The sequence below is a fragment of the Coptis chinensis genome, chromosome 3 (genome assembly GCF_015680905.1).
Source record: "Coptis chinensis isolate HL-2020 chromosome 3, ASM1568090v1, whole genome shotgun sequence".
In the NCBI taxonomy this organism is placed as follows: domain Eukaryota; kingdom Viridiplantae; phylum Streptophyta; class Magnoliopsida; order Ranunculales; family Ranunculaceae; genus Coptis; species Coptis chinensis.
This window is the reverse complement of record NC_141458.1, coordinates 77,470,829-77,542,917: the sequence shown is the minus strand read 5'-3', so window position 1 is coordinate 77,542,917 and position 72,089 is coordinate 77,470,829. Positions and strand designations below refer to the sequence as shown.

Genomic DNA, 72,089 nt, shown 5'->3' with positions numbered 1-72,089 from the left:
CATTAACATGTATAAAATGGTTGAGAAAATAGGATTATCTGAGTTTTTGCCTAATTTTTTATAGGTCCTGTTATTGACAAACCCCATTTTGTGTTGGGCAGACCCCGACTCAATTTGGGGTTTGTATTTATGTTGGGCGCAACAGAGAGTTTTGGGCAGACCCCGTGACCAAACCCGAACAAAAACACACCTGAGATTACCAGTTACCACCCTTTGTCGAATTCACCAAACCTACCAAAACCAAAAACAAAAAATTGCGCCAAATTAAATTCATCTCCTTTAGCCACCAAATTAAATTCCCCCCAACCACAAATTATCAAGCTACCTGACTTTCCTAGTGGAGTTGAAGCTTTTGAGACTTGTGCCAAGTACATTCAGTGACCAAATTGTTTGGGTCTAGTCAAAGACTTACCATCTTCTTTAATTCCATGGGTCCGAACTCGTGTGGTCTCACTGGTAGGATGCAAGACAATGTTTCATCTAACCTTCAATTTACTCTTTCTGGTTATTGGACGGGTACACTCGGGAATATTGATACTGAAATTATTAGTTTGAAATTCACTAGTCGCTCTAAAGAAATGGCATCTCTTGTTTTCATACTTGATTGCCATCATGCGATTACAAGCAATTGTCTGGTCAAGCCTCCTAAGACGTTGGATATTTTGAAGTATACTAGTTTTACAGAGTTTAATGATGCAGACAACCACTCTTATTTTGGCGATTACATGGATCCTTATATCAATGGTGTGAATCCACTCCCAAACGACTTGGCTACATTGCGATGCCCAATACCAATCGATGTGACTGGGTCGTTCGAGATGGCCAATACCAATGGATGTAATCGGGTCTTTCGAGATGCCCAATTTTGATGTGACCGGGTCGTTCGAGATGACCAATACCAATGTGACCAGGTCGTTCGAGATGCCCAATACCAATCGATGTGACAAGGTCGTTCGAGATGACCAATACCAATGTGACCGGATCATTCGAGATGCCCAATACCAATCGATGTGACCGGGTCGTTCGAGATGCCCAATTTCAATGTGACCGGGTCATTCGATATGCCCAATACCAATCGATGTGACCGAGTTGTTCTAGATGCCCAATTTCGATGTGACCAGGTCGTTCGAGATGCCCATTTAGAGGATTTTTCCCTATCTTCGTCTTCACTTCCCATTGCAACTTCTTCACTTTGAATATTTTCCCTCATTTAGTCATCTTCCATTCCTCTCTCTTCTTCATTTTCTCTGGTGTGTTCATTAAATGGTTCATCTTCGTGTTCTAAAAAGCTCGGGTCTTCCATTTTATTGTTTCGAAGTTTATGATTTAGGGTATAGTTTAGAGATTAGGGATTAGGAATGAGGGAGAAGAAGAAGAAAAAGGTTAAATAGGTTGGCTCCAAGTTACTTGTATTTAGTTTGGGGGGTGCCCAACACAAATTATGATTTTTTTGGGGTCCGCCCAACACAAAATGGGTTGTGCCCATAGTGAGTACCTTTTTTATTTACAGATCCAAAACTAATTGGATCGGAATTGGAAAAAATTGTCTTCAAAAAAATCAAATTTTTTTCCGACCCTTGACCTAATCCGATTCGATCCGAAGTTTATACAAGGGAAATTGTCTGAGACTTTAGTTAACCATCCTAAGACCGATCAAATTTTGTACTGTGCTATGTGCCAAACCATAATAAATAAATAAAAAGGTTGTTGGGTAGGGCTGGTCAATGGGTTTCAATAACCCGATAACTGATCCAAACCAAACCAATACAAAATGGTTTGGGTTTTGGTAATTTGGTTTGCCCACCGACTTGAAATCAAACCGAACCGATAAGATATTGATTTGGTTTTTGGGTTTGTCCTCTACCGAACCGATATGAACCCGAACCGATAAAATGACATTTTAGTAATATTTATGATTAATTTTGAATGTGTTTATCAATTGAGTGGCTAAAATTAATTGATTTAATTTAGGATTTAATTGAATTTATAGTTTTTGATTCAGGTTAGTTTGGTTTCGGTTTGTAATATATTTTATCGGTTTGGTTCTATTTCAAGTTCTTAATTTTCTTATCGATTCGGTTTTGGGATCCCAAATTTCTTATCGGTTGGGGTTTTAATTTTTGACCGACCCAAACCAATCAGCCCTATGCTCGGGGGCAAAACCTTAAAAAACCCTTTTGTTTTGGATTTGGAAAACTTCTCTGGTTACCAGTTACATCAGAAAGAGAGCTGACACAAAATGTATCTTGAATGGTGGTCTACAGTTGCAGCAGGACCATTTCTTTCGCACACACACACACACACACACACACACACACACACACACACACACACATATATATATGGTCATCATTGATTGATATGAGTAGGCCAAGAATCCAGACTCCAGAGTAGGGGTGACTTCGGATCGGATGGGATAAAGGGCTTTTGTAAATATTTCCAATTTTTTTCGGATGACAATATCCTTTCCAAATCCGATATAATTATTTTTCGGATGACAATTTTTTTTCCGAATTCGGAAAGTTTGGAAAATCGGAAAATTTTCTGAAATTTCAGAATCCGCAAAACACAGAAGTAAATCGGAAATTTGAATTATATAATTAATCAGATTCTCTTTTAGGATAACCATTTTTTAATCAAGTTAATACATTCATTTAGCAATTATTTTGAAATGTATTAATTCAGTAAACAAGTTAAACCTTTTAACACGTTCATTCAACAAGTTTTTTCTTCATGTTAATGCATTAATTTAGTAAATAGGAAGATGAGAGAAATTGAGACATGTACTAGAAAGACAATATTGATTTTTTGAAATTGTGTGAGAGACAATGTTCTACTTTTCTAAGATTTTTATTTGGTTTGTAAACTATCTGCAGTTTTAATTTATTAACTTTATGAAATAGACCGCTATATGTTAAAAATTCGAAAATTAATCGGAAATCGGATCAGATTGAATTTTGAAAACACATCCAATTCCGATCCAATTATTTGTCGGAAAAATCGGATATTGGAATTTTGGATATCGGAACACAAATATCATAGCTAAATTTGGAAAAATATTGGATTGGAATTCGGAAAATTTGGATTTTCAGAAAAAAGAGGCACCCCTACTCCATAGATTAGATGAGCTGTTAACGTGGCAGTGTGAATAACTATTTGGCAGGACCAATTAATGGGTACATAATTTTTTTGTTTTTTTGGTAAAGAAAAGCCGAAAAGGTACATAATTCATTTTCAGCAAAGAGTAGCATTCGAAAATATAAAATACTTAGCCTGTAGACTTTTTTGTTTTTTGATGAAGGCCTGTAGACTTTTTGATCACAGAATAAAAGACAAAAGTGTTAATTGGTGTGGGTCAAACCAGAATTATGACTTTCCTCATTCTAATTCTGACTTTTTTGTTGTGGTTGTTGTGCCCGCGCTCTGTGCAGTTACATATAAAGATCGAAGGGAACAAAAATAAATGTCACAGAGAACAACAATTAAACAATAGAACTTAGTACCTTATCTAATTAGAGGTAGAATAGATTCCTAAAACCACAAACAGCGGCCTACATTCCATTTCTGTAATGACCTCTCATGTAGCGTAGGGACACTCAAACTTCCTTTTGACTTTAGAGCATACCATGAATTAGTATAAAGCCACCTTCTCATCTATACAGGGTACATTACAGTCTGTGTACCTCATGGCTGACCCAAATCACCATTCCCAACCTCACGAAGACGCTGTAAGCTCACGCGGAATCTTCCACCATACATCCATTTCGGGTTCCTTCATGAGTATTTTCAGTAAGGTGAAGAGCAATCTTGTTTTCAGATCAAAGCTTTTGGAGCTTAATGGTGCAATGGGTGACTTGGGAACATATATCCCTATAGTCTTGGCGTTGGCACTAGCTAAGGACCTGAATCTCGGTGTAACACTAATTTTCACCGGAATTTATAACACTATTACGGGAGCAGTTTATGGTGTTCCAATGCCTGTTCAGCCTATGAAGTCAATAGCTGCTGTTGCCATTGCAAACACAGATTTCAACATTCCGGAGATGATGGCAGCTGGGATTTGTACTTCTGGTATATTATTCTTACTTGGCGTCACAAGATTGATGAAGTTTGCTTACAAGCTTATTCCATTACCTGTTGTTAGGGGAGTTCAGCTCTCACAAGGCTTGTCATTTGCACTAACCGCAGTTAAGTACGTACGAAAAGTTCAGAATTTCTCAAAAGGAAAATCTGTTGGGGATAGACCTTGGTTGGGCTTAGATGGACTGGTTTTGGCTCTTTTTTGTGCATGTTTTGTTGTTGTTATCAGTGGTGCTGCAGGGGAGGCAAATGAAGATGAGGGTGATTGCAACTTGCCTATTGAACAAAGGACTAAAGTTTGTAGACGAACAAAACTGAGGAAAATCTTTTTCTCTTTACCTTCAGCATTAATTGTTTTCTTTTTGGGTGTAGTTTTGGCCATCATAAGGAGGCCTAGAGTGATGAAGGAAATTGAGTTTGGTCCATCTTCTTTTGAAGTTACTAAAATATCTAGTCATGCTTGGAAGGAAGGATTCATCAAGGGTGCAATCCCTCAGATACCACTTTCACTGCTAAATTCTGTGATTGCAGTGTGCAAACTGTCGGCAGATCTCTTCCCTGAAAAAGAATTCTCAGCAACGTCGGTGTCAATTAGTGTTGGCCTGATGAACATGGTTGGGTGTTGGTTTGGAGCAATGCCATGCTGCCATGGTGCTGGTGGACTAGCTGGTCAGTATAAATTTGGAGGAAGGAGTGGTGCTTGCGTTGCAGTTCTAGGCGCAGCTAAGACGATGTTGGGTATCATTCTGGGGACCTCCCTAGTGAAAATATTGACTCAATTCCCTGTTGGTTTATTAGGTGTCCTTCTCTTGTTTGCCGGGATCGAATTGGCCATAACTTGCAGAGACATGAAGTCCAAAACTGAGTCATTTGTGATGCTTGTGTGTGCTGCGGTTTCGTTGGTTGGATCAAGCGCAGCTCTTGGATTTGGATGTGGAATTGTTGTGCATTTGCTCCTTAGGCTTAGAAACTGGAGCCGAGATAGACCTTTTACATGGACGGAAAGAAACACTTAAGAGCTACTAGCTCTTCGCAACTTCTAGCCGATGAATGTACGTGCTAATGGTATATATGCAAACTGGAACAATGTTCTTGTCCTCCTTACCCCCTTGACGCAATAGTTTTCTACCATCGTGGACACCATCGATATAAAGCTGGAAAAACTTACGGGACCACAGCTATAGGATCCAGGGATCAGCCCATTGGCTCCCTAAATAAATTGCTTCTTGCAATTATGCATATGTATTTTCTTTATCTTTTTATTCATCTTAATTTCCTTTTTTAGGACAACTTGCTGCAATCATGTAAATATCAAAAGGGAGTATTTTTCCAGATACGAAACTACATCTACTAGAATACCTTAAAATCATTGTTTTCCGAAGAAGTTTGAAAAGAACATCTACACTCCAGATTAAAGAACTAACATTAGCATTATTAGAAGGGTTAATTTGTCCAAACAACCCACATTTGTCACCAATTTATAATAAACCCCCATATTTGTAAACATCGTGATTTACCCCCTACGCCATTTCCATCCCAGTCCGTTAGTATTTCACCTAATACCAAAATTACCCCTAAAAAATGGATGTTATCAAAATTTGTCTGTCTTGTTTACACTTGAAAAAGACCCATTATAACCCTTGGTCCACCACCCCCATATTGACCATTCTTTCGTCGATAAATAAAACTCGTCTTCCTCTTCTTTTCTTTTTTTTTTCCCATAAACTTTTAATTCTTAGAGTAACCACTAGTAGAAAAAAGGCTTTTTGTAACTGTTTTAAAATGTTATTTGTGATTGTTCTGTTCGAAACGGTCACAAATGGCATAAAAGGGTTTTTGTGACTGTTTTAAAAAGTTTTTGGTGACATGCGTTTTCAAAACGGTCACAAATGGTTTTTTCTAAAGAAGGTGTATATGTGTGGAGAACTATTTGCGACTATTTCACTAAAATAGTTACATATTATCTGACCCTTAAGTGATCGTTGGACCCATTATTTGACCCAACTAGTTTTTGGTCCAGCGCGTCCACAACTCTACTAAAAAACAACTAATTCGAAATACAACACGCCCACTTTATGTCACCGTCTTATATGACCCATTCAGTTTTTGGTCAGTGCGCCACAACTCCACTAAAAAATAACTATTTAGACCACACAAATTAGACACACCAACATAGCCCAGTGAGCCCACGTTCCTTCAAACACTTCTAGCCCAGTGATCCATACGTGCTCTCCTCTACAAAAAAAGGAAAAAGGTTCGAAACGCCCATGACTCTCTCTTCACTCGGGCTGTTAGGTTTTCCAGTTTCAAAAATAAAATTTTGGTTAGTTGGGAACTCCGATAACCAGTTTCAATGTTACAACGATACCCGATCTCACATTGAATGGATGATGTAGGCTCTTCTGATAGATGACAACCTACGGGTTAAGTATATCATTAGCAGATGCATTCTCGAAGTTAGGGTGTTTAAAGCTTTTCACCAGTGAGCATCTTATTACTCTTTGGCACCGTCATGTCACTTTGACTTTGTGTACATGTGCAGGCATTTGATTATGGACTAATACCAGGTCTGGCTTTGTCCACAATAGAACAGTAAGTTTCCTCATTCTGTAGTTACTAATAGAATTTTTCTTCCTTGCTTCTCTTCAAAGGAATCACTCTTATTTGTATGCTTGGCAGTTATGTTCTTAGGGGTAGGTCCCCTTTGACCCTGAAGCATGGGAAACCTGATCACGAAGCAAACTAAGTAAGGCCTATTATCTGAAATTTGTAGGACTTGTGGGTTAGCACATGCTATACATTACTGACTTTCTTTTCAAGATGGATCACTTACTAAACGACTGTATTTTAGGTGGAACTTGACGTCATATTCTCTAGTTGTTTCTCCTGAATCTATCATATTGTTATCAAGCATTAGATTGTTGAATGTGGTTAAGAATGTTTAATAGCATGATTTTGCTGTGGTGGCTCACTGATTGAATGATTTAGAAACATACTAGTAAATGAAGCCATGAAGGAAGTATCGGTGAACTTTAACTTAAAGGTACTCGCATATCTTGTCACCCATCGATCCCATTGGAGAAAAAGGTCTCATATAGTGATTATATTTGCTGAATACTACTTTCAACTCTTATTATATTTAGTAACTGTAATTTTTACGCAAATACTCTAATGTTTGTCTTTTGAGCTGGTGATTAAACTTGTTGGCTTTCCTATTTAATAAGCAGTTCAGTTTCCAAAATACTAGTTTAGGTTTGGGCTACTGGGACTCTTTCCATGGAAATATCATTTACCTTTCATCGGGGCTTACTGTAGCTTTGCAGCTCAGTAGAAAAGACTGTTTACCTATGATTTTAGATGGTTTCATGGTCTTTGCGATCATCTAATGCATGCTTTCACATTTGCAGCCTGTGAATTTGCACTCCCCAATCCAATACTTAAAGCCCGATGGGATGATATTGTATGATGTGCCAACTTCTTTGTACAGGTTTGTTTGACCAGAAAATTCTTCTTTCATCTATATATCTATGTACATTAAAGGCTGTTTGTTCAGTCTTACATTTCTTAATCCGTCTTAAATTTAAATTTTGCCCCGATATTGTTCCTATCTTAGCTTGGAGTCCTATTTCTCCTTTGAACAATCATGTTAGGCAAGATTATTGTAGTCATGCAAGTCACAAGCTATTCAATGTTTTTGAGTAGGGTACTTTTAATTTTAGCATTTTGTTGTTCTAATTGTTTCTTTATGAATATATTCGAGCTTGTATCATTTGAGTGGGAACCTGCAAGAATGTAATTGGAGGGGAAAGAATGTAATGTTGGGATTGCTACTCCTTTTATGGCTAAGAAGACAGATAGACGAGATGGAGTAATTGTGAATGCTAGCGAAACTAAAGCAGAGAATAAGCCTAAGAGTGTTAACATCAATGGCATACCTACCTGGGTTCTCCTGCTACGGAATATGGCATGCACTTTCTTCCTTTCTTTATTTTTACAAGAAGTTGTATTTAAGATTTTTGTTTTCTACTTCTCTGTTTATATTTTTCACTTCAAGTTTGCCATCTGGGTACTTTTTGTTTAAACACAACGTGGAAAGGCTTATGGTTCTGTTCGATTTATATTTTGGTAATTGGAGATAAGCATGGAACCAAGTCACAATCATATCAAATTGTTGTTTACATGAAATCAGTTTTGCATGCCAATTGTTTATTACTTGTATTAAATCATCAATGGTGTTTATGAGCTGCGAATGCCACTGATATAGGCCACAGATCAAACCATTTTTTTTCTGTATAAATATCTGGATATATTCATTGATTCAATGTTATGATATATAATAACTTTTGATGATCAGATATTGCATTACATTAATGTCTGTGAAATGCTAGAAGCTTGGGACTTAGTTGAGCCTCATCTGGAGGCTCTTGGAAAGTAGATTGCAGTCTGAAAACTTATGTCACATATAAATAGAGCCTCAAAAGAGTTGTGTCACTGGTGTGATGCACATCTCTTTGGCGCCTCTTAGTGGGGTGAGTTAAACCAAGAAGTAGGCGTAGATTCTTTGAAGGAAAAGATATATCATTATGTGTGTCTGTGTGTTTCTAGTTTTATGGGCAATCCTAGGTACTGAGCTCCTGTTTGTGGTTTTCATCACCTGGTTGGGCTTGGGTTGGTCTTAAGCATCTCTCTAGATGTTCCTCCTTTTTGATGCTCCCTTTTGCCAGCGAACTTTTGACATTGAAACAACAGTTTTATACTTGCCCAGTGTAGCCATTTAAGTGATTTTTTAAAAGTGGGCAATGGTTGAAAGTGTCATATTTGCAAATTAGTTTTACCAGAGCTATACCCATTTTTTGCTAATTCATGTATAGATATTTTTGTCAAGTATATTTTGTATTGTTTTGGGAGAGGTCTATTTACACGCCTGTTCTATACCACTTACTTGTAGCCACCTTTTGAGTTGCTTATCCTGACTATACTTCTTTTCTAAAGGTGGGTCCTAGTGAGGTGGATGATGAGATAGAAGATGAGGTGGCATCCGAGTGTGCAAAGTGTGGTACTGTAACTCGTGTCCTCATTTTTGAGATCACAGAAACCAACTTTCCAGTGGATGAGGTAGTTCGGATATTTGTGCAATATAAAAGGTCAGAGGAGACTACAAAGGTTCTCATTGATCTTGATGGTCGCTTCTTCGGAGGAAGGACTATCCATGGGACATTTTATGATGAAGAGAGGTTTGGAAAGAATGAGTTGGCTCTTGTACCTGGCGAAGTTCCTGGGTACCCTTGAAATACAATCTAGAAAGAGCAGAATTCTTTGAATTCATGTGAAGAAGTGGGAGGTACCATTGCACTACGGAAGGCTTTGGATATCAATGGTGCGCATTATCTACTATAGTATACCCTTGTGGTCACTAAATTGTGAAGATATGTTTTTTTCCTTTTTTTTTCCGCTTAATGAAGAGATGTAGTTTTGGTAAAGCTTAAAAAATCTCAATGTCTCATATTCTCTGGTGTATTGGCATATGACGTCAATCGTTGTTAGTTGGTTTCTATTGTCTTACGGAGAAACAAAAAGAAAATGATTATGAAATGGCTAAACTAGCGAAATGAGATTTTTAAGGTTTTTTTTTAGGTGCATTATTCATTATTGCCCAACATTACAAATAAATGACTTTCGTTATATGAGAAAATTGCTAGTAAAGCTTTTGGATGGGATATTGGGATACCTGTAAGAATTATTATAACCAATATTTTTTTTAAACAAAAAAATTAATACCCGACGGATATCAACTATCTAGTAGTAAACTACCCCGACGGACAATAGCAGGCACCAACTATTGGAATACCCGACGGCCTATAACACTTATCCTATCCAACGGCTAGTGACAATATCCGACGGTTTGTAACAGCAGGAATATCCAACGGTTTTTAACAGCAGGAATACGCGACGGTCCAAAGCAATGGGAATAATCGGCGGCATAGATCATCAACCCCGACGGCTTGTTCTGACCGTTAATAACTGTCGGAATCCTATGTCGATCGAGCATTTTCCGACGGTCGTGTAGCGGTTCTTGGCTGTCGGGTAATACCTTTGGCGACAGTTATTGCCTGTCAGGTAAAGTCTTTCCTTTTGTAGTGATTGGATCCGAAGGTTTATTATCTGAGTCATTGATTACTCTTCCTATTCGTGGTGGGGATGATCTTCTATACTTTAACGATGTGCTTCGTTCTTTAGCAGATTATTTTCATGGTGGATCTAATAGCTGTGAATCATGTGAGTGTTCTATAAGTTGCAAGCATGAGCACGGAAGAGTTTCTTTTCTTTTATACTTAAAGGCTTTGACATTCTTCTGTCATCCATTTGGGGAATTAGTCACTAGCACAAGCAATATTCTTCTCCATGAGAAGAAATTTCCTACATTTTCTCCCAACCTGACTATTATTTTAGATACATTCCAACAGTATTCTAATGCTTGTCATACTCATTTCAGGTATTTCTTTGGTCACTTTTCGGTACATTTATTCTTGTTCACAACACTCGTGATATTTTTCATAATAGCTTTATGTTATAACCTTGTTGTTTCTTATATTCCAGCTAAAAAATCTTAGCCATAAAAAGGCTTTTACCGACAAGGAGATAAATGAAGTTTGAATGGATTTTGTTAAGTTCATCCAATAATGTATTATGAACTATTCTCAAGATGAAGATGAACCATAACGCTGAAGACATATGTGGTCGGGTGATCGACTTTAATGAGATTAGGCTATTTTTTCATTTGGATTTGGATTAGTCTGATTAAATTTATATGAATTAGATTGGAAATGTGTTATTTACTTTATTACATTTTATGATTAAGTACAAATATATATTGGTTATCGAAGGGGATTGGAATGTTTCAATGAAACTAGCACTATATATGAGTGTATTTGAAATTTAATGGACCATATTCAGGTTTGTAGTTTATTTAAGAGTGTAGTTTATTGTAGGTCCCCAATTTTGTGAGTTTTCATATATATTTATGTTTCTTTTTTCTCTTTTTAATAAAAATAAAACAATATATACATATCACTGTTTTACCCAAACTGTCATGACTGATGGTACTTTTTATGACCGTTAAAAAAGATGAATGCATAACAGTTTATTTCAAACCGTCATAAATGATATGATTTGTTGTGACGGTTTTTGAGCAGTTGTTACCGTTTTTTATGGTTTTATGACCGTTAAAAAAGATGAATGCATAACCGTTTATTTAAAACCGTCACAAATGATATGATTTGTTGTGACGGTTTTTGAACAGTTGTTACCGTTTTTTATGGTAGAGAGAGGCTAGTCTGGAACAAATATTTGTGGGGTTTTGGGAAAAAAATAAATGACTCACTCCATCACGATTTTGGTAAAAAAAAAACAATGACAAAAGACTTTTTGTGACGGTTTTTAACAGTGATATAAAACCTTTTTTCTAGTTTTGAACAACCTTTCTTCTCAACTTTATTTGTCATGATGGGTGGCGGTGGTGGCGGCTCAAGCAAGGTTTGATAACCTTTAACTTTTCTTCTATCTTAATCTTCATAAATTTTTGGGATCCCTAATTTTAATTTGTATCTTTAATTCTTTTTGGTTCATCGTCTGTTGAAAACATTTTGATGGGGGTATAGTCAAATGAGTACATTTTTATGGGGGGTTTAGACAAAATGGTGAAGTTGTTTTAATTTTTAACTTATGATTTCAGGGATAGTACCATCATGTAGCACATATGGCACTTGTTTTAATTGTGGAGAGTGTGACCATTGGAAGCTTGACTGTCCTTGGCTCCACCATCCTTGTGTCAAAGGTTGTGGACAAACCATGAAAGTTAAGTGGAGTGCAATGGAACATAGCAATACAACTTGTCTTCCTCATTTTTTTTTTCAGAAGCTTATTTTAATTCTTAGAGTAACAACCTTTCTTCTCAACTTTATTTGTCATGATGGGTGGCGGTGGTGGTGGCTCAAGCAAGGTTTGATAATCCCTAACTTTTCTTCTTTCTTAATCTTCCTAAATTTTTGGGATCCTAATTTTAATTTTTATCTTCAATTCTTTTTGGTTCGTCGTCTGTTGAAAACATTTTGATGGGGGTGGAGTCAAATGAATACATTTTTATGGGGGATTTAGACAAAATGAAATCCACTTTGGGGGGTTAGACAAAATGGTGAAGTTGTCTTAATTTTTAACTTCTGATTTCAGGGACATATGGTACCATCAAGTAGCACATATGGCACTTGTTTTAAATGTGGAGAGTGACCATTAGAAGCTTGACTATCCTTGGCTACACTATCCTTGTGTCAAAAGTTGTGGACAAACCATGAAAGTTAAGTGGAGTGCAGTGGAAAAAAGATTTTGAGGTGTACTTGTTCCCCTGTATGCAGAGGCTTCAAGTGGTTTGACGAAGCTTTAGCAGAGTTGATGAATGTAGAAAGCACACCTGACAAAATGAAGGGGAAAAATGAAGTGAATATGGAAGAGGGGAAATTAAAGTTTTGTATTGGTGGCCCTGTGAAGATGCAAATAGAAGGCAATGTTTCTGATGTAACACAACTTATTAAGAATCTATCACTTCTAAATTAATGGCCTTACTTTTTTTTCAACACGCTCACTTCTCTATCAGCACATTCATTCTGCAATTACTAGTAACATACCTAACAAATAACAAAAACAAATAACAACATGTTTTTGATAGGAAATACCTGTGTCAGAGACACAGGAAAAACAAATAATAACATGCACCAATCATATTATTTACTATTACTAATGCATACCAGTGCACTGCAAAATCATTCAATACCATATGACAATAACTGCATAAGTGTAGCACTACAACATCCCAAAAAATACTTAAAACACTACAACAGTAGAGTAGTAGAATAACACAAACAACATAAAAACATAGTACTAGAGGAACATAGGACCCAAAAGTACCTAACAACATCTATCCCATCGAAAAGCAAAAAACAACCCATTAACCATACAAAATACCCGATCAAACACTTTAGTCATGGTTTTCAAACTTGAGTAGGCTATGAAGCTCCACCAGTGCATGATGCTTGAGTTGATATTGTTCCTTGTTGCTTTCATCTCTTTGGTGGAGGAGGCATGGGTGGCAAACCAGGTATGTTCAAAGTAGGTCTAATATGTTGAGCTACTTTTGTAGTAGTTTGTGACTATGTAGTCTGTGATTGTGAAACCATTCCCCCTCTTCTACCACCCCTTCCTCTCCTTTTCCCCTTCATGTCTCACTGCACCTTGACTCTGAGTTTGAACACCACCACCACTTCTTGTTTCTGTCTCACCTTGACTCTGATTGTGAACACCCCCACCACTTCTTGTTTCTGTCTCACCTTGAATTTGAGTTTGAACACCCCTACCCCTACCTCTCCCTCTTCCTTGCTTCCTTTCCTTCTTCCTGGCTCACCTTCACTCTGGCTTTGAAAAACTTGGTCTTCACTCTTGATTTCAACACTCTTTCCCCTTCCCCTTCCTCTTCTACTCTCCCTTCCTCTTCCTCTCCCACCTTCACCTTTAGGAACTTGAGATCCAGTTTCAGGATTGAATGGCCTTTCAAGAAAAGGATTCCTCTATACTCTAATTCTTGGTCTCCCACCTCTTCCTCTTCCTCTTCCAACTTGGGCTCCAGTTTGAGCATTGATGACAACATTGCCACCAACTAGACCACCTTGACAACCCCTAATATTGTGGCCATGCTCTCCACACCTAAAACACCTTTTTGTATTTTCATCATCACCCCTTCTTTTGTTAACTCGAGGCCTCCTTGGTTGTCTAGTTCTGATTGGTGGGTAGACCCAATCAATTTCTGTAGGCTGTACTAAAAGTAAACATATAAAACATGTCCTATTATAAAACAAGGGTCCTATAAAATAACTATAAACATTGTAGGGTACTCACTATCTACCATTCATCCTCATGCAAGCATGGTGTTATATGTCCATTACAAGCACCTTTGTATGCTTTTGCAGTAAAATAAGGACTTTATATAACCTATTTGAAGTAGAACTTGAATTCACTTAATTAAATTAAATTAAATTGAAAACATGAATTGAAAATTTAATTAAAACTTACTGAGGTATTGAAAATCTCCTTGGCTTGATCACATCCACAACATGAATGTAAGGAATCCCAATAACTTGTCATTCATTACAGTCACAAGTCCTATTAATTAAATTTACATTCCACCAAAACACCACTTGTAAGCATCACTAGGTAAGTGTTGTTATCTAAAAGACCGACATGATAAGGCCAATTTCATCTTCTTATTTTTTTATGATATTCTTAACCCTAGGCACTAAGTCATCATCACTCTAACTATCACATTTTTCCTTTCTATCATATAACAACTTCATATGCAAAATCAGAATACCATTTTAACAATTGATTTGTACCTAGTTTTTAAGATATAACTATTCCAAGCTTCAGTGAAGTTATTTGAAAGATGATCTGACTTAGTAGTTACATCAAAATTAGATCTTGCCCAAAGAGAAGGGTGTTCACTTATCAAATATTTTCTTGCCTTGTCATCAATTTTAGTAACTTTATCCAGAAACTTCAAAAACTCTGATGGTAATAAGTGCTCAAAAAGTGTATTTTAATCCTCAATTATACCTCTTATTTAGCTATCTTATTAGACTAATAGTACTTGTAAGTTGTGTTTTATGACTTTATAGGTGAAAAAGAGAGTTTTGCCAAATATTAGAGTTAAAGGGGCAAAACAGAGCAATTCGGACCATTAAGGGTCACATGGGAGCTCATGGATAATTATGAAGAAGGCCCAAGGTTTTGAAGCTATGAGAAAATAAAACTTGGACCTGTTTTAGAGCTCACTTGGAAGGCCAAGGCAAGAGGACCCGTTACTTGGACTAAAGCCCGCAAAAGAGAAACGAAGGATGGAACAAAAGAGGAAAACAGACTCATGCGTCTGGGTCGCATGGATTTGTACTGTCTCGTGTGTTCAGATGCATGGACCTGATATAGTAGAGTTATGAGAATAGACTCATGCGTCTGGGTCGCATGGATTCATTTTATCCCATGCATCCAGACGCTTGAAACCAACTCAGCAGTTCCACCTCTTTACGTATATGGAAACGAAAGGAGGTCGAGATGTAATAGGAAACTAGGTTCAAAAGCCCATGCTTTAAGATGTTTCTAGAATTCATTGTAACCCTTGATCAGTCCCCAAATGTGCATTTTATTTCCTTTACATTATTGCAATTATGCCCTTCTTATGCTCAATGAACGGACAACTTATGGCTTTTACTGCCTTTTGTAGGTTACAAGCCATTTATCATGAAAGATGCATTCTAGCACCTAAATATACTTTATTGATGCTTCTTATAAAGATTCAAGATGTTAAGGAAAAGTCCAAGAAAAAGTCAAAGTTAACGGTACAAGTCAACTCTTAAGGACTCAAAGCTAAAAACTGAAGACTCAAGAACTCAAAGCTAAAAACTATGGACTCAAGGACTTAAAGCCAAATCAAGAATTCAAATATATGGACTTAAGTCAAAAGCCCACAAAACTTAATCTTATCCTCAAGGTGTTTCTAGAAGAAAGGGCAAATATGTTATTACTGTCCTATATAAACCAAAGAAATGTAGAGAATTAGGCATCAAATGTATTTAGGGTCCAAACCATTTGGTTTGTAGCTTTACTTTTCATACCCTAGAATAAATATTTAGATTAATATGTTTTAATTAATAGTTTGATTTGTTATTTACTTGTTTTCCATTTTCATGTTCTCAAGCTTAGTTAATGAATCAAGTTTTTATTGTCTTCAATACAAAGTTTTCAATCTAGTCTTTTACCTCATTACTTCTTCTAATCTTGCATCAAAACCTCAAAACACTAGTCATACTCATTTGACATGTTCAAATGAGTATAACTTTGTGAGCAAGCTATCCTAACTAAACCATTTCCATACATGTTTACTCTATTCAATCATTAGTTTTATTTGTGTTTTAACCATTCAATGCAAGAACTAGTGTTTTCCACCATTTAAACATCAAGAACAAGTTAAAGAAATATTAGAAAAGTTTAAAAAGAGGTTTTCCAACCATCAAACCCATTCCTCATAACAAATGATCTAAGATGAACAGCACACCCAATACCCCACTATCTCAAAGATTAACCCCTATAAATAGAGCACTTCAATGCTAGTTGTAATTTCCAATTCACATTTATTCATTCTTGTCTCCAGAACTTGAGATAGAGAGAGGTTAATAATAAGAGATTCGGTTTCCACTAGCTAAGTCTCAATAAATTAATCTCCCTAGTTTTATGTTCTTCTTTCCTTCTTCTTTGTGTTCTTTCTTCTTGAGGGAAGGCTGATATTCTCCTTCAAGGGAGGAGATGAAGTCGGTGCTTAGGGTTTGGTGATTCTTCTGGTTCATGGTGTTTTCCAATCAAGTTAGTTCTTTATGTTTTTAGTTATTAGTTCCATTGCCCACACTAGGGGATGTAAGTATAGAATAGGGTTTATGTTTTGCAATATTAATATCATGCTAGTGTTCTTTACTTTTCTTCTAGTAGTATAGTTTTTTAGTGTTAGGGAAGTATTCTTTGTGTTTCCCTAGAAAGATAGCTCAGGGAGTGGCTGCCTAGGAGAAGTATTCTTTGTGTTTGCCTTAAGTGGTGATTCATTGAATGACTGCCTAATTAGGAAGTACTCCTTGATGTTGCTTTCAGTAATATATTGAATGGTTGCCCGAGCTTACATAAAAGGAAAGAAGATATTAATAGCATAAACATAGGACCAACCTTAAGTAGATATAAGTGTTAAGGAGGTTTCGTCCAAGAAGGCATCAACACTTGCTTGATGACCTAATTGTAGTCTACTTGTGAGAACAACCATTAAACAGAAGGTCACAAATCAAAGGTATCCGTGGATTCAAATCTCTTGAATTCTCTCTCATAGAATAAATCATTAGTTTAGCTTAGCTTAGCATTAGTAATTTACAATCTCTACAACCACTATTTTTAATCTCTTAAACCCCCTTTCCAATCATGTCCTTATTCATAATACAACTTAAAAGTGGAATGATATCATACTCATTCTTTACTTATAGAGGGATAATTAGGTTTTGATCTCCATAGTTTTGGTCAACGACATCCATCATCCATCATTCATCATCCATCATATTCTCTACCCATCTCCATTAACTCCAAAACTAGGGCTGTCAGATGGTGAGAAAATCTTTGCAGCATTCCATGATTCAAGTTCCAGGCCTCTAAACTTGGTCTTCGTGTTCTTCATCATGTGTCTAAAGCAGAACCTTTTAGTTGTAGGGAAGGAAATGAGTTGCAACTACAGTAATTAACCTTTTCTGCCTATCAAAAATAATGGTTAACTTTGCAGGGTGCCTGCTAATATGTGGAGCCATAATATCCAAGAAATGTGTCCATGTTTTTGTGTTCTTTGAGCCACAAACATAAAATGTTAGAGGAAATAACCCATTATTACCATCAAGTGCAAAGTCCTATGAAACACCCATCAAGTCCTATGAAAGGTCTATACCCTGTTATGAATCCATCTATACAAGCCTTGAAAGATATACAACAACAATCAAAACTCTTATAGTTTTGATGGTATAGTAACTACATTTTGCAATACTTCAAGGGTTAGAAAGTAACAGTTGCCTACACATCTTAGGTACTTTAGCATATGACAAATCATGATTTCCATGTATCCTCTCCATGGTTAGGTTCTATGCATTCTAAGTCTGCCAGTACTTTATCCTCACCTAAAATCTAGTAATTATTATTGGCTTGATGTCCTTACCTTTAAAACTCCGATGATCATTCTCAACATGAGTTATAATCCATGTAGCATTAACCATTGGATTCTGATTTTCAGCATCAGACTCACAACAATGTGCATCTGTCAAACCTCTGAGCTTCATGGTGTGGTTATCTGTCATTATCTTGACATAATCCCTCCAACCACATTTTTCTTTGCCCTTCTTCAATCAAATACCTTCAATCCTATTGCTATCATTCCTCTTGAACCAAATCACAAACTTATTCTTGATAACATATACATTCTCAGGTAATTTCTACATTCATATCTATCCTTCCATTTTTTACCTACATATATAGGTTAGGCCATGTTCCTCATCAGCCACACCCTCATCAGTTGGTATCTTAAATGTATTGTGAAATACTTGAGTTAGTAAATCATCATTTACATGCATTTCATTCTCAGCATGTTGTCTACTATGCACTTCATTATCATCTACCAAACCCACATAACCTTCACCATCACTGCCAGAATTCTCATCCCCTGGCTCATAATCCTCATCAGATGAACTTGAAAATATATCATCTGTATCAATCTGATCAACATTTATCTTTTTCTTCCTATGAAACTTACCTACAAACAAACAAACACAAACTTAATGATGCACAACTAACAAAGAAATTAAAATTAAAAATAGTCTTAAAATAAAGTTAAAAAGGGTCAGAAACTCACAACCAACATGTACACCATCATTATTCAGATCAGGAGGTATTGCATCTACAACATTCAAAATCCAATATATAAATTGAATGAAGTTATGAACTGAAATTATGTAATAAATGGCGGCTACATACCTTCAATCTGGATATATTTCCCCTTCCTTTGTCTATCTGAAGATGTATTTTATGTCTTTTTTCCTCAGGTTTATCAAGACTTGCTTTATTGTGGTCCCCCCCATGTGGTGGTGGTGGTTCATGTTCCCCACTATCTAAAGCTCATGTTTATATGTTAAAAGTTTGGGCTTTTGGGAACTGTCATTGGTCAACTTCTCAAGTTTGTCATATACTTCCACCTCAGGCCACTCATCTAAATCAAACACTTCTCCCATCCTGTATGTTCTACCCTCATGCATAGGCATGCTTCCTCCACTTTCATCCCCTTCCTCTTCTTCCATATTATACAAGTCTTCTTCATCATCATAACCCAGAAACCTCTTTCACTCTCATTATAGTCAACACTATCATAGTAACCACTTGGGGGGCTACTATCATTGTGGAAACTCTCCCCATCACTATCACTAATCATAGTTATCATTTCAGTCAGCTTTAAATATAAATAAATATAATTACTCCTATCAGGCTTTGAATGCACCCCACATGTATAACAAATCTCCATCAGAAGTTATTTTCTTTACATTTTCACCATCAACCCACTCTATTTCAATTATAGGATAAGGAGGACATGAAACATGGTCTTTGATCCATGCAATCATGCCCATAAAATTTGCATGATCACCATAAAATAAAGAAGAATCAACTACATCCCCACCCACGTAATTGAACACTCTCACACCCTTCTTTGAACCTACTCTAAGCTCTCCTCCATAATGAAATCTTAAAGTCCTGAAATGAAACTCTACCATTTCTGCAATAATACAAAGCAAACCCAAACTCAAACTTGATAAATCAAACTCAAACATAACTAAACCAACTCATCAAACAGTGGATACAACATACATTATGAAAACAACAATTGTAATGGAGAAAAAAAAATCAAACTTAGAGTAGGACAAATCTTTTACTTATATGTATAAAAAATTCAAAGACTTAAAGATAAAACTTTGTTTGATGTGTACAAAATTCAAACATGAAAAAAATACCTTTCGATGCTACAAAATGTTGTTGAAAACACAGGCGCCTATAAATGAGCTGAAGATGCATTTTTTTTTGGAAAAAATACAATAAAGAGATACTCTTAGAGTCCTAGACTATTTGGGGGAAAAAATGTTTTCAGTCCATTGGAAAGAACAAATTTTTCATAGAATATTCTGTGTTTGAGCAATTCCAAGTTCTAACAGTCTCCTAGGATTCATCAATTAGGTACCCAGGTGGCACTCGCACTACCAACAAATACTTATACATGATGCATAAATTACAAAGAACCAAATAATTAAACATCAGAATTAAATTAGTATTCTAATGATTAAGAAAAACTTGCATACCATTTCTTGTAGCAACCCAAACAATATTGGAATTGAAAGCTTCCTAAGCAATACTATCTCATACCTGTCCAGTGACAATTAAGACAAACTTAGAATATTAAAATGAATAGCACACAAGAGAGAAGTAGTAATATATTAAAATCAATGGAGGGCAGCACACCACACAAGACCTTCCTCTCACCAAACCCGCTAAACACATATCAGAACGAACATCCTCTCAAGATCTGCCACTCTAGTACCATGTTAACTACCACTTCACTTGAGGTGCCCAAGACAAACTTAACATAACAAGGAATACCAAGGGGTTTTCGATATAAGATAGGGTAAGCAAACACCTAATAACAAGCTAACAACTCGTATGGCGGGAATACTCCAACAACAAAATATAGTACCTCAAATTATTATAGAAGAGGAGAGCCGTAATCCCAAATCAAAGTTTGTACACAGAAGAACATACTCATCATGCCATGCTTGGATTTCTTTTCCCAGGAAACTTTCATCCGCAAATCACTGCCACCGATAATACATAATTTCTATGTATGCATCATTATTGATTTTAAATAGTTCCCTTAACAAAAGCTAAAATCAGCTCAATGATCCAAGAAAAAATAGAACTACACCAAGTATTATCGTAATAACATCCAAATACATAGTGCAAGTAATAAAGGCATTAAGATTTTAAATCTACTATAAACGACTAGAAATGTGCAGTAACAATCTCCAAACATAACAACTGTACCTTGAAAGACCTTTCCATTTATTTCAACCTCATATGACTCCATGACCTCCTGGATTGTAGCGCTGACATCACACAAACGTACATCTAGTCCAGCTTCCTTCAGGATATAAGAGAAACACCACATAACAGATAAGATGTATGGACATTAATGTAGAGCAGAATAAATTACAACGCATGAGCATATTGTTGTCATTAACCTTAATAATTACCATCTATAATACTATAATATGCAATGCAGTTTACTTTGAGAGATAGAAACTGGAAGAAGAAAAGGTATTACATACTAATTCCAAGTTCATATATGCATTCATTGTGCAGTGATACACCTAAAACGTATAAAACAGAAATGGGTTGAGTGGCTAAGGTTTTACGTACTGAAATGTTAGTTGTTGTTTTTTGTGTAACATTCATTAAGTAAGTAAATATGCAAGGATGAGATGATTCTTTAAGTGTTCAAGAAGAATCCATTGCAAGATCAAACATTATCAACCAATGTAGAATTGTATGCAAAGACTGTAAAGAAATAGGATACCTTAATTCCAGTATTGGTTGCCTCTCGCGATGCCTCAAGTAACGGATCAAACATGGGATTAAAGGCTACTATAAATGCACAATCAACTATATGTCCTAGAAACATTAGGAATAGAAACAATGATAATTAATCTGAAAATAAAATATCTAATTGCCAAAAAATAAGGAAAACCCCTAAATACATGTTTAGCCTTCCTTTGATCAGGTCTGATTAGCAACAGAAGAAAACTTCCGCCATATAATCCTGATAGACTGCAACAAAAATATAGCCTCTCCTCAATTAGATGAACTATGAGAATTAATAATGGATGACGACACATAATAGGTTTGATTTAACATCTCATATTGCATACTAAAAAAAGTTTAATCCTGAGTTAATACCATCAACTTGAGTTCTGAAGTCCAACTTCATAACATCATCATACTAGAGCACAATTTTATCTCCAGAATTCAGACCGAGCAAACCCTACATCACAATGGAGTAAAAACCGAGAGAGAAGTAATTGAAAGGAAGAGAAAGGGGAAGGCGTACTTACGGCGGTAGCAGCAAACAATAGCAAGACTGTGATAGAGCACAACGAGAATGAATGAGATTTGACAGAGATTTATTAAGGTAGATTTGAGTGAGAATTGATGAAAGAGAGTTGTGAATAATTGGGACTTAGAATAGCCCGAGTTTTTTTCCTAAATTGCCAAATTTCTAATTCTTTTGTTTTTTCTTGTATAATTCACAAATTTTTTTTTAGTAAAGCAATTCACAAGTCAGTAGCGCTTATTTTTAGTAAGAAAACTTACTAAAAATGTTACAAATTAACTCAATTTTAATAAAAAATTATTGTCATGCTTTATCATGATTTCTAATGGTAATACAGTGAAAGGAACTTTGTTATGGTAAAAAACTGTTAGGAATTAAAACAAGTGAACGTTACTAATATCCAGTTTTGGTGTAGTGTTTCTAAATATGATTATGGTTTTTCTAATTTGTCTGGTTCTTATGTTTTTTCTAATCTTATGGTTCTTCTGAATTATTGACTTCTTGGTTCTTGTGATATTTCTTGAGGTTCTTGTGGTTCTTTTCGATGATTTATGGTTCTTCTGGGTTCTTTCTATGGTTCCTTTCGATTTTGGGGTTTTTCTATTTCTTTTCTCGGTTCTTGTGGTTCTTTCAATTCGGGTTCTTGTGTTATTCTTGTGATTATAAGGTTATTATGGTTCTTGTGATGTTCTTCCGGGTTCTTGTGAGTTATTGTGCTCTTCCGGAGTTCTTGTGGATTTTGGGTTCTTGTGATTGGTCCATGTGGTTCTTTTGATGGGTTTTGTGGTTCCTTTGGTGAATTGTGGTGGTTCTTTCACGATGCATTAGGTGGTGATCGACTATTGGTGATGGATTGTGTTGCCGATGCTTTGCTTTGTAGTTATGCTCTCTAATTTTGTTGCCAAACTCATGATTTTACTCGGATTGCGTGTCTTCATTAGTTTGAGAAGGGGTGTACGTACAAGATATATATGTAATATGGCATACTTATGTAATGTTAGTGTAGAGGTATATATATACATGGTTGTAATAGTTTAGGATACAATGTAGCCGACCATTGTAACATCTATAACTTCATTCAAAATGCATTATAAGTCTCCCCTCCCATTACAAGTCTTGCATAATTTATAACTAAATACAAACTTATAGGTTCACAGTCGACCTACACAGGACGTTTCTCAATACATAACACACACCACACTAGAAAGCTCATTAAGTCTAGTGATAACTAGATTTTAATAGATGTAAAAATAGTGTTTCTACAGTACTAAATCATGCATATCAAGTTATTATAATACTCTCAACATCATAGGAAAAAGGGAGTAATCGTGTTATCCACTCTTGTTTGCACGTACTTGTAAACGAATCTAGAATAAACTACTATTAACTAATGCAAGTAATCTTAGACTATGAAAAAAGTAAATTAATATGCTAAAATAGTAGATTTAAAGATTGGAAGAAAGATATAGAGAGGGGTAATCCACCATGCGATTCGATTGCCTATTAGTTTAGTCATCGAATTGTTTATTGATCCCTAGTGAATACCAAGTCATCTTTGATCATGGTTTCACTAGCATGAGAGTTTCGCTCTACCACAAATCTCTTTGATTGTGGTTCTAAACTTTAGTTCAACTCTTATGATTTTTATCTCTAAACAATCATAAGAATCGAACTTGAAACGCTATTTACAAAACAACAACCATTCTAATTACAAATCATCCTCACATGGCTTCATTAACCCTCTCTAATGGAGGTTTTAGCCATGTGTCATTGGATTACTTAAACTAAAACAAGAAGAAGAAGACATAATCATAAAAACAAGAATTGAATTAATAACTACAACTTTTATTGAAAGGTTCTAATAGAGGCTACAATTATAAAACTAATTCTAACCCTAAACTAAACTAAACTAATTAGAGACTAAGGGGAAGAAGGAAGGTTAATTTTAGCCTTAACCCTCTTTATATAGGAGAGGTTTAGGGTTACATTTTCGTGCATGGGACAAAAATGGGGACTTTGGGCCTCTAATATGAGCCCAAAGTCCATTAGGTTAAGTCTAAACCCTAAACTAAACTAAAACTAAACTAAACTAATTAGAGACTAAGGGAAAGAAGGAGGGTTAAGTTTAGCCTTAACCCTCTTTATATAGGAGAGGTTTAGGGTTACATTTTCTTGTATGGGCCAAAAATGGGGACTTTGGGCCTCTAATGTGAGCCCAAAGTCCATTATGTTAAGTCTAAAGAGGCCACAACTATTGAAAATTACTTTAGTACCTTTTTTTATCTACTTTTATGGCTCTGATTGGAGCAAGGCCAGATTCATTAGAAATCTTATTCCGAGCCGGTTGTTTTGACATAAAATAGGCCCAATTCTGAGGCTCAAGTCCAAAGATAAGCCCTTTTGAAGTTCTGATAGCTTTTTGTCCTTTTTCTACTCGAATTGACTTTGACTTCCCAACTTTGACTGGGCTTGAAAATGTTTTTTCTTCCTGATTCTTGGGCTTTAAATATAGAACTCTTCTAGAAAGCATCTTGACTCATTTTCCATGCAAAATGCCATATTTAAGCACATAAACAGCTTCAAGACCTGAAATACACAAAAACACGTAAACCATACTAAATCTTATTTATTATAAACATAATTGGCCTAAATATAATACTATTAAGGGGTTTAAACTACACTTTTGGGTGCTTATCACACCACCTCTAAACAGCATTTTGCTTGTCCTCAAGCAAAGATGAGAAATAAAAACATATAAGTGGCAAAAAATGTGGTCCTAACTAATCTCATTTTGCAGAATGTGATTGCATTGACCATATGCAATAAGGCCTTAAACCACTAGAAATTCCCTAGTGGACAAGTTATAGCCTCATGAGAGTTTTCCAGAGAAGATACTCACAAACTTCATTTATACTACGAAGACTAAGAAATAACAGTAATTGTCCCCTAATTTATCTCAGATATCTAAACATCTCAATAGCAGTTAAACAAGGATCATCAATCTAACTCCTAAATTAATACATGCATAATAATCAAATCATCTTAAGATAAACAAATATACAATGAACTATGCTATGAAATGTAATGGTAAGTCCGTTTCTTAAATTTTTGGGTAGCGTGCCTAAATAGGTTCTCACAAGGAATGTGTCAAGACACATAACACTCTAATTTTTCCACTCAAGTTTACTAACTCTAGTGTGCAGTGGGCACACTTTTCCTCACAATCTCAATGACAATCCAAGGAAGCCGAGGTCGATCAAACACATCTACCACTTACTATCACACCAACATATTCGTAATTGAGCTAGAGGTTTTTGTTAGGTGATACGGGGCGTAGGTGTTGGTTAAAGAAGGAAGGAAATGGATATTCAAAAAGACAAGTATGAGATAATAGGGTCTTTATATTATGTAACTAGAGAAAACTTTGTTCTTACTTTGCTTCTACACTTTGTTTCCATCCTTAGCCTTTTTGTTTTGGATTTTGACTCCTTTGATTTTGTTTTTGGAGTTCTAACTTTTTATTTTATTTTTATTTTATTTTTCTTTTCTTTGGATGGAAACTTTTTTTTTCTTTTCTTTTTCTATTTCTTTTGAAGCAATTAACTAATTTTTATTTACACAGGTTTTTCTCTTCCCTTTTCTTCACTCATCCTATTTCTCAGACTTATCTAGATAGGTTGGCTGGTTTTATTTTTATTTTGTTTTATTGGGTAAAGGATTTGTGGTTTGTGAAAAGGCCAATGAAAGGCTCAGTGGGGCGACTAGCGGAAAATATAGTTAGGTCAGAATTTCTGGCTATATCGATCCAAAGAGGGCATATATTCTCCCTTAGGATATGGTATGGTGATCCAGCAAGTGGATGTGTGATTTCTCCACTCGGATTTGACTTCTCCCTTGTGTCATCACTTAGATATTTCACTCTTATGAAGCTTTTAGGCTAGATGCTCACAGGATATGTATTAAGTACTCTAACCTAGGTCTCAGAAAAATACTGCCAAGTACAATCATAGATCGATGCTCATGCAAGTTGTTCATGAAAATATGCAATGATTATTACCTACATATTAATCTAAGTTTCAAAAATTAAATCCTAATTCAAGTACTATGTGCGATTTCTAGATTAATATCATCATGGAGATGGGAACAATACCATTATCACTAATTGTATGGTATAAACTATATTTATGATTTTTAACATTTTATAAAGAAAAGTGTGTAATATACAACCTAATATATGCTTAAATGTTTACAACGTGTTTCTATAACACCCAAAAAAAATCATACTTTGTCCCCAAAGTATGAAATGAAAATAAAGGATAGAGAGAACCATAGAAACATGCTTGTAAATGGGAGCACCTGAAAAAGAAGGTTAATCTATACTAATATATATAATAAAAAAAACATACACAACTCTTATATGAGTTCCACCCATTATAGGGATAACATGAAATAATAAATAGCACTTATAACATAAGCGGACTCTAACAGAAATAAAATAATACCATAAGTTCACAATCAAGCATGCGTATATTGTGGCTCCTATAGGATTAGCTTCTGAAATTCCGCAAAATAGTGGAATTTCACGAAATTAAGATACCTAATTACATTATGCATTCCAATTAATCAACAAGGCCCATGGATTCTATAATTCGATATTTATACATGCAATTTTAATACATGAACATACAATGTGCTAAAATTAAATATACCACCCCCAAACAATTTGGGAGAAGGGGGTTCATGAAATAATTCAATAGCACATTTAAATTATGTAACTAACTAACCTAGACTCTACTGGAGTAAACATGACAGGCTAAGGGTGACAAAAAGTTTTGAAATGAAAAACCAAAATACGCCACCCCCAAACAAAATTTGAAAACCCTTTTTAAGTTTTAAAATTTTTGTGGCCTACACTCCATTAAGGTGGTATTTTACAAAAAAAAAAAAAAATGGGTATTTTAAAGTCAGATTCCCTAGACTTACTAATATTTTTTTAATTTTTATATGTTTGATTTTTGGAAAAACAAAATTACAAAGAAAAAATGAAAATGAAACTCATTCCATTGAGAAACACTACTTAAACAACGAGAAAACGTGCAAGAGATGAATGTGTGAGTCACATGAAACATGGACTAAGGATCTGACACTTATAACCACTCACTCCAAAAGGAGGGTCCGGTTACATTAATGGTGCACTCCCATAAAATAAGATTATAATGGAGTGCACCGCAAAGTAAAATGAGTCTTTTATAGTCAGATACTCGAGACTTTATCTAAAATGTGTATTAACATGTAGTTTACCATATATCAATAGCCTAAAGAGTTGTGGGTCTTTTCATAAGTAATTAACACGGAATGCACCCCCAAATAGAATTAGGCACCAAGACTTTCTATAATGTGGTTTAGTGGAATGAGAGAGAAGTCTGATGGACGTAGAACCTAATCAAGCATGCAGTTTCTTCTTTTTCCTCCAACAAAAGGGTAGCTTAGTGAATGATCATGAGAAAATGGATGGTTGTGGAAGATACGTGGGATATGGATAAGGTTTAGAAGGTAGGAAAGGAAAAAATGAAAATGTGAGTTTAGCACAAAACTTATTCATGGTATAGGTCTGAACTGTCTCATATATAAAAATTAAGGGATCGGGTGACTCTTCCTTGGGTATTATGTCCTTACCAGATGGGTTTAGAAAGTCATGAAGCATAGCAGAAGCAAAAAAGTCAAGTGCAAACTCATGGTTCGATTAAAAAGGCGAAGGGAGGGGAATATTGGTGATGGACGGTGAATGAGTGATATGATGATGTGAGGTGGGTGAATGGTGCTCAACTAGTATTCTTAGTTCTAGATCATCAGAGGCCTTGAGATATGCAAGACATTCCTCAATAGGTAGGTCAGAAGAATCACTGTGATAGAGGGTGAAAAATTCTTCTTCTGTCATGGTGTCAAGGGATGAATGGATGTCAATAGGAGGGAAGTCGTGAGGTGGCAAAGAAGGGTTGCAAAAGAGTCGAAGGAAATCTTCCTCAATTTCATCTATATTCAGGGAGTTGAAATTATGATCTTTGTCTTCTTCCCTAAGAGAGGTATTTACTAGTGTGGGGATGAAAGAGTCGGCCGTACTAATGTGATTTACAAAACTCTCAATGGACTTCACTTCTCATTCTACAGGCAAACCTAGTTGTTTCTGCTTGAGTCTAAACATATTAACCTCCACAAACATATTTCCAAAGGAAAGAGTCATTGATCCATCCCGACAATTAATTTGGGCATTGACAGTTGCCAAGAAAGGACGCCCTAAGATGATGGGAATATAATCATGAGTAACTTCTGTGTCAAGAATAATGAAGTCGGCTGGGTAGTGAAAATATTGAACTTTAACAAGAATATTTTCAATGACACATTTGGGGTACTTAATAGAACGATCGACTAACTGCAAAGTCATTTTGGTTGGTTTAAATTTGTGGAGACCTAGTTGTTTATATAAATAAAAAGGGAGTAAGTTAACACTCGCCCCTAGGTATAATAGTGCAGCTGTTATGAAATTATTTCCCAAGGTGCATTGTACAGTAGGACAACCCGGGTCATTGTACTTAACGATTCCGTTATGTTCAGATAAAGAGGGATATTGTTTAGTTAAGAAGGCTTCTTTGGGTATGTTGGTTCTCCTCTTTGTGATGCATAACTCTTTATAGCATCTAGAAAAGGTAGGTTTACAGTCAGATTTTTAAACACTTCCCTAATCTCATCAAAATTCTCGTCCTTTTTAGACACAACTAGTCTCTGGGGAAACGGTGGTTTTTCTCTATACTTAGCATAAGGGTCAACAATATTATTAACCTTGTCTTTATTTTTTGCCGCTTTCCAACTAGGTTTCCATATTGGAACCTCTACAGGTGTAGGATCATCAATTTCTATTATTGGGTCTTGTAAGGTTTTTCCTTTTGGTTGTGGTTGGACTGGAACTTCTACAGTTGTAGGGTCTTCAATTTCTATAATAGTATTAGGTATGGTTTCATTCTTAGTTTGTAGGCGATCTTTAGGCATAGTCACTTGGCTATCAACCTTACCCGAACGAAGGGTAGTGACTGCCTGTAGGTCCCCTTGGTTTATATTACCATTACATTGAATACTATTTACTTTGAAGGCAGTGTTTGTTGACTTAGGATTAGGTACTGCTTGACCTAGAAACACACCTTGTTGGTTATTATTTTGGTTAAGAGACAGATCAATAACCTTTTGGCACAAAGATTACATCATTTGCATCGTTTGTTGTAGCATGTTAGAGTTTTGATCATCCTGATCTTTCATAAATCTGGAGTTTTGTTCATTTCGTTGCTTCATCAAGTTGGAGTTTTGTTCATTTTGTTCCTTCATCAAGTTAGAGTTTTGTTGTATAATTTGATTTTGATGTTGCAACAAAGTTACTACTGCGTCCTCTGTAGATGGTTTAACTGGTGGAGTGGTCATAGGAGGAGTGACTATAACTAAGGCTTGTTGAGTGGTCATTTCTTGATGTTGAACGTTCTGGGTCACGGGCACTAAACTTCTGTTCTGGTCACCTAAATCACCTTGTCCTAGATGTTGGTTAAATTAGTAGAAGTTTGTAGTGGGCCTAACGTTTTGATAATTAATACCTAGGGGTGTAGGTTGTTGTTGTTGATTATAATTAATGTTTTGCATCCATTATGTGTTAGGGTTGGTGAAAGCGTAATTATCTACGGGTTGTGGTGGCGGTGAACCGTAGAGTTAGGGACTAAAGGAATTGGTATGGTTGGGATTAAAACAAATATTACAAGGTGTAGAGTTGATGTTCATGATAGGAGTGGGTATCGCTTTTTGTTTATGCACAGAGAAGGCATCGACCTTTCGAGTGAGGGATTCAATTAAAGTTCTAAGTTCAGGATCTTGTATAACCTTAAACATACTAGCTGCCTTAGCTGTAGACGAAGAAGGGGTGGAGAGGGAGTAATCGTTACCTCCCCACTTGTTGCTTTTCTTTGATTGATTATCTAAGAAGTTATACGCATCTGTGGCTCCTTTACTTAAGAAATTACCCCCGTTCATGATATCTAAAGTCTCCTTATGGTGTTGGGATAGGCCTTTGAAGAAGGCACAAACTAGTGTGTCTTTACCAAGATTATGATGGGAACATTCTACTAAAAGATCAGTGAAATGATTCCAAGCCTCAGAAAAGATTCTTGAGGCTTTTAGCGAAAGAAGTGAATATTTTGAAGCATTTCGTCAGTCTTCTGTGGTGGGTAAAATTGTTCCATAAATAATTCAACTAGTTTTTCCCATATGTCGACAGAGTTCGGCTTTTGTGCTGTTAGCCAAGCAACCGCTTTGTCAGCTAGGCTGAAAAGAAACACCCTAAGCTTTATTTGTTCAGGTTTTATGTTAGGATGATGAAATATAGTAAGAACTTGTTGTGTCCTACGCAAGTGTTGATAAGGTTTCTCATGGTCTAAGCCATGGAAAACAGGTAGCAAATTAAATATATTAGGGGGGATTCTAAAATCTCCCGTAATGTCTGCAAGAATAATGCAGGACTCAAGTCCATCATTTAAAGACTTATAAAAATCAGAAAGAGATCTCTCTGCTATTTCTTCACCCATTACTACAAATGTAGTTGGGGTGGGTGTAGGTGGTATATGTGTGGTAATGTGTGAATTTCTAGATAGGAGTTTATTTTTGCGCCTTTGATAAACTAATAAGGCAGGTTTATGCGTACCAGATCTTAATCTCATGCAAGTTTTAAGTCTAATAGGTAATTCCTAATGAGCATGCAAAAATTAGTCTGATTATTACTAGAAATAGAATCCGTTTACAGTAGATTCGAGGATGTAAAGAGGTGTTACCTGGAGCGTCCTTGTTACGAGTATAAATAGCGCCTTCAACAGCCTTGAAGCACGTCTACTAAAAACTTTTCAAACCAACGGCCAGACCACTTAAGAATTGAGGGAGGTTATCCGTGTGTGCACGTTCCTTAATTAGATAACCCCAATTCTTTGAGTCTTTTAGACACCGTAAAGTATGAAATAAATTTTACGCAATTACTGGAGTGGTTGGGCATACGAGTATTGTACTGTACTAGTGAGGTAATATTGTACTAACTGTAAAAAAATTAATTTAATCAACTTAAACTAGGGCGCGGGCACACTTATGAATAGGCTAATGATGGCGTGGGGCGCGTTTTGACGAACAGATAAATCAAGCGTGCAACAAGCTGCGCCGCAAGTCCTTTCTGAATAGCAAATCATATTCTTCTAAAAACAAACTCGTTAGAACCAGCTGTCATAACGTTACTATCCATAACTTTCTGAAGTCTCTTAAGAAGCTCAACAGACTGTTGTTCCAAGAAACCGAAAGTGTTGAAACTAAATAGAATGAAACAATGCTGGTTAGCCGTGCAAGCTTCCTCATGCTTCTCCATCTTCCCTGTCGCTGCCCTCTTAGCTGCTTCTCCCACCTCAAAGGCTCCATTCCCAAACCCTACCAACGGAGAGGCTCCAGTTACATCAACACATGCATGTCTCCCCTCAGACCAACTGTATATCAATACATCCACAAGCCGAAGTGTAGATCTTCCCTTATTCGGATCAGTGAGAAAATTCACAGGAGCTTCCTTCTTCACTTGTACCCCAGCCCTCCAAAATGCATCACATAATATATCTCTGACATGATCATGTCAGTATTTGAAACCTGGAAAATGTCTACAATGTGCTGCATGGTCCCCGAAAGCATCTAGTCTACTATTTTTGCAAACAGGGTATAAACCACCATCAGAGTACAAAGAAATCATGAAACGGTACCGGAGAATAGAACGATACTCCACCGACGCGACATCTACTTGTCCAAGTCCCTCCATTGTTAAAAAATATATATATATATATATATATATATATATATATATATATATATATATTTTTTTTTTTTTTTTTCTGATATCGTCTTCTTTTGATTTGACTTTTGGGAGATTCAATTTTTTGACTCCTTTGATTTTTTTGGAGTTTTGGTTTTTGATAGGTCTTTCTTTTCTTCTATTTCTTTTCTTTTATTTTCAAAACAAATAACTGATCTATTTTTGTACACGGTCTTCTCTTGTCTTTTTCTGATATCCATCTAGTTCTCAACTTGTTAGCTGGGTAAGCTTTTTATTGTGTGTTGTAACGGGTTAGGAATTTTTGGTGAAGAATAAAAAGGCTTTTAGAAAAGGGTGAAGGCTTAAGAGGGGTAACTAGAGGAAAACTATCTTTTTGGGTTCTTAACATTTATTTGGCTATATCGATCGAAAAAGGACCTAAATTCTCTATTAGGATATGGCATGGTGATCAAGCAAATGGACATGTGGTCTTTCTAATCCGGACATCTTTTGTGTCATCACTCATTAATCATTCAAATGAGGCTTTTGGCTTGATTCTCACAAGATATGGAACAAATTAATTGTTCTAACCTTGGCTTCGAAAACTCACTACTATATACAAACAATTGCTGATGCATGTCATTCATGAAAAGATGCAAAAACTATTGTAAGTATATTATTCTAAGTACAAAGAACGAATCCTTACTCTTTTGCTATAATGAGACTTCCAAACATTTTATTCATCATAGAAAAAGGAAACAAGACTTTTTAATACTAAACAGAAAAATATTTTTGGTCTTTTTCGAAAATATTTTAGAAAGAAAGAAATATACTATTATAAAGAAAATGCATAGTTTTTGCAAAATGTTACTATACCACCCCTAAAGAACTATGCTTGTCCTCAAAGTATGAAGAGATATGGAAAGAGATTACCATATAAACATGAGCAAAAATGGCGAGACACCTGTATTCTGTTATTCATGATGAAAATACGCCACCCCCAAATAAGTTTGGGGTGTGGGTTGTTTGATACAGAACAAGAAATACATGGTTTATTATACTAGGGATTATTATTCTACTATGAAATCTTTTTGGGTTTTTGTATTTTTGAAAACATATATGAAATGCATGAAAGAAACATGGAAAATTTTGGCATGATGTATCTGTTTTACCTTCTACTCATATACCAAATTCCACAAGAAAACAAAACAAAACAAACAAGCATATAATATTAAACATATAATTAAACTTATACTAAACGTCATATACGTATGTAAGAAAGAAAAAGAAAAATAAATATATCCAACTATACGGACAGTAGGGAAATGCCTAGTCAGAATCCGTGCGTGACTCGTCTCGACGTCGAGAAGATCCTTCTCCTTGATGACGTCGGATCCTAACATGTCTATCACTACACCAGAGCACGTCTGTAATTCTCTGCAGTGTTCTAGTGACACTGTGGTGAAAACGTCGCTGCTCCTGTTGGAAGGACCACTGCTACTCTCTGAGGGTATGTTGTTCCGCTCTAATGGTATGTTGTTCCGCTATAATATTCCCCTGAGTTTCCCTGAGCTGGTGGAGATACGAATGCAGAATCCTCTAGCCGACATGGAGGAAGTGAATTCCATCCATAGGTTGACTGAACTGTTGAGTGGCATCTTCAGTGAAGTAATCCACTTTCTCAGTCGGGTGTGCTTGCTCAGCGGCTCTGGCTTCAGGTGGAAGCCATAACTTCTGGACGCAGTGAGCATATATAGGACCTATAGTAGCGTCCTTGACCTCCACTAGGGTGTCTATGGCCTGGAACCCCCAGTGCTGCATGATCCGGGTGACCAGCACTGGTAAAGGAGCGATGGACTTCTTCGATTTGTAGAGTTGCTCAAAGATAAAGGAGATGATGCAGAAGTTGTTCTTCTGCTTTTGAAGAATCCATAGAAGATGGAGCATCACCATACCAATATCAGAAGGCTTGGTTGAGCCTAGCAAATTGTGGGTTGTCCACTAAGATACTGCCAACTGGTTCTTTCGTACCAAACTCTGAAACGCGTAGTGAGACTTAGGGGTTTTCACCCCCTCGACAAGTGTCTCAACCATCATCACATTGATGCTCTTGCTATCTGGGGACTGTTATATTTGAACATAAGCCTTCAAAGGAATCCCTAGAACTTCATTCACCACCTCCTTGGTGAGCTCCAGCGAGCGACCATCCTTGACAACCGTGATGCGGTCATCCTTCCCCTCTAAGCATGCAGTTATAAAATGAAAGAGTAAGAGAGGGAGAATACGCCACACCTTCCAACAAAACCAAAGGTTCTCATCGTCTTATTTTAGTCTCAGCCTTGAAGTGCACTTCAAATAGATCAAAATTGAAGAGGGTTTGAAAATGTTGCTCCGGCATAATTTTAAGACTACATTTTCTCAAAACAGTCAGACTATCATCATCAGGTGTTTCCACGCCGTTGATCTATGGCCAGACCCCATCCACGAACACCAAATTGCAATTCAGCAACAACAATTAAAAACTCAACGACTTGTTGTGGAGTCAAAACTTCAACAACACTCTTTATAGTTTTCAGTCGCAGATCATCAGCTTTCTCAAAAACCTTAACCAACCGCTCGACCTCAGGTTCCTGATCAAGTAACAATGACACGATATCACATGACTCTCTTTGAAAATCTATTCAATTAGAATACTAATCGAATCCATGTTGGCACCAGCAGCACCACCACCATCGCCACCACCACAAGGTAGAGGCAGGGGAGGCAGTAGAAAATTATTTCTGGCAACCTTTTTGAGATACGCGAAAGTGGAAATCAACGGATATAGTTTAGTAAATCTACATGCGTTAGATGTTTGCCATGAAGCAATCCTAAAACTAAAATTAATCAAATGTGTGAGACGCACGTGTAAGGGTATTATAAGTATTAAGCAAAATACAAGACAGTCAACGAGTGTTGGACTAAAGTCTAATTTCTAACTATAAATGTATCAAAACCTAATATCACTACTATAAATAGGACCAAAACCTAAATACCCCCAACAACTATCACAAACAAGTAATAATAATACAAATAAAGTAAAACATACCACAACACAAGATGTACCATGGTTCGGCCAATGATACCTAATCCACAAGAGCAAATCCTCTATAAGATTGGGAAAGAATATTACAATCATTCCTCACAAGTCTCTCCAACACTTACTAGATTCTCTCTTCTACAAATCTCTCTCCTTACAAGCTTTATCTCTTCGTAAGGGTTTTCTCTCACTTCTGTGTTATACTAACATATGAGAGTATTTATAGACTCCCAAGTTCCAATTTGGTTTCCTAAAAGAATTAGAAACCCAAGTCTAATAGGCAACTCTAATTGGTTTCCAAAACGAAACCAGTTTCCAATACTTCACGAGGTGAGGGACCCAATACATAGTTAGTGGCACTTTGCTATGTGGGGCCTCGACATAGTTGAACCCATGCCATTGGCATGGAGAGGAGTAAAGTTCTTGTTGGCAGTTACAGATTACTTCATTAATTGCATAGAAGCAGATAAAAGCATAAGATGTCACAAGATTTATTTGGACAGACATCATCTGCAGATTCGGAATCCATGCAATACTTGCAACTGATAATGGGAACCAATTGACTTCAGATGAATTCAAAAGCTTTTGTGCCAGTGTCCAGATACATCACAACTACTCAGCTCCCTACCACACATAAGCAAATGGCCAAGATGAAGCATAGACAAAACAGTCATGGACAACACGAAAAAAGAAGCTAGAAGGGCAAAGGGAAACTGGGTAAAAGAATTTCTAGCAATTCTATGGGCATACAGAGCAATGCGAAAAGCATCAACTAGCTTCTCTCCCTTCAGCTTAGCTTATGGAACATACGTTGTTTTGCCAACCGAGTTATTCGCTCCAGTAACTCGCACACTCGTTGTACATTACCCACATATTGACAATTTCTTGTCATTGATCAGTCAAAGCTTCAATGGAATAGTAACATGCTCATGCATTGCGGAACCTAGCAAAATATCAGCAGGACATGTAAAAATCCTATAATAAAAAGCTCAAAATCAGAAGCTTCAAACCTAGAGACTGGGTGCGCTAAAATAGATCTTGGAAGAAAATGTAAGCTGAAATTTTTCAGAATCTTGGGAAAGACCTTCATCATAGAAAGAGAATCTTCTAGAAAGGATCTTACATTTTACTGAACCTAACAGAAAATGTCAATTTTTGTTAAATTCCATGTTAGTGGTGATGCTAGGAGAGTTGAGAAATTGATATATTGAAAGAAACCAAGAAGAAGAACAATGGACTAAAAGATTGGAGATTGATTAGGGTTAGAGTGATTGAGAGTTTTTGTTCTCTACCCAGAGTTACATATATATACTAACCTACCTTGGGTGTGAAGTAACCAAAACATGAGAATAGAAACTACTAGATATGGATGTCAACACTTATAGAAACGTGAGACTTTACATATATGACATATTTTAATACTCCCCCTCAAGCTGTAATACCGCAAACTTGCAAATTACAGCTTGAATGGCAGAAATAAAAGATAAGAATACAGCTCCCCCTTTCGCATAAGTTGAAGAACTCAAATAACTGTTGAAAAGAGACGTTCTGGAAAGTGAAACTGTCGGTGTAAACAATGGCCGAACCTGAAAACTGAATTTGTACCACAAGCACAAACTAGAAACAAAACACCTATGTGATGACTACAACCTGAGAGATGAATCTGAATAGTGTAGTGATGATGTGACTACAACTTGAGAGATTGATGAAAACTGAATAGGGCAGTGATGATGTGGCTGCAACCTGAGAGATTAATACTAAACACCTGGCACCACTGTGGCATAAAAAGAATCAAAACCTAAAAAGCTAAACCATCAACGACAACAGCATATGAGAAGCTCCTCAATAAGAAGGCTAAAACATAAAGCCAGTGAAACACCATAGAACTCAGAACCATGACATGAAAGGGAGTCAAACCCCTATAAAGGAAAAAACTTATCAACCAACCAATAATTAGGAATTCTACCAAACCATATTAGTTGAGATGAGGAGAAACTACTGAAGAATACGAAAAACTGGACCTAGGATACAGAGACGGGCAGCCCAGAGCGCGTGCGCCTTGATCAATACGGAGACAGAGAGATTACCTGGCTTTCGAACCATGGAGAACAATGAGACAGAGATTGCAGAATCTTGAGTACTGGCTTTGAACCATGGAGGATAATGAGATGAAAGAGTGCAAAACTTTGAACAGTGCCTTGAACATGAAAATGAACAGTACCGTGAATAATACCGATGAACAGTAATAATGAACAGTATTTATGAACAATATTGTGCCTTGAACATAATTGCAAACACTCCCTGATTTTTTGTGTTGTGAAATGAGATACCCGGTGCCTGATACCCGGTGCCTAGATTTATATATATTAGCTTGAGTTATGCAGTGTAGTAGATAGGGAGCTAAAATTATCCATGACTTCATGATGCCGCTTGTGAGGGAGTGATATTCACATTCAATGAATATCCCACACGTGTCCAGCATATGCAGAACTACCAACCGACCTCGTATCTTTGTCCTCCGAGCTCGCTTCATAGTGACTCGACTCAGGTAAGCAGCTTATTCAACTCACGCCCAGACCAATGTCACCACCAACCGATCTCTCGTACTCGTCTTGCAAACTCGCTCCGAAGTGACTCGAGTTGAGTAAACGATCTCACCCAAAAGCGACCTCTATAGCGCTCAATCCTCTCGTTCCATAACGGCTCGTAACGTATTTCTTTATTACAGCTATCAAGAACGAAGCTTCAGGCACACTTCACAATAAATGTCCTTAACTCGCCATCATGGCTCCCGAGTGACCTGAAGACCCGGATCTGACCTGACACAGGAGAGAAAGAGGCGCGGGCACCTTGCCTATATAAAGAGGATGAGGAACTACGTCTGACCTGATTCAAGTTCCCCCCAGAGAGAGAGCTTGATATGTAGGCAATTAGTCCACACGAACTCAGTCAAATCTAATCCAAGATCCGCATCTCCCCTTATCAGCCTACGATTGTAAGGTTAATCCAAACATAGCCTTTACATTGGCACCATCTGTGGCTCGACTTCTTGAGTTCACAAAACCTTCAAACAAAACTTTCAAACAAAATCTCAAGCCTACGAAGCATGGAAAGCCTCCAAGATCAAGTGAAGAACCTAGTCACCCAGATGGGCACGATGAACGAAACCATTACCCTGCTCAGGCAGGAAAATGCTGCATTAAAAGATCAGATCGCTACGTACAACCTAAATGGTGCCACTGTAGAAGACGGCATCAACGAGGACAATGAACAGATCAACAACCTCTCCTAGAGGATCGATCAAAGTATTGTGAAGAAGGACGCCACTAAGATCATCCAGAAGATGCTGAAGACGTATCGAGCGTCCCCTTTCACAACAGATGTACTCAGCAAACCTTCCCCCTAAGATTTCATCTAACCATGATTCACAAAATATGATGGCAGCATGTGCCCTGGTCAGCACGTAGCTCACTACATTCAAATCCTCACACTTTATAGTGCACAGGAGTTTGACCACTTGCAATGATGCTTATTTCCTACAAGCCTGAAAGATGGAGCTCTCGACTGGTTCTACTCACTGGAACCGAATTCCATTGATAGCTTTGAGATGCTAACCGATCAGTTCACTAGCCATTACGTCCACAACAGACGTAAGAAAGCCGACCTCGACTCACTCTTCCTGCTGTCCTAGAAGAGCGACGAGTCAATCCGTTCCTTCTTAGGACGATTCAAGACTAAGTTGATGTCCATGGATAGCGACCTCAAGGAGTCCTTCGTCACCTTGGCATTCACCAAGGCTATCCAGAAACGTACCTAGCTATATAGGTCGCTAATGAAGGAGCATCTTGAAAAATTGGTAAACATGTACACTCGCGTTTACAAGTATATCAAGTTACAGGAAGCACTAGACCATGAAGGCGAGCAAGGGGAATTCGCAGCAATCTCAGACGCTGCCCCATCCTCAAAGAAGCGACCTAGACCACAAGGATAGAAGTCTGGTACCAGGATGCACACGAAACGCGAGTTCGCTATGTTGACAAGATCTCCAAGCTACATACTGGAGAAAATAAAAATAGCGGCCTATTACCGACCCGAGGTAAAATGGCCAGAAGACACACCAAGAAAGCCGTACTACGCTTTTCATAAACCAAAGTGCCATGAGACCAACGAATGTCAGGGTCTCAAGCACTACTTCTAAGACCTCATTGAGGCAAGGCATATCTAACAATACACTGATATTGCTGATGGCGATCTGCGCCACAAGATCATGGCTCATAGAGATCGAAGCCGAACTCTACAGCGCAACACCAATAGAGAACACCCTCAGGCTCGAGGACGCTCAAATGAGCGATCTCACCATGAGCGCTGCCAGCACTTATCTGATAAAGAAAATAATAGGACGATCAACATGATCAGCTTCTAAGACGTTTTCGTCATGTCCACAAGGGAGAAAAGCGGATGGGTAGGTGCTCTACAAGAAGTTTACCAGTTCTCCTCACAAGCGGCTCCTACCCCACGCACAACTAGCCACAGCTCAGAGACATCACCTTCACTGAGGCCGATCTCAACAAGGTGTGCCTCCCACATAATGACGCTCTGGTTGTCAATGTCAAAATCAGCGACTGGACAGTAAAATGTGTCCTAATCGACCCAGGCAACTCATGTAATATCCTATTCTATCAGACAATCAAGGAGATTAGCATTCCCAAGTCGGTAATGATAGATCCAATAGCCCCCCTCTATGGCTTCAATTGGATCTCGAGCTGATTCAATTGATGACATTATCTTACCTATCTTAGTTGGGTCCTGAGAAGACAAAGTCAGCATCAACACGCACTTCAGCATTCTGGATGTCAACTCGTCCTATACTGCTATTCTAGGATGACATTGGATCCACAAGATGCAAGTTGTTCCATCAACGCTCCATCAAGTGTTGCGTTTCCCTGGCCCCAGAGGCATTATGGAACTCTGAAGCAACCAGATCAATGCTCACAACTGCAACCAGATCCTCTCACAACTGCAACCAGATCCTCTCAGTCAACAAGCCCGCTGGGGCTTCACTAAAAAACAATGGAGAGATCGCCAAAACCAAGCTGGCAGAAGACTTCATCGTTGAAGTCAAAACCCTTGCAAAGGCCACATCTAGCGAACTAGCAAAGGAGAACGCTGGGGGCTTAACCGAAGGAGTCACCTCTGAAGTCTAGACCCTCGAGGTCACCCAGCAAATTCAATAGAGGGAGGCACCAAAAGAGACCAAGACCCCAGAGGTCGCCCCCCACTACTGCTGCAACTCAGCCCAAACTCAAGGAAAATGTCAACTTAGGAACTGAAGACGACCCAAAGTTTGTTTATGTAGAAGCTAACCTTGATCCTACTCTCAAGGCACAACTTGTAAGCTTTTTATCTCTGAATAAAGATGTTTTTGCTTGGTCGTACATCGATGTCCCTGGAATTTATCCTAGTATTGAATGTCATAAACTAAATGTGAATACAAATGCCAAACTAATTTGCCAGTAACCTAGGAAACTATCCTTTAGATTACAAAAAGCCATTAATAACGAAATCGACAACCTAAAAAAAGTTGATTTCATTAGGAAGGTCGAGTGCCCTTAATGGATTGCTAACATTTTAGCAATCCCCAAAAAAAATGGCACAGTTCGCCTATGTGTAGACTTCACTAATGTGGGATAGTTTCCCCTTAACAAGGATTGACCGACTCATAGACCAAACCTGTGGGCACGAGCTCTTGTCATTCATCCGCCTACAATGGCTACAATCAAATCCCTTTGGCGGAAGAGGACCAAGAGAAAACCTCATTCATAACAGAACAAGGGATTTACTGTTACAACGTCCTCCCATTCGGTCTCAAGAACGCTGGAGTGACCTACCAACGAATTGTCACAGAAATATTCCCAGACATGTTAGGAGATACTATGGAAGTCTACATAGACGCCATGGTTGTCAAAAGCAAGAAAGCCATGATCACTTAAATCATCTCACACAAGCGTTCTCCAGATTGCGGCAAACTTAGATGAAATTGAACCCCGAGAAATGCCTCTTTGGTGCGTCCTCTGGGAAATTTCTAGGCTATCAGGTCTCATAGCATGGGATAGAAGCTAACCCATATCAGATTCGAGTGTTCTTAGACATGCCCGACCTAAAAACAAAGAAATAGATACATAAACTATTAGGAATGGTGGCAACTCTCAACCGATTCATATCAAGAGTGTCAGACAAATGTCAAACTTTCCTATAGATTCTCAAGAAGGGTGAACAATTCTCATGGAATGAGCAATACCACTAAGCGTTCTCTACTCTCAAGGACTACCTGTCAACACTGCCAGTGCTAGCAAAACCAATTGATGGTGAAATACTGGGGCTATACTTAGCTGTGTCTGACTTCGTTATCAGTTTAGTTCTCTTCAAAGAGGAACAGAATGCAGAAAAACTGAGCTACTTCACCAGCAAGGCATTATTGCCAACTGAGAAGAACTACTCCCACATCGAAAAGGCAGTACTGGCAGTACTGGCATTACTTTACTTAGTAAGAAAGTTCAGGCCAAACTAAAGTGCTCACCGATTTCCCACTAAAGAAGATATTTCTTAAAGCTAACAAGACAAATCGTATGGAAATATAGGCAGAAGAACTAGGTGAACACCACATAGATTTCACCCCGAGAACATCTCAGAAGGGTCAAGTCGTTGTAGGTTTCTTAGCAGACTTCCCAGTTGACAAACACTATAAATAATATCCAACGGTTTCTGTCTGTGGGAAGGTACCGGCATATGTTGTTTGTCGGTTAAAATCTGAAGGTCTATCAGGTAAACTCTCTGGGTATTCCATGAGTTTTAGGTGTGGCTGACGGTGTTACGAGAATTACTAACTGTCGGATAGGCCGACGGTTTTCACTAGCTGGTGAGTTCTGACGGACTTAATAAAATTCCCAACTGTTGTTTAATATTTTCCAATATTTGCTAGCCGTCATACCTTTCCCCACTTATTCCAACCAATTTCATCTGTTGGCATACCTTTCCCTACTTATCAGGCGCCAAACAAATTTCGTTCCCACTAAATTTATCTAGGAAAATAAAATAAGAAAAAGAAAAAGAAATCCTAAAATCTATTTTTCCTCTCTCCCTCACACTTGCTGCTGTTTCAACTCTCATTCCCACTCCAATAAGATAACATGCACTCTCTCTCTCTCTCTCTCTCTCTCTCTCTCTCTCTCTCTCTCTCTCTCTCTCTCTCTCTCTCTCTCTCTCTCTCTCTCTCTCTCTCTCTCTCTCTCCCAAATAAAATTTTGATTTCGTTTTTTTCGATGATTTTTTAGGTTGTTTCATTAAGTTTAAATCCTTAGACTTGAAAAGGACGGAACTTAGCAAGCGTTAGGGTAAGGGTGAATATACTTCTTGTTGGTGATTATAGTTTAACAAAATTATTTTCTAATAAATATGATTTTTTTTCGTAGTTGATTTCAACCACCACTGTTTAGACAAGAGATGGTGTTGATGTTCTTGAGCACTTGGTCATATCCCTATTGGTACTTATAAAATCACTTCTTAGCTTTATAGAAGAGATTGATATTAGTGGAGAGTGAATTTAATGTACAATTTATTTATTTTTTTGAACACTAAGCTCGGGTTTTGGCCTGACCCTTAACCTACATTAAAATAATTTCTCAGATACATCTTTCCCTCTTTATCCTCCCTTACAATGTTTTCTAACTGGGTAGTCAATGGGGGATAGAAAGTAATACAATTGTCAGTCAATGGGGGCAGTTAATGTACAAATTTAGTTTAGCCTGGAATTTGTGTTTCTCATTGTGGTTGATTGATTTGTTTAAATTGATTTGGATGAGAAGTTGCAGGTTCCTTGGCTCTTCTTCTGTGCTTTCTACGTTGTGTTGGCGAATGTTCTGTTATACTGTTGCTTAGTATGTAAGTGCATATTCTATTTTTTAATTAGTGTCCTAGTCATGAATCATGAGTTGTTGTTGCTGTGCATGGTTAATAGTTTGGTTTGTTCTTGTTATTCGTTATTTGTTCGTTTGTTGTTGTTTTGTTGCTCTCGTTTGTCACCATTATTTTTATGCGGATATATATGTCTTCTAAATGTTATCTCGGGTTTTCAATACACAACAAACTGAGGTAACATCAACCGAGATAATAGAGTTCCCAAAATTGGGATTATAAACTAACTAACAATCTCATTTCCAAAAGAACTCTAACATAATATCTAACTTTATTATCTCTATTTTGATGTTAAAAGTTGAAATTAAATGAATAACGAGAATAATATTGATTATAGGTGCATGCCCTTCCTACAAATAATAACATCACTGTTAATTAATAAATATGACCCAGCCAACATTTTTATTTAAAATTCATGTAAAGGTAGGCCTATCTTTGATTCATACGCTCTTGTACGTTTATATAGTAGTGACTGGTGAGCAAGTTGAATCTAACATCACCGTACTTCTCAAAGTTGTCAAAAACAAAATTTAATTACTACGTATGAATTTAATGACATGTGAATGAAATTTAATGACATGTGTTGCCCAATCTTTGAAACAACCTTGTTTGCAGCATCAAGCTTCGCCTTGATGGCCTCTAAGTCATCTGCACCAAGTGTGTTCCTAAGTTCTGAAACTGCAGTTTCAATTTCTATTGCAACCTCACCAGGAATCTTGTGCCTGTACTCATTCAAACTGTTCTCCATGTTATAGCTGGTTGTGTCAGCAGTATTCCTCAACTCTATAAGTTCTTTCTTTTCTTGGTTCTTTTGAGCATGCAATTTGGCCTCCTTGACTATTTACTCAAGTCCATCCTTAGACAGTCCTCCTGATGACTTAAGTGTAATATGCTGTTCTTTTCCAGTAGCTTTGTCTTCGGCAGAAACGGTCATAAAACCATGAATTGGTGAATATAAGATGCATGAATATATGTGTTTGACTCTAGTTTCATCTAATTTTGTACTCCACTTTGGTACTGAATATTAGGTCATTGTATGTATGCCTAGAGTTCGCATTGTAATCCCTAACCTAGTTAGTGTAGGTTGTCAATGAATATATTGGTAAAGAATGTGATATGCATGGTGGTTGGCCACTTAGAGTCGTGGCGAGATGTATCGTGCAAGATATTGACCCTAATACCAAGTTTGGTAACAGGTGATAAGCACCCAAACTGTATTATAAATCGTCGTAGAGATATAACATTTTGGTTAATTATGTACTTAATAATCATGAAATAATTGTATTTTCGTGCTTTTGCAGGTTTGCACAACCAACGTAAATATGAGAATAAAGCTAGTATTTCAGCACGGAATAGTGTGTCTATGTAAATCTTTCTGATTTAGCTCATGCAAAGCTCAACAAAACCCGCCTAAAGCCCAAGAACTCCAACAGGACGATTCCAAGTCAGAAAGGGATTACGTGCACAGAAGTATCAAAATTTCAAAGCTCATATCTCTTATACTGGGACTCCAATTTTGGTGAGTGACCTGCTTAGACGATCAATGTGATGAACTCTACGCAAAGGCGATAAGTTCTTAAAATGCTAAAAGCCCAGCCCGCCACTGGACTCAATATATGGACCCACTTTGTAGGCCTATAAAATTGGATGAGTCATCAATCATGGAGCAAATCAAGACAAAATGTGAAAATTATTGGCACAAATTGACACCTTACATGACATTAATTAAGTTGACTAGACTTTAAGTGCTAAGAGTGTCAATTTGTTTTGATTTGGAGATAAGATAGAATTAAATGTGAGTAATGGTGGGAGTTGATTCACGTGGGAGAATGAGAGAAAGCTCTTGAAATGGTCTGATTTTGGATTCACTCCCATTCATTCATACATGCATGTTTTCATTTTTCTTCGCTTTAGTTAAGTTCTTGTAATATCTTTAATGGTGGAAAAACTTGTGTTCTAAATAAAAATCACCTTTTACCTTAGGTAAAATCAGCACTTGTTATTCTTCTTCTTCTTCTTTTCTTAATTTATTATAGCATAATTAACATATCATATGAATCCAAAGATCACAAGCTAAAACCCCCTCCCAAGAGGAGGTTTAATTATGCTCATGTGAGGTTCAGCTTACGAATTTAAGATTCCACTATCACTAATTAGAGACTTAGGTTTGGTTTTTCATCCTGCCCCAAAATGGCAGAGATTGGCCGAGTTTGGAGTCTGGAACTCCGGAAAAGGTCGCGTGTGCAAACCATTGACACTGGGTACACTCGCGCGCGCGATTCCTGGGGAAAACAAGTTGCAAAACTTGCTCGACTGGTGTAGAACGAAACCACTAGTTGAAGGGATATTTCAGAGATGAAATATCTTGACAAGTCCTCATGCTAGTAATTAAGATAGACTCATAAATTAGTACATCTTACTAGGGATCGATACTCGAATCAGTTTTGGGTTTGTCTTTGAACCCACAGCTGAATACAGATGTAGTGATCTTATTTCCTAAAATCTTATGTAGCTAATCTTTGCATGAGTAGGTTAATCCTCTCCTTATCTTCTATCTCTTTTTATTTAAGAAACAAACTTGCAAATTTTAGATAACTTGTGTAGTAAGTAATCATTAGGAAAAAGAAATCTTCAACAAAACAAAAATCCTTCTCACTAGTTCCCTTGAACATATTCTAATTGTGATGTCAGCCTAGTATTTAGGTTGGAACGAAACCCTTACTCTAAACATGCAAACGAAAACACGTGAGTAAGGAAACCTTGAAAATCAGTACATAAAAGGCTGTGAAATTTCATATTCATAAAACCATAAAAGTGCGAACATCAACAGGAGATTGGAAGAGGGGAACTTCAAAGTTTATGTGAACGTGGTTTATGACGGAGGTGTTGTACTACCATTGCCTCATGATGATTGGAGATCGAAGCATGGCGAGGTTGCTCAAGGGAGTGTTATCTGGCCCAAAGAACTCCTAATGTTGTAATCATTAGGTCACCTTCTTGAAGCACTGCTAATGTATTTAAATGTTTTTATTGGCTTTTACCAGTGCCAAGTACTAAGTAAGCTACCGGCTTTTTGCTATTTCTTTTTTGGGTTTCGTGGTTGTGATGTATATTTTTTTTATCACTATGTAATATGGTTCTTAGGAAAGCAATAATTGAGTTGTGTTCTACTAACCCCCTTTGTAACTCCGCCCATGCAAACTTATGATAAGTTTGCATTGCAGGTCCCAAGCTCAAATAAAAAGGAGGAGGGAAAAGGATGGTGGGTAATCCTAAGTTTTTGATTTTTCTTTTCCTTATTGGTATATTTTCTTTTTTGTTAGTGATGGTGACAAGGAGAATACATGTTGAGAAAGGTCTGAATTTGCTCGACATTTCACCTACGTTAACTGAAGCTGCTGGTGTTATTATAGATGTAAGTAATTCTTTTTCTTACTTCTATGATTTCTACTTGTTTCTATTCATGGCGATAAATTCATTTTTTACACCATCCTTATATTGTTTTTATGTAGGATTCTTTTTCGCGTTGTTTCAAGTCAAATCCCCCATAGTCTTGCCGACAACAAAGAACCTATGATTGCTGCAGAGGATTCATATAACAGTCTTCCTATATCTGCAAGAGATTCCTTTAGAGCAGTATTTATTTGCTTCTGCAACATGTGGCGAATGCGTCTCTCTTTCTTCTTCAGGCATGCAAAGCATTTTTTATGGAGTTTCAGCCAGTTATGGGCAAGGAAATTGCAAGGTGTTTTTCAATTTTCATAAGTTATCTATTGAAGTTATTTTCCTCTGGCCATTTTTTGGATTTTTGAAATTATATATATCTTCGTATGGTAGGGTGTATGGTACACAGTAAACGCCTTTTATGTTTCCATACTTTCAGTTCTCTTACTTGACAATTTTGACATACTTTTATATTCGATTTGACCAGTTCATTCTACACACAATCAAAATGAATTGGTCAAACATTTTATTTTGATCCACACCATATCTGTATGACTGTATGTGTACTGACATTTAAGTTGGCTGGATTCATAGTTCAAGCAGAGTGAAACCTTTCCTAGCATTATATTGTGTTGATTTATTTATTGTATTCTGTAATTGCTTTTAACAACTAATTCAATGTATGACTGTTGTTTTAAAGAACTGATGGTATGGTCTTAAGTGTTGTGCACTTATTTTTACAAGAGAAAAGAATGATACTATTGAGAAGTTTCTTTTCTTCAAACTTATGCTAAAAAATACAGAATATTGCAGGTACCAATATGCTTATTGATATTCCCAAGTGGTCCCATGTGTTTCGTTTGGACATAATAAACTTATTTGCAGGTAAAAACTGTCGTCCATTCTGATCATTGTTTTTTTTTTCCGTGCATTGTGTTCCTACTTGCATTTCCAAAAACGGTTTCGAATTGTGTCCATTGGATGCCTTCTCTTTTGCAACCCATTTTGCAAAACTTTGACTTGATAGTAGCTAGTTGTTTGTCCTATCAAATCTTTCTTAGCACCATAGCATGATCTTATCGATATAAAAGTATTGAAAGAAAGGAAGCTCCCCTATGGTTTGGATGCCATCTTACTTGTATGTATACTTTTTCTATCCCTCATGTGTAAGTTGTGTGCTGGATTTTGCAATGCAATGGCTTGAAAAGAGAGGCAGATCTTTTGAACCAACTTATTTGTATACGGCGCATAAGGTACTATTCTCACATCTTTCATATCATGTCATTTATTTGTACTATCTTTGCCTATTTCAGATGTTCATGCTTCCAGCATAGTACCATGGTTTTTCATCTTCTATATCTTACATATAGCTTATTTATTTATTTTTATTTCAGGGTTATTTCTTGCTTCCTGAAGGAGCTAAAGCACGACATAACATACGTACTGTTAATATCAGCATATCTGCAAGGCATTCCTGCTTTGGGAACAGGTTAGTCTCACACTTGTAACTTCTGTAAGATTTTGTATTGAATTTCGAAATTGTATTAGTTGCATTAAGGGTGACTGATTTTGGTTACTCTGCCATGTTGGAGTTGGTCAACGTCAAAGTAAAATAATTATTCAATCGCATGTGAGCAGACTTCAGGATAGTAGTAATTCACATCAATCTAGCGTCAAAAGTAAAATAATTATTCAATCGCATGTATGTAATATTGTAATCACTATTCCATGCAATTTTAGAAAAATATTACGTAAGCATTGGTATTTTAGTGGTAGTAAGCAGGTTCTGCCTTTTATTTTGTCAATCAACACACGACTTAGTCAACTACTGTTGGTAGACCCGATTTTTAGTCTACATCCCTTTATCAATGTGGGGTTTGGTTCAAATGCTCAGAGGATATAGGTTCTGTTTTAGGTATAACTGGCTTGCTTAAAACTGTACTGTTGTTTTAATAATCCCATACTGTTAAAAGGGGATCAGTTTTGCTGTATAAGCACATAGGTAACGTTCCATTTGTAGGTTGGACAAGACTCTCAGTAGTAGCCATATTCATAGATGTATCATATAAGTATTGAGCCAAGAGATAGGCACAATAACATATTAAAACCCATGAGGGAAGGTGGAGGAGGCAGCTTATAAGAGAAGAAGAAAAAAGGGTGAGGAGAAAAGAGTGAACTACGGCTTGATCCCGAAATGGGTGTGTAGGCAACCTAAGATGTTGGTACAGCCGATCAAGAATAGAGCTCTAATGCTATTAAGGTTAATGGTCGCGCCAGTGGGTGCGACAAATGGCGATGTATGTGTGGACCGATTAGTAAAATTATATGTCGTCGGATCTGATGAAAAGTTGGTTATTTACAACGAAGCTATGGATCGTGGAAACAGGAGCTGGAGATATACATATTCATCGGACTCTAGATTTGGAAAGCCAACATATTAACAACATCGGGGAGCAATTAAGATCGAATTTGGTTATGAAATTTTGGTTGGTGAAAATCGAAAAGGAATCAAAAGCTTATATTTTTCCAGCTCTCACTTGATTTTTACACTTCGATATCAGAGAAGAAGAGTGAACAAAAACCAAATTACTTTGTTCAATTTCTAGGCATAGTCCGAAAACTATACACTTGAAGTCAGTTAGGTTTGTTGACAAAAGTCGTACTGATGGGTACATGTTGGTATGAATCAATGACTAAAGGAATTCCAAAAAGAGTCTCATGTTTTCAATTTATCATCCAGTTTAACAAGTTTTATAGAGAATTGAGGAGTCAGAATATTTTGAGGTTTAAGCCTAAGACATTTTATTTATGGACTTGTTTTCCATTTCAATTGGGATTGAACTCAATTCCAACTCTTACCCATCTTGCCCCTTTGAGTATTTCCACTGAGGTTGTCGATATTGGAGCTATGGGTCTTGTTATGGTTGAAGATGTAATGATTTCTCTAAAACAAAAACCTGTTTTAGAAGCCTTCGGTGGTTTGTCTGTTGCTTTATATGGTTTGGGTGTTGCTGTTTATGCATTTGAAGGTATTGGAATGGTATTGCCATTAGAATCTAAGACGAAAAATAAAGAGAAGTTTGGTAAGACTTTGGGGTGGTCAATGTGCTTCATTTCTTTGATGTATGTTGGATTTGGAGCCTTAGGGTACTTTGCATTTGGAGATGAGATCCAAGATATAATCACTCCCAACTTGGGAAAAGGTCTATTGAGCAACTTGGTACAATTGCGTTTACGTATTAATCTGTTCTTCACTTTTCCATTGATGATGAACCCAGTTTATGAAGTGTTTGAGAGGAGATTTTGTGGTGGAAGGTATTGTTTTTTGTTGAGATGGTTGGTGGTTTTAGGAGTGAGTTTAGTAGCACTAATGGTGCCTAATTTTGGCGATTTCTTGTATTTGGTGGGAAGTAGTGTGTGCTGCATTTTGGGTTGTGTGTTGCCTGCTTTGTTTCATCTGTTGGTGTTCAAGAAGGAAATGAAGTGGAATGGAATAGTGTTAGATGTGGCGAATGTGATTCTGGGGCTGGTATTTGCTGTTTCAGGAACATGGTCTTCTCTCTTGGAGATTTTCTCTGTAAAGGAGGTCGCGGTTATGGTGAGCTAAGAGTTTTGTCACTGCTCTACATCACCCTCAATGCCCGATGGTTCAGCTTCGATGGAAATGCTATGAGAAGTATTAATTGCAGAGCCTAGTCGATCCTTTTTTATTTGAAAATGACAAAGTAAAACTGCGCATGGTAATAGAGTGTGTGAGTATTGGAGACCAACAATCAAGTTCCCGGTATCCAAAACCTTCGATTCTATTACCACAAATCATTCAGTTCAGATTACTACTACGATTCCGCGACCACGCAGTCGATTAGTGAACGCGATGGACATAAGAGCTTTAAACAGTGCGGGATTTATCTTGTGTTGCTTTTCTCATAATATTATTTTGTTTCCTCTTTGCTCTCTTTTTTGGTATTTGGAGTGCAGCAGGGGTAATGGATGCGAGTTCCGAGGATGGGCGTCGAGCTGATTTTTACAATGTTATTCTAGTACACCTTGTTATGTTAAAGTGGTTGGTGGGGTGGATATTCTCTTAATGTTCAGGTGGAAAGTTGTCAGCATAATCGATTTAAGTTCATAGGTTAAGGCATTTCCATGGACCTCCACTGAGTATGCATTGGGTGTGTTACACGTCATTATGCGCTTCTCAGACGCTTGTCTTTGCGGCCCGATTATCTGAGGTCAGTTTCGATGGTGGATATGAGTGGTGTGACTTACTGGTAGTGCTGACTGAAGAAGGGTGGTGCTCTTGACTGGTTCTCTATGAATTCGGATGTAGTCTATTGTTGTGGTGGTGATCGACAGGTGATGTTATCTGTCGGTGGTGGAGGAAGAAATGGTGTGTTGACTGTTGGTTTGGTGTATGTGGTGACTGATGGAGGTGGTGCTATCTTTGTTGTCTGTAAACGATGGTGGTGCTTAGAAGTGTGGCGGTACTGTCGTCTGTTGAAGTCGTTTTGAGCGGTGTTAATGCTCGTGTGTAAAAGTGCTAGAATGGTGAAGTGTGCTTGCTTCTACATCTCCTAAAGTGTGCGATAAAAGTGATGTGTTGTGTGTGCTTAAGATGAAGCAAGTGAGTGAGTAGAGAGTTGTCTTTGTGTGGCTAGTGGTCGACTGGTGAAGATGGAGGTGTCACTTCTATTCAGCAAGATAAAATATTCAAAGGTGTTTTTCTGCGATTATCAAGATAAGAATAGGAGGTGTTTGACAAAGGGTAGCTAAATGGAGCAAAGATCAAAGTGGCAACGAACACTATAAGTCGTCGACGACGGAAAAACGGAAATGACATAATCGAAAGAGTAACATCCTTAATAGTGTAGGACACTGAGGTCGTACCACAATGCGCATAGGTATAAGATAGAGAGATCCAAACTTGCTTCACAACGAAAGTCAATGCACAAAGAGTGTTCAACGAAATGCGCATGAAGAGCTATGGACAGATAAGTCTTTTGTTATCCATTTTCTTTAAACACCAACAAATTTATTTCCAGTGAAGATGTTTTAGTATACAAGAGCCAAATCTTGCCATTTGATTAAGCTTATTGTCTATGAAGCATGGTGGATGGGTGGGTCATAGAAAATGCATAAGTTGGACATACTTCTCAGAAGAGTTTTTCATGGCTTTTACTGCTTAAAATCATGAAGTTCACAGAGGTTGGCAGTGAGATCAACGGCTTGGAGCATCCGAATAGGGATGGTAAAATGATTACAAAAAAGGTGGAGAGACATACACCGCGGCAGGTAACTCGTTTATTTTACCGTCATGTACATAATAGACGGACGAGTAGTGACTGGCCGTCAACCAGAGTTACACTGGAGGCAAGCAAGCCTTGCCCCCGTCCTTGGCAGAGATGTATGTGTGGAAAGATTGGGATTGTCCCCAGACCTCGCGGTATCCCGTGAACCTATTCACTCTAGGAGGTCGCGGACCATGAATGAGAAACATGGTCGGACACCTCAGGGTAAGACGAATTGTACATTGTCTTGAGCATATGACTACCGTTATATTTGTATATAAATACTTATGTTGAATTAATGTTTTGCATTATAACTCGCGCGTTATTTGTACAACACTCAAACATGAAAGTTTCAGGTTACAAAGAAAGAGAAACACCTGTGGTACCACATCAAAACTACAACAAATGCGATTGGATATGCAATTACACCTTCCGAAAGAGAGCGGAGGGGTTCTAGAAGACCCTTCACGGATATGTCGTGGGGCTATCCGAACGAGTGCGGGAGGGATGAGCCCTCCGCAGATCCTCGTGTCCGAATCAAACATGGGGCAGGCTGAGTTATTCCCGGATGTGCATTCCGAAGAAGAGCGGAGGGGTTCAAGAAGAACCTTCGCGGATTTGTTGTGGGGCTATCTAAATGAGTGCGGGGGACATGAGCCATCCACGGACCCCCGTGTCTGAACCAAACATGGGGTAGGCTGAGCTGTTCCCGAGTCTGATCAAATTTCCAGTATCATGTTTTAGAAGACCACATTCTACAGAGGGGATGAGACCCTTCGTGGACATGCAATGTTGAGTTTGAGGAGTGAGAGCGAAGGGGATGAGACCCTTTGCAGAGATGGTAGTGAGTTCTATGAGGGAGAGCTTAGGGCAGAGTTGAGACACTACACAGGGGTAGTAGTAAATTCTATGAAGGAGAGTTGTTGGTTGGGTTGAGACACGTTGCAGACATGGTAATGAGTTCTATAAAGGAGAGTTGATAGCGGGGTTGAGGCGTTCCGCGGGCATAATGATGGAGTTGGAAGAGCGATAGCAAAGGGGATGCAGAGATGGTAGTGAGTTCTATGAATAAGTGCTAACGGCGGGGTTGAGACACTTCCCGGGCATGATGATGGAGGTTGAAGAGTGAGAGCGAAGGGGATGAGACCTTTCGCGGAGATGGTAGTGAGTTCTGTGAAGGAGAGCTGATGGCTGGGTTAATACACATCACAGGCATAGTATTGAGTTTGAAGAGTGAGAGTGAAAGGGAATAAACCCTCTGCGGGCATAGTAGTGAGTTCTATAAAGGAGAGCTGTTAGCTGGGTTGAGACACGTCGCTGACATGGTAATGAGTTCTATAAAGGAGAGTTGATAGCGGGGTTGAGACTCTTCGCAGGCATGATGATAGAGTTTGAAGAGCGAGAACGTAAGGGATGCGAAGATGGTAGTGAGTTCTATGAATGAGTGCTGACGGTGGGGTTGAGACACTTCCCAGGTATGAGGATTGAGTTTGAAGAGTAAGAGCGAAGGGGATGAGACCCTTCGCGGATATGATGTTGGGTTTTACAAATGAGAATGCATGGGAAGAAACCACTCGCAGATATGTGAGCGAAAGGATGGAGACGAATAAGGATACGCCGATCGGGACTAGTCCACGAAAGTACAAGGGGCAGCCATATAAAACATATTCCAAATCACGAAGGAGATGAGCACACTCAAGAATAATATGGTGGAAAATTAACTATGTAGAAGGGGCATTTTAGTCCGTGGAAGTTAGATATGTGATGCAAATCACCGAGGACAAGTTGAATAAGAGCAGAGGTCCTAGAATTCGAGATACAGACAATTGATAGACTGGGGATTTGGCAGACAAGGAAGGTCGTGGAATTCGAGATACAGACAGTTGGCGGACTGAGGATTCTTAGATCCTTCACGGATACAATAATGAGTTCTACGAAAGAGAAACGGAGGAGACGAGACCCTTCGTGGACAAGATGTTTAGTTTGAAGAGTGAGAGCGAAGGGGATGAGACCCTTCGTGGATACGCTAATGAGTTATATGAACGAGAGCCGATGGATTGAGACACTTCGCGGACATGATGATTGATGGTGAAGAGTAAGTGCCAAGGCAAAGAGACCCTTCGCGGAATGGTAGTGAATTCTATGAAGGAGAACTAATATCAGAGAGAGAAAGAGGATTTCGGGTCACGCGACCAAGGACGTTTAGCAAAGAAAACACCGCGGAAGTAAAATTTCTTTAGTCCCAGACTATCGAAAGAGGGATCACGGAGTAGAGATTATTTACTGCTGACGCTCGCAGAATCATTGGAGATTTTCTGAAATAACCATAGCAAAGAGGCTAGAAAGATAGAGAAAGTGTAATCAAGGAAAGAGGTTAGAAGAGATGTAGTGCACATACATATAACAGAAACCTACAGAGATCTGAGATAAATATAGTTTATCGGCTGAGGTTAGAGAACTCGGGTAAGTAGTGATGAAGGAAGAGCGAGACGAGTGGAGTATTATAATACAATTTGTGGCCAACAAAGTCACAGGGTCAAGAAATATGATAGCGCAAAGTTCGAGAGTTCGCGGACAAAGAGAATAGGGACTGAGTACTTCACAGACATACGATCTAGTAGCAGAGTGCATGGATATGAAACGTCTTGAGGAGAAAAAGAATGCATAAAGTTTCAGGATACTGCGGATATCTAGAGTTCAAATAGAGAGACAAGGAAGTTCAAGGACTTCTCGGGTCCGTCGTCTTCATCGCCGCCGAACCCGAGAGGGGGAAAATGTAGTAGCCATAGTCATAGATGGATCATATAGGTATTGGGCCAAGAGATAGGCCCAAGAGCATACTATTGCCCAGGAGGTAAACCTAAAGAAAGAGATGAGAAAAGGGAGAGAAGGGGGAGGGTAGGTGGAGGAGGCAGCTCATAAGAGAATAAGAGAAAAGGGTGAGCAGAAAAGAGTGAACTACGGTGGCTTGATCCCCAAATGGTTACAGAGGCAACCTAAGATGTTGGTACAACTGATCAAGAATAGAGCTCTAATGCTAGTAAGGTTAATGGTCGCACCAGTAGGTGCGGCACTTTCTAGATGTTTCTTATAACACCATTGGTTTTCCTCATGCAAGTTATCTTTATAATTATCAAGCAAAGGAGTTATACGATCTTAGTTTGAAGTCTTGTTTCTCCTTTGATCAGTCATGTGAGGCAAGATTATTGTAGTCATGAAAGTCACAAACTATTCAATGTCTTTGAGCATAGTACTTTTAGCATTTTGTTGTTCTTTTTTGGTTGTTCTAATTGTTTCTTTATGAATACATTGGCGCTTGTACCATTTGAGTGGGAACCTGTGAGAATGTAATAGGTGCAAGAAAAATGTAATGTTAGGATACCTGAAACAATTATTATAACAAATATTTTTATTTAAATAAAAAATTAATATCCGACGGATAAAAATTGTCTAGTTGTAAACTACCCCGATGAATAATAACATTCGCCAACTGTCGAAATACCAGATGGCCTATGACACCAGTAATATCCGACGGCTAGGACAGCTAGTCTAACCAACAGCTAATTGTCGATGGTTTTTGACAGCAAGAATATCTGACAGTCTAAAGCAATTGGCATGTCCGTCGGCAAAGATCTTCAACGCCTACGACCTGTTTTGACCAATAATAACTGTCGGAAGCCTATGCCGACCTAGTGTTTTTTTACGGTCTTGCCGCAGTTTTCATCTATCGGGTAATACCTTAGGCGACAGTTATTGTCTGTCGGGTAAAGTTGTTCCTTTTGTAGTGAGGTTGGGAATTAGGATCAACCTAACTCCTAACTTGTATAAAAAAAAATGTTACTCTAGGCATTAACTAGAAATTGGGCGGCCAACTCATAGTTTAAGGGCTTGACTAAAAGAAATTGTACCAAAGTCAAATTTTCAATCATAATTGGACCAAGACCTAATATCATGTCACCATTATAAGTAGGATCAAACCCTAAGCTAAATCTCCATTTCTTTGCAATGCCTTGTACTTTCGATCTCATAATTCTTATTGACTATATGATTATATCATTTTGCATTGGAATGAATACCACTACACAATAATACTGCTCGCTCATATATGAAGAGAGAGAGAGTCTAACTTAAGTACTATTCTTCAGGTAGCTAGTCATAAAACCATAAAATTTATTCATTCGATCATTTAGTGGTTGAACATCATAAATCTTGGAGGGCCTAAGTATGTATTGCGTTTTACAAATCATAGTGCATGAATTAACACAATCTTCCATTTATTTCAAACCACCAAAGCTGCATGTCAAGAAAACCAAAAACCAATTCTTGTTAGCAATTTCAACGTAGAGATGTCCAAAACAAAATAAAAACAATATATATATATATATATATATATATATATATATATATATATATATATATATATAAATATATAATAATAATAATAATAGTAATAATAAACAAAAACCTAAAAAAAAAATCTAAATATCAGTTCTTGTTTTAATCTTTAGTCGAGTTATATACCATAGTTTTCTAGTGTGCCATTGGTGGCGTACTAGCTCTTTGGATATTCATTCGAGTGGGTAAATTGGGACATGTCGTATTGAAACAGTCCCACGCACAATCGAACTTGGACCCTCCAACTCTCCTGCAGTCTCTATAACACTTAGGAAAGCAAATGAATTCATATGGGTGGACTGCAGAAGTCTCTCTTACAACCGAAGCCAAAACTAATACAATCAAAACAACAACTCTTACACTTTTTCCTTCCATCTTCACTGGCCTCTTTGATTAAATGGTTTTTTGTTTGGTCTTTTTAATGGGCTCAATAGTCCTCCTATAGGCTAAATTTATAAAATTTGTGCCAGGAGCAAATTTGGTTTTTCAATCAAGTCTTTAATGCAATATTCTAGACAAATACATCACTACCATATATACTTGAATACCTATAGGAATATCCTCTTGAAAATCCAATTTAGTGCATGAAAACATGTCAAAAAACATATATAGCAATTATTGGTATAGATATAATACATTATTATATAAGACTAATAACAATATTTTGGATGTAATATTTTTAAAAAGAAAATGGAAACCTGCCAATCGACCCTAATTTGTTTTCAAAAAATTATGATCTTCGTTCTAGAATCTTAATTAATGTTCGGCATCGTTTTCAAATTTTCCATAAAAGTTGGGAGACTGAGGAGAAAATTTTATTTATTTATTTAGGATTTCCTATATGAACGATTCCTTGATGGATTTACCTATCTTGTAGGAGAAGAAATCCAAAAAAAAAAAAGGCCTTGGAAAAGATAAGAGTTGGGCAATATTTACCTTTTTACTCAAACAAACATTTTCTAAAATTTAACAAATATTTGTTTAATAATTGTAAATGCACAAATGATATGAATTACATTAATGTAGATGCTAATTTTTAGCATCAAATTAGCATCTTAAAAGTAATTTTTGTAAGTGGAGAAATAGAAATATATAAAATCACCCAAGTATGTAGGTGGTTCGGCGTTAATTGGTGCCGATGTCCACACGGAATGCAGATGCACTAACATTCTTATAAGCCGCTATAGATCAACAGATGTCCAAATAGGTTGGACAATCAAGATTGAATTTCATAACATCCAAGCATAAAAGTAGCTAGAGCCATTCTCTCTGCATTCTATATATCAAAGGGAGTTAATCAACTGTAAAATGTATATCTATCAACATGCTAATTCGAGTTATAGAACATACCTTAGTCCTAGCGGAAGAAACCCGAATATAAAGAATGATAACCCTTGTTTGTTGTTACAAGCCTCGTCTCTTGAGTAGGATTGCTACTAGAATCAACCCTTAGAATCCACACCTTAAACCCACTCCTTGGTGAATGGAGATAGTAGAGAGTAAAATCTTTGACATAGATTGTTTTGTTCTTTTTCTTCTTTTTTTTATAATACCTACGTAAGGTATTTAAAACCAAGCTAGAAAATAGCTAACTCCCACTACTCTTGTGCAACAAGAGATTCAAGATAGATTCTATTCTATCTAGTACGATAACCCATAGTACATTATATCCTACGATCTAGGGAGTAGCTTATATTGGAGATGGATCTTTGATCCATGTGAGTGGACTTAAGTGATCCAACCCACTTACATCTCAATTACTCATCTTTTCATACAGGAAATAAGGTGTGCGACATCACGAGAAGGACAAAGAGCAACAGGAGCGATATTATTAAGTTTTCACCCAACTAATTAAAAACACATCACCCAAAAGCATCTCGTATATGCCTTAGACATTGTTGATTACACTGGAATCAACACTTTTAATCCCTCGTATAAAGCAGTGGTACATCCCCTCCTTGTTTTGTACCCATGACATATCAAAAAAAAAATAGTCGTGAGCTTGCTATGAGCCACAAAATAGATGTAATATCAAAAAGTCTTTCCTAAGCATTCATGCCACTTCAATTATATTCAGTCACTTTTCTAGAAATGCCCCATAATACAGTAAATATCGTCATACTTAGGAAGCACACTAAAGTAGCGTCACCAAATATTCTCTTCATGACATAACCTTAGGTTAAGAAAGGCATACAATGGGAAAATGTTTTAATTATCCCAGTGGCTCACATAACAATGAAGAGGGGATTCATTCATTGTTCTCAGTATCAGTCGGCAAAGCACATACAATATGTTATGTATGCTATGATTTTATCTCATTAAAATGGGTATGTCACTTGCAAAATTGTAACACCATACGAATCTCAGTCTAGTCACTAAACAAGCACCTAACTTGAGTTTTATACCAGTCACATGCTAGCGGCTATTAAGAAAAACACTCGTATTCGGCTTAACTACAGGCTACATAAAATTGTGGATAAATTTTATGTTCGACCTTTATTTTATAAGGTCTCATCTTAGCTCTAACTAAGGCGGCATTCAAGAATTTTAAAAAATATTCTTTTCACTCTTCTAGCGCCAAAAATATAGTATCTCATCTTGCTCGCTCTCCAAGCGCCAAGTGAATCACTTGTGTGAGTAGGTCGATTCAAGCCCGACGACAAAACAAATTAAGAATGTGTAATTAAAATAATATTCTAGAAAAAACTGAATTAATAAAATATATCATAAAGAATATGTCAATTACAAAAAATTAAAAGATACCCAAACATATAAAATCCTACGAAGTCCCATACTCCTAACTTGAGATTTAAACGCATCTCGTATAATAGATTTAGTCATGAGATCAGCCATCATGTTAAGTGTGGAGATATATTTCAAGAACACTTTTCCTATTGCAACCTTATCTTGAATGTAGTGAAAATGAGTATTTATGTGTTTGGCCTTCCCATGATACTTAGGATCCTTTGCAAATACCAGAGCTGCAGTGCTATCACTATAAAGTAACACTGCATTCTCTGCATGAGTTGTGATATCTAAGTGTATCAAGAATTTCTTTAGCCAAATAACTTCTTTGACTGCAGCTGATCGAGCAAGCAACATACTCTGACTCCATTATAGACCAAGTAACCAATTTTTGCTTCTGGCTACACCAAGTAATAATCCACCTTCGAGCATAAAAGTATAACCCGAAGTGGACTTGTGCTCATCTTTATCACCAGCCCAGTTTGCATCGGTGTAACCTTTTAGTTTCAAGTCTCCACCATGGTAACTTAGGACAAAATCAGCAGTCCCTTGTAGATATATGAGTGTCCTTTTCACAGCTTTCTAATGAGCGGGACCAAGATTACTCTGATAATGACTGACTAACCCAACTGCAAAGATGATATCTGGTCAAGTATACATCATGGCGTACATCAGACTGCCAATTGCAGCCGTATACGACACATTGTACATTTAATTCTTTTCTTCATTAGTTTTGGGACACTGATCAAGGCTAGCTTAAGACACATCCTTTTTCCAATTGGGTGTTTATTGGTTTGGAATTTTGCATACAAAAATGTTCAAGAATATTTCTAATGTAAGTCTCCTGAGACAAACCAAGAAATTTCCTTAAGCGATCTCTCGTGATCTTAACTCCCAACACAGTCTCCTTCACCCATATCCTTCGTATCAAAATTGGAGGACATCCACATCTTAGTGGCAACAATGGAATCCATATCATTTCCAAATAAAAGAATGTCATCAACATACAACGAAAGACTAAGAAAACTCTTTCTGGATCATTTAGTGTACATGCAGTGATCTGATCTTCTTCAATCATCTCAAAACCAATTGAGGCAATTGAATTGTGAAATCTAAGATACCATTTTCTAGACTAGTGTAGTCAAGGCACAAATAGGCGCGAGGCTCGTCAAGGCACACCTTTGTGCCTCGCCTGGACCAAGGCGTGGGAGCTAACATAAGGCGCGTGCCTTTTATGTCTTTTTGTGTATTTTCTTGAGGCGCAAAGGTGCACACGCCTTATCAACATTCATAGTTTTTTTGTACAAATTTTGCTATATATGACACATTTACACTCGATCCAATGGTTATATAGTACAAGAAATTGTACAAATTTAATAAGTTTCATCTTGGAGTACACTCTAAGTTTTAATTTTGACAAGTTTTTGTTAAGTTGTATGGATTGAGTGAAGACATAAAAATGGATTAAACAAAGTTTTACGAGATTCCATAATTCGAATCATGTGTTCTATTTCGTGAAGAACTAATTTGGTTCAATTCGATTGGTTCACTCTTTTAGTTTATTAAAGTTAAGCTAGATTGTATTAAGAAATACAATTTTTATTTTGCTAATGTTTACAATCACATAGAATTAATTTTAATGTTTGGCTAAGTAAATCAGTGATAATTCATGTCACATTTAATATTTATTTTATTTTTTTATTTGTTAAATCTCTTTTTTTATTAATGCGAGCCACACTTTAATAAGTCATGCGCCATGCCTCATGCCTTGCGCCTAACGCACAAAAATAGTGTTGAACTTTAGGTGCGCCTCAATGCCTTGACTACACTGGTGTAGACGACTGCTTAAGGCCATATATAGAACGTTTTAGGCAGCAAGCTTTGCGCTCTTTTCCCTGGACCTCAAAACCAGTCGGTTGAGCCACATAGATCTCTTCCTTTAATTCTCCATTGAAAAATGCGGTCTTAATATCCATTTGAAAAAGTTCTAAATCCTGTTGTGTGACAATAGCTAGAATGAGGCAAATTGAAGCGAATCTAACCATAGGGGAGAATGTCTCTTCATAGTCTATTCCTTCTTGTTGGGTATAGCCTTTCGCCACAAGGCATGCTCTATGCTTGTCAATTGAACCATTTGATTTGCGTTTAAATTTAAAATCCATTTATTTTCAATAGTTTTACGCTCATGCGGAAGATCAACTAACTCCCAGACCTCGTTTTTCCCTATTAAGCTCATCTCATCTTGCATAGCAGCCATCCACTTGTCTCTAACAGAACAAGAAAATTGCTTCTTTGAAAGAAGTAGGTTCTTCCTCATCTAATGGAGTACACATAAAAATATCCCTTTCAATCTCGAAATGACGATGGGGAATATTTCCTTGTTTACTCCTACGCAGTTGAGGATCTTATGGAGGATATAGTGGTACACTCCCACTAGGTTGAAAACCATTCCCACTATCTTCAGCGATTACAGGATGAGAAATTAATTCCCCACCCTCGCTTGAAGATGGTAGGATGTCTTCGCCCTCCTCTATCTAGTATAGGTCAAGATCTTTCTTTGCGTTACGTATGCTAGGAAAATCATTCTCAATGAAATCTATATCGCGAGCCGAGACTCTGTTTCTGTTATTCCTCTATCAAGATGTTCACCATACATAATATAAGGGAATTTTTTAGTATCCTACGATCCTCCTCTGTGTCATGTGATGAATAACTTTGGGAATGGAAGAGAGAAAATAAGATGAGTTGATTGAGTAATCAGGATTGAACCACTATGCGGCTGCCTATGTATCTTTCTATTTGTTTAGAAGAATCAAATCCTATTTTGCGTAGTTTCTAAGAGCGAATTACTATTGTTTATATAGGAGGAGTCTTAGGAGTCCTAAGGTTTGGGCTAACTTCACTGCTTGTGAGTTTCCTCCTCTGTTAGGACTCTGCTGTCGTCCTAGTAGGAATTCTCTCTCCTTGGAAGTCTAAATCTGGACCATATCTTATCAGAGATAGGTTTCCTTTTAGATCATAATAACCTGTCATATACGGGAAGATTAGGCCTAAAAGGTAACCTCTTAGAAATATGTCACCCTGATTCTTTCCTTATCATCAATGACTGTCCTCCTCAGTTCTCTTCTGTTCAGGAACTGTCTATATCAGTTTCTAACGACTTGGCTAACTGTTATCTCTAGAGGTGGCCTGTCACGTGAGTAGCACATGTTTACAAAACACACGTGAGAAACACGAGATTACTTATTAACAGAACTAATTGGATGGTCTCGTCTTATTCTGGGTATTTATAGTTCCAAGTCATTCCCTGTCCACGTGTCCTTTATCTATTGACGATAAATCCCCCTTACACATAACATAACATTTTGAGCTTTCAGAATACCTTACAAAGATACGCTTTCTAGCTCTAGGGCATAGTTTCCCATACTTATGAGAGATGTGAACAAACTCTGCTGAACCCCATGGGCGCAAATGCTCCAAATGGGGCTTTTTGCCTTTCCAAAGTTCATAAGGTGTTGAAGGAACTAACAGAGAATGCACTCGGTTAAGTATGTAGGCAGCAGTCAAAAGTGCGTCCCCCCAAAATGATATAGGGAGATTACCTTGCGCCATCATGGATCTAACCATATCTAAAAGAGTTCTATTTCTTCTCTCCGCTACACGTACTATTTTGTTGCGGACTATAAGGAATAGTTAGTTGTCTGTGTATCCCTTTTTTTTGCTTAGCTTAGATAGTTCCATGAACTTATCAGATAAGTATTCACATACTCGGTCAGTTCGAAGAGTTTTTAAGCTCCTCTCTTTCTGTGTCTCAACTTCTACTATAAAGCGTTTAAAACAATCCAAAGCTTCATAGCGGTGAGCAATCAGATAGACATAATCATATCATGAGCAATCATCTATAAGAGTGAGAAAATAAGAGGTGCCATGACGTGCCTTAGCATTCATAGGCTCACAAATATCTGAGTGGATTAGATCAAGCGGCTGAGTAGCTCTTACTGCCTTTCCAAAAGGCTTTCTACATGTTTTACCAGCTAAACATGGTTCACATATAGGTAGGTAAAACCGGAAAGCTACCTAGTACTTGTCGCTGTAAGAACCACAAAAAGAGCAAGCGAAGAACTTTTGCAAAACGAAGAGCCACAAAAAGACGACCACCACCACCTACATAAACAACTAAATCAGAACCACCGGAGATGATCATTATACCATAAATCTAGGAAATCACACTCCAAAATCCAGATTGGAGGATTCCCTACCACAAGAACTGAACAACTACTGCCAAGTGATCCTAAAAAAAGTCAATGAATCATTAGAAACTCGGCAAATTACAGAGCCCTACTCCGGAATGGAAATTATCTACTAGCAGAAGTCTATTACTCCGGTGCGTAACCCCAGAACGAGGGGACCACGTACTCACAGAAATCAATTCAGGCTTATGCAGAAACCACTCAGCAGGGAGAAGTCTTGCACACAAGACTGATTATAACACAAGGGTACTGGTGGCCCACGCTCCAGAAACACGCGAAAGAGGTTTCCAAATGCTGCATCAGTTGCCAAAAGCATGGACAGATTCACCGACTACCAACATCAGAACTTCATCCAGTATGTACTTAGTCAGTGGCCCTTTGCTATGTGGGGCCTCAACATAGTTGGACCCTTTCCATTGACACGAAGAGGAGTAACGTTCTTGTTGGCAGTTACAGATTACTTCATTAAGTGCATAGAAGCAGATAAAAACATCAGATGTCACAAGATTTATTTGGACTGACATCATCTGCAGATTCGGAATCCATGCAATACTTGCAACTGATAACGGGAGCCAATTGACTTCAGATGAATTCAAAAGATTTTGTGCTAGTGTCCAGATACATCACAACTACTCAGCTCCCTACCACACGTAAGCAAATGTCCAAGATGAAGCACAGACAAAACAGTCATGGACAACATGAAAAAAAAAGCTAGAAGGGCAAAGGGAAACTGAGTAAAAGAATTACCAGTGACTCTATGGGCATACAGAGCAATGCCCAAAGCATCAACCGGCTTCTCTCCCAGCTTAGCTTACGGAACATACGTTCTTTTGCCAACCGAGTTATTCGCTCCAATAACTCGCACGCTTGTTGTACATGACCCATATATTGACAATTTATTGTCATCGATCAGTCAAAGCTTCAATGGAAAAGTAACATGCTCATGCATTGCGGAACCTAGAAAAATATCAGCGGGACATGAAAAAATTCTATAATAAAAAGCTCCAAATCAGAAGCTTCAAACCTAGAGACTGGGTGCGCTGAAACAGATCCTGGAAGAAAATGTAAGCTGAAATTTTTCATAGAAATTCTAAAAAGGATCTTACATTTTGCTGAACCTAACAGGAGATGTCAATTTTAAGCCTTGTAATGCCCATAGGCTTAAGAAGTTTTATTAGTAGATTTCTTTTATTTTTCAGTTCAATAAATAAAGTTATCAAATATCACTTTCTCCTTGTAATACTTTGGGTAGATATTTATTACAATTTACTGAATCCAAGAATAGCCTTAGTGCAAAGGCAAGAGATCACGCACTTGACAAGTGGTAGAAGCACTCTTTATACTCCCAAAAACAACGTTGCGTCGAGGCAAGCCCACGCGTGGGATTGATAAGTGGCAGAATTGAATAAGATCACACTCTACATACCCAAAAACAATCTTGTGTCCAGACAAGCCATCAAGTGCTTGAGGAGTGGCAAAATAAGATCACACTCTACAGACCCAAAAATATCATTGGGTCAAGGCAAACCATCACGCGCTTGACAAGTGGTAGAATAAAATCGCACTCGGCACCAGTGTTTAGAAAACTGGACTGGACCGGTGGTTGAATTGGGGTTCGACCGGAACCGGTAAATTTTCGGTTCGGTTCAGTTATAATTTGAGTTTATGGTTGGACTCTCGGTCTAAGCCTAAACCGGTTCAGCTCTAAACCAGATCACCCTAATATTTTTTTAATGTGGGGAGTTGAACCTAACACCTAAACAAGATAATCCAAACTCCAAACCAACATACTACTATGTATTTCTTGTATAAGAAATTTATTTTGATATATAATACCAATTAATATTGAATTAAAACATGTATTTATTCATTTTATTATTGTAATTATTAAAAAATTTACTAAATAAACATCAATCAGTCCGACCAAGTCGAACCATGGTTAAACCTGATTGAACCATTTTAACAAAAAATCGGTTTGATTACCGGTTCGGTTTTCAAAACATTGCTCGGCACACTTAAAAACAGCCTTGGGCCAAGGCAAACCATCACACGTTTGACGAGTGGCAGAATAAGATCGCACTCAAGCACCCAAATTCAGCATTAGGGAAAGCAAGCCACCAAACGCTTGACCGAGTGGCAGAATAAAACCTCACTCTAAACACCAAAAGATCAAACTTGGGTGAAAACAAGATGAAATTAATGCAGACGGCTTTAGTGGTTGGGGAACACAAAAAACGGTAAATCAGATGCCCCACTGGATAATCAGGGAGCACAACGGTTTAGGTTCACACTGGTTAAGTACTAAACCGAGATAATTGAAGGACTAGAGCTCTGTGATCTAGTCGTACCCTCACCTTTCTAAGAGAATTTCTTCTACCCACATATATTGAAACTTCACTTATTGTTATTGTTAGTTTGAAATATATGTTGTTTCAGTTGTGGACCTCTTGTTACTTGAAGAGGATTGGTGTTATATATGGTGGATTTACAGCATCTTGGTCGGGTGATAGACTTGGTTTCAGATCCAATATATGATGGTTGGATCTTTTATTTTTTGAAGAATGTACAGGCTTTCTATTTAGTAGAGTTTTGCTTTTATATATGTGGCGGGATAGTTGGATAGAATTGATTTCTCAGCCGTCGCATTCGCCTTCTATTATTTTCTGGTTATTTCTCTTTCATTATATCTTCTATCTTGGACCGATGGGTTTGATATTGAAATGGAGATATTTATCGCGGTTGGTAATATCCATTTTGAAGTGCATTGTTGTTACTTAGCTCTTCTCTGGCAAACAACTTATCTGAGGCTACCAATGTGTCCATGACACTTCTACTATTATTTTCTCGATGTAAGGGAAGGTTAGGTAAATATTGCTGGCAAAATAGTGGGTAAATATTCTTCATCTTATTCTACACATCTCTCTGTACCATATCTTCTCATCCTTTAATATATCTATCTACAAGACAAAGCACCTTAGAGCATTTCCAATGCAAGCAGCTTTGAGGGGAAATAGCAACTTTTTACCCTTACGAGCCAAAAACAATCACCCAATGTAAAGGTGACAATGAGGGAAGTTTTTCATTAAGTTACAATGAGACTAGCACTTGCTACTGAGTTAGTTACCGATTTGTGATCTTCGGACAGAACCTTTTATTCCGTCTCGTGTGTTTTTTCATTTTAAGACGGGATGTTTCATTCCGTCTGGCGTGTTTTTTCGATATTTTTTATTTTTTACATCGAGATGAAATAAAACATTCCGTCCAAATTTTAAAGTCATATTTGCCTTGGACAACCCCTAGTAGCTTATCACCAACTAGATAACTATGAGGGAAAATAGTCCTATATGACACCTATGTAGAGGTAACAAGTTGTTGTTTGCATTGGTAATGTTCTTAGTATTATTCTTACATCTTGATATCTGGCATTATTGGAGCAGCACCATATGGTCCGATCTTTATTTTGTACGTAAGTCGTAGGCGCACCAACGAGTCCAAAATTACGAGTCATTTGTCAGCAAGAAATGGGGCTTAGCCCCTTGGTTTGAATCCGGATGAATGTAAACCCCTTCCTATCAGCCCATATCACATAACCTCCCTATTTATCGGCCCATATCACAAAAACTCCCTGCTTTCCAATAACAACGAAATTCCAGTCCGATTTCTATTTCCTATTTTATTTTATTACCCGTTTTACCCTTTTTCCATATTAATCAAAATTTCGACCAAGAAGAACACCGATTCATCTGGATAACACAATTTGACCTATTTTATTTCTCAATTAAGAAAAACACTGATTCATCTGCTTGGATAACACGATTTGACTTCCTTTGTAATGATTGGTTCTTTTGTTGTTTAATATTGTGTATGTTTAATATGTAGAAAGTTGCCGAAACAAAGGAGAAAACGAAAGAGATATTGTCAAAAAAAGCTATTAAAATTGCAAAACAAGCTGAGGAACATGAAAGATTTATTACCAAGGTGTGTGCTTGTTTCTTTATAGATTTTTTCTTGTTAAAGTTTCGATTTTGGAATTGTATGGGTTGATGGGCAAGCTTCAGATGGACTAATTTCATTTGATGGTTTGTTAATTATGTAGGTGACCCATCTATGTGGAGTTCTTGGCTTCGGCACATTTTGCTTCTTGTTGGGTGCAAGTGAGTAAGAAGTTTATTTGAAAGGAGAAATGTGTTTGTTAACAAACTATTTACTTGTAACTTTCTTGGTTTCAGGACCACAAGATATTTCGTATGTATACTGTTTGTTTTTCGTCACGTTCGTTCCTCTCCGATGGATATACTATCGATTCATGAAATGGCATTACTATCTTCTGGTGAGTAGTTTTATGTCTCAAGTAATTTGGTAATAGTGTACTTATTGACCTTGGTATATTCTGAAAGTTCCATAAACTGGTAGGGAGTTCATCTAGAAAAGAAAATCTATAATTCCTGATACGAAAAGAAGTTCAAATTAAGACTGACCGCATCGTCATTCATCATCCTGCTTTTGTCTGAGTTTTATAAAGTAATTGTGTTATACTTGTAATGATTTTGATAAGCTAGATAAGGAAGCCATTTCAAATTGTTTGAATCCTACTGTGACTATATGCAAAGAGTAGGCCAAACGTAGGCAAAAGTAGACAACAGATAAATGCTTATTGTATAGAAAAATACTATTTTATTTATCTAGGGATCTTATATTGTCTCATGATTGCAATTGTATTTTTGTAGGATTTTTGCTACTATGCCAATACAATTTTCTTGATCATGCTTCTCTTGTTTCCAAGAAATGAAAAGTTTTTCATGGTTTGCTTCTCCTTTGCAGAGGTAGGTGTACTGCCACTCTTTACACATCTGCTCTGTATGGATGATTTGCGTAGATTATGTTTTTGATGATATAACCTTCTGAATGCTACAACAGGGACCATTGGCGTGGGCGTTGATCGTGTGGCGATGTAGCCTTGTTTTCAGTTCTCTCGACAAACTTGTTAGTGTCTTAATACATCTTTTACCTGGTGAGTTCCTCTCTATCAAGCTATCTTTCTTGCTTCGAAGCACTCGGTTAGAGTTTGAAGTCTAATAATAAAAAGATGAATTTTTTATTTTTAAATTTTTTTATTAGGTTGGAATTAGAAGAGAAGCCAGCTATACTTGCGAATTCTTCAGATGCCGACAATGTTGGTTCTGATGATATTGTCTCTTTCGAAGGGATTGAATCCAGAGAGAGGACCTCTGAAAGTGACCAGAGTTGTGAACTGAGACAGATTGTTGCTCATGTGGATACCTTTGTTAAGGAAGAGATTCAGACTCCAGAAACAGAAAATGTAACCAATGCTATCTCTTTTTCTGCTGATGAAGAGACAGAGAGAGAAATTAAGAATGGATAACCTGATACTTCAGATGTAGCTGAATTGGAAGAAAAAGATTCTCGTAACTTACATGTTCCCGACGCCAGTGTGAACATTGATGAAGGCTCTAGTAGTCAGGATGTGGTCAAGGAGCCTGAAGTGTTGGAAATTCAGGATAAACAAAAGAAAGAAGAGTCTCCTTCAATTGGGGAATTGCGCGATTCTGGTTTTAAATAGGACCCCTGAAATTCTACCTGCTGTAGAACCTATTCAAGCTCCTCTTTCTCGTCGTCCGGCTGGCCTTGGTGGCACTACTCCATTGATTTCTCGTTTTGACGTTATATAAACACATTTTGTAAAACTATATTTATAGTCACTAAATTTTTATAGATGTTTTTTTGACATTTGAGTTCTAACCAGGTGACGCGGGTTATGGAAATATGAATTTACATATGCAAATATGAAGTTACATATGTGCATACAAATTTACATATGCAAATATGAAATTTCATAGACATTTTTTCTGACAATTGACAGGTGACACAGGTTATGTAAATATGAATTTTCATATGTAAATATAAATATAAATTTTCTTATGAAAAAAAATTTCTTATGAAAATTTAAATTTAAATAGGTTAAGAAGACTGTGTAATTTTATATTGTCATATGTAAATACAAATTTACATAGGATGACGTCAGCCCGGTTTTTACAGGGGTATTTTGGTCTATTTGGGTATTTTAAAAAAAATAGGAGGTTTTTATGGGTTAGTACGTAATGAGGGAGTTTTTATGCTGGTTATGTATCAACCAGGGAGATTAAACCCAAAATCTGCATTTGTCAGAGAGGCTAGACTACCGCGAAATAACTGCTTTGTCTTTCAATTACGAGTCACATACGAACTTTTGGTCGGGATACATTTTTAAACTTAGTGAAAATGAATTGTAAGAGAAAAGATAAAACGGTGATTTTGTGATAGCAATCAGTCAGTCACAAAAATGAAAGTCATTAAAGAGCTGAACAAGAAAAAAAAAACAAGATTTCGCTACCCGTGTGTCCAAGACATACACTTATCTATTGATTACTTAAACGTAGACTCGCGCCCAAATACTTTATCAAGCCATTTGTTTTCAAAGTTTATGAGGGATCAATGGATGAGTATATGCTTAGTTCTGCGCTCTGAACACGCGTTAACACAACTTTCCACCACTTTCTAACTGAATCCACATAAATACTAACTTCTGTAAGCAATTTGAGTTATTCTAAGTGTAAATAAGAAATGAAGAGAGAGAATTATATATACCTGGGGTTTGTGGAGAGCTTATAGTAATTCACTTGGAAGTTGCACAACCCAATTTGCAATTTGGAACACTGCTTTAAACATTCTTTACCACATTCGAGATAAGCAAGTCTGCATGAAAGAACGCATTTCATAAAGCAGGCTTCAATAGGGACTCCTGCGAAGGTTGCGTAACTTTGATATGCAACCACCATAAATAATACAACAAGAACTCGTACAACTTTTTCCGCCATTGTCTTAACAATAATTGCAAACACTTCCAGATTTTTTATGTTGTGAAATGAGATACCCGGTGCCTGAATTTATATATATTAGCTTGAGTTATGCATTGTAGTAGATAGGGAGCCAAAATTATCTATGACTTTATGATCCCGCTTGTGAACGAGTAATATTCACATTCAATGAATATCACACACGTGTCTAGGATATGCAGAACTACCAACCGACCTCGTATCGTCATCCTCTGAGCTCGCTTCATAGTGACTCGACTCAGACAAGCAACTTATTCAACTCGCGCCTAGAGCAATGTCACCACCAACCGATCTCACGTACTCATCCTGTGAACTCGCTTCGAAGTGACTCGAGTTGAGTCCTCTCATTCCATAACGACTCGTAACGTATGTCTTTATTACAGCTATCAAGAACGAAGCTTCAGGCACACTTCACAATAAATGTCCTTAACTTACCATCATGGCTTGCGAGTGACCTGAAGACCAGGATTTGACCTGACACGGGAGAGCAAGAGGCGCGGGCACCTTTCCTATATAAAGAGGATGAGAAACTACGTCTGACCTGATTCAAGTTCCCCCCTAGTGAGAGAGCTTGATATGTAGGCAATACATCCACACGAACTCGGTCAAATCTAATCCAAGATCCACATCTCCCCTTATCAGCCTATGATTGTAAGGCTAATCCAAACATAACCTTTACATTGGCGCCGTCTGTGGCTCGATTTCTTGAGTTCACAAAACCTTCAAACAAAACTTTCAAACAAAATCTCAAGCCCACGAAGCATGGAAAGCCTCCAAGATCAAGTGAAGAACCTAGTCACCCAGATGGGCACGATGAACGACAGCATTACCCTGCTCAGGCAAAAAAACGTTGCGTTAAAAGATCAGATCGCTACGTACAACCCAAATGGTGCCACTACAGAAGACGACATCAACGAGGTCAATCAACAGATCAACAACCTCTCCCAAAGGATTGATCAAACTACTGCGAAGAAGGACGCCACTCATATTGTTCAGAAGATGTTGAAGAAGTATCGAGCGTCCCCTTTCACAATAGATGTACTCAACAAACCTTCCCCCAAGATTTCATCCAACCACGATTCGCAATGTATGATGGCAGCATGTGCCCTGGTCAGCACGTAACTCACTACATTCAAAACCTCGCACTCTATAGTGCACAAGAGTTCGACCACTTACAATGCCGCTTGTTTCCTACAAGCCTGAAAGATGGAGCTCTCGACTAGTTCTACTCACTGGAACCGAACTCCATTGATAGCTTTGAGAAGCTAACCGATCAGTTCACTAACCATTACGTCCACAACAGACGTAAGAAAGCCGACCTCGACTCACTCTTCTTGATGTCCCAGAAGAGCGACGAGTCAATCCGCTCCTTCTTAGGATGATTCAAGACTGAGTTGATGTCCATGGATAGCGACCTCAAGGAGTCCTTCACCACCTTGGCATTCACCAAGGTTATCCAGAAACACACCTGGCTATACAGGTCACTAATGAAGGAGCGTTCTGAAAAATTGGAAGACCTGGACACTCGCGTGTATAAGTATATCAAGTTACAAGAAGCACTAGACCATGAAGGCGAGCAAGGGGAAGTCGCAGCAATCTTAGACGCTGCCCCATCCTCAAAGAAGTGACCCAGACCATAAGGACAGAAGTCTGGTACCAGGACGCACATGAATTACGAGTTTGTTGTGTTGACAAGATTTCCAAGCTACATACTGGAGAAAATAAAAACAGCGGCATATTACCGACCCAAGGTAAAATGGCCAGAAGACACACCGGGAAACCCGTACTGCGCTTTCCATAAAGCAAAGTGTCATTAGGCCAACGAATACCAGGGGCTCAAGCACTACCTCCAAGACCTCATTGAGACAGGGCATATCAAACACTATATTGATATTGCCGATGGAGACCTACCCCATAAGCTCATGGCTTGCAGAGAGCGAAGCCGAACTCCACAACACAACACTAACAGAGAGCGCTCTCAGGCTAGAGGACGCTCAAATGAGCAATCTCGCCATGAGCGCCGCCATCACTTATCTGACAGAGATAATAACAGGACGATTAACATGATCACCTTCCAAGACGATTCCATCACGTCCACAAGGGAAAAAAGGAGACGGGCAGGCGCTCTACAAGAAATTTACTAGTTCTCCTCACAAGCAGCTCCTGCCCCACACACAACTAGTCGCAGCTCAGGAGACATCACCTTCACTGAGGTCGACCTCAACAAGGTGTGCCTCCTGTATAATGACGCTCTGGTTGTCCATATCAAA

General features: G+C 37.6%; 3 protein-coding genes and 1 pseudogene across 3 annotated transcripts; 3 read left to right on the top strand and 1 right to left on the bottom strand.

Annotated features, from left to right (window-relative positions):
- The first annotated feature begins 3,617 nt into the window (after positions 1–3,617).
- On the top strand, positions 3,618–5,412 carry LOC147510926 (molybdate transporter 1-like). Its single transcript, XM_086602768.1, has one exon. It carries the CDS (start codon positions 3,687–3,689, stop codon positions 5,094–5,096), a length of 1,410 nt encoding a protein of 469 aa, XP_086458894.1. The 5' UTR covers positions 3,618–3,686; the 3' UTR covers positions 5,097–5,412.
- A 28,783-nt stretch (positions 5,413–34,195) lies between these two features.
- Positions 34,196–43,552, bottom strand: LOC147510925 (uncharacterized). The gene is made up of 2 exons (XM_086598289.1): positions 43,409–43,552; positions 34,196–34,384 (listed from the first exon to the last, which is right to left on the bottom strand). Exons 1-2 carry the CDS (start codon positions 43,550–43,552, stop codon positions 34,196–34,198), a joined length of 333 nt encoding a protein of 110 aa, XP_086454415.1.
- A 2,534-nt stretch (positions 43,553–46,086) lies between these two features.
- Positions 46,087–68,709, top strand: LOC147510923 (uncharacterized). Its single transcript, XM_086602767.1, has 11 exons — positions 46,087–46,219; positions 46,317–46,549; positions 47,062–47,133; positions 47,420–47,501; positions 47,643–47,737; positions 66,806–66,904; positions 67,023–67,080; positions 67,156–67,256; positions 67,654–67,749; positions 67,844–67,937; positions 68,045–68,709. Coding segments are annotated over exons 1-6 (540 nt in total). The 5' UTR covers positions 46,087–46,217; the 3' UTR covers positions 66,862–66,904; positions 67,023–67,080; positions 67,156–67,256; positions 67,654–67,749; positions 67,844–67,937; positions 68,045–68,709.
- Positions 48,914–49,886, top strand: LOC147510924 (amino acid transporter AVT3B pseudogene; annotated as a pseudogene).
- Positions 68,710–72,089: the final 3,380 nt, after the last annotated feature.

Coding starts and splice junctions, on each gene's coding strand:
- LOC147510926 (XM_086602768.1), top strand. CDS start 3,687: ATGGCTGACCCAAATCACCATTCCCAACCTCACGAAGACGCTGTAAGC.
- LOC147510923 (XM_086602767.1), top strand. Junction 46,550..47,061: donor ATGGGCAAGGAAATTGCAAG/GTGTTTTTCAAT, acceptor AGAATATTGCAG/GTACCAATATGCTTATTGAT. Junction 47,502..47,642: donor ATTTGTATACGGCGCATAAG/GTACTATTCTCA, acceptor TTTTTATTTCAG/GGTTATTTCTTGCTTCCTGA.
- LOC147510925 (XM_086598289.1), bottom strand. CDS start 43,552: ATGGAGAACAGTTTGAATGAGTACAGGCACAAGATTCCTGGTGAGGTT. Junction 34,385..43,408: donor AGCTTGATGCTGCAAACAAG/GTTGTTTCAAAG, acceptor TTACTTGATCAG/GAACCTGAGGTCGAGCGGTT.